The sequence below is a fragment of the Archocentrus centrarchus genome, unplaced genomic scaffold, assembly GCF_007364275.1.
Source record: "Archocentrus centrarchus isolate MPI-CPG fArcCen1 unplaced genomic scaffold, fArcCen1 scaffold_72_ctg1, whole genome shotgun sequence".
In the NCBI taxonomy this organism is placed as follows: Eukaryota; Metazoa; Chordata; class Actinopteri; order Cichliformes; family Cichlidae; genus Archocentrus; species Archocentrus centrarchus.
Window position 1 is genome coordinate 429,632 of NW_022060287.1, and position 72,089 is coordinate 501,720.

Below are 72,089 nucleotides of genomic sequence, written 5' to 3' on the forward strand. Positions count from 1 at the left end.
CTGCTGTTATGGAGCTGAACTGGAACCATTCACACACTGAGGCCCTCTGAACACATTTAATTACAGCTGTGCAGAGACACACTGATGACTGACTGCAACACTATGATTCACATTTTAGATCAACACCATCCTCCCACAATCTTTATATATGGTGTAGGAGTCAAATATGGGCTTTGTGTGTGTGTGTACACTGCATTGGCACCTGGCTTCGGGGTCTGTCACTGTGGGTGTGTTTTGCGCTAAGGGTTGCGTTCAGATAAAGGCACAAAGTTTGTCGGAGCTGAACATGAACTGTGGGAATCATGAACAGATCAGTGACCCACTCCTTCAGATGGGAGTTAAGTGTTAAGTGTTAATTAACATGCATTTATTACTTCTAGGCTGGACTACTGTAATTCGTTATCAGGCTGTCCTAAAAGCTCCCTGAAAAGCCTTCAGCTGATCCAAAATGCTGCAGCTAGAGTACTGACAAGGACTAGAAAGAGAGAGCAGATTTCTCCCATATTGGCTTCTCTTCATTGGCTCCCTATTAAATCTAGAATAGAATTTAAAATTCTTCTCCTCACCTACAAGGTCTTGAATAATCAGGCACCATCTTATCTCAAAGACCTCATAGTACCATATCACCCCAACAGAGCACTTTGCTCTCAGACTGCTGGCTTACTTGTGGTTCCTCGGATACTTAAGAGTAGAATGGGAGGCAGAGCCTTCAGCTTTCAGGCCCCTCTTCTGTGGAACCAGCTTCCAGCTTGGATTCAGGAGACAGACACCCTCTCTATTTTTAAGATTAGGCTTAAAACTTTCCTTTATGAACAAGCTTATAGTTAGGGCTGGTTCAGGTGACCCTGAACCATCCCTTAGTTATGCTGCTATAGGCCTAAGCTGCTGGGGGGGGGGGGTCCCATAATCCAGTGTTTTTCATTCACCTTATTTACTTTGTTTATACACCACTCTGCATTTAATCAATAATTATTAATCTCTGTCTCTCTTCCACAGCATGTCTTTCTCTCCCCTCAGCCCAACCAGTCGCAGCAGATGACTGCCCCTCCCTGAGCCTGGTTTTGGTGGAGGTTTCTTCCTGTTAAAAAGGGAGTTTTTCCTTTTCACTGTCACCAATTGCTGCTCATAGGGGGTCATTTTGACTGTTGCATTTTTTTCAGTATTATTGTAGGGTCTTTGCCCACAATACAAAGCACTTTGAGGTGACTATTTGTTGTGATTTGGCGCTATATAATTGTGGTGTCTGGCCAAAGAGCTCAAGACAAAACACGAATTTCATAAAATAAAGCTCTTTATTTGAACAACTCACTCTTAAAACAACCATTAAAACTCAAAAGACAACCTGTGATTGAGTGCACTAACAACTGCAATGGTCTAGTTTCCTGTATTAACAGAAACACAAAAACATCAATCACAAAAGAATCCCCAAAATATTACACAACAAAATAAAATGTACTAACCCAAGGTGCACTGTTTCGAGGCCTACCCACAAATGCATCCCTGAAAATAATCTTCAAATCTACAGGAAACAAAAGAAACTGTTTAATCAAAACTCAGTTGAAACGAAACAGGAAATAAATAAACAGAAAAAAAGTAACCAAAAAGAAATACCATAAACAAAAACACATGGTCCACATCCCTTCAGGCCTGCAAAGTCATCTGACCTTTTGTTGCACCAACCAGCCTGGGAACATGGCCAAACCAAATAAACATTACAATATCCCCAAAAGAATGAACACTTACACAAACAGGATACACCTGACCTAAGCTTCACATAAACAGTTGCTATAGCACAGGTAAACTTACCTCAAAAAGGCTTCCTCCAGAAACCTCAGGTGTGGCCTTCTGCTTGAGCTTAGACAGGCGGAGTGAAAACAACTTCCTACTTCCCACGGAAGTATTTATAGCCTCCCTCCCCCTTCTACTACGACCTTCACAACCCCAAGAAAGTCCCTGGGAAAACCCATTCTGCCCACTATTGGCCAAAAAAAGGAAGACATCCTCCACCCCATTTTGCCACCCGGCTACATAAATAAAATTGAATTGAATTGAATCCCCCCGTTGGGTCACATCACAGGAGAGTGTGGGAATGGTTGATAAGGTTTGTGAGGAAGGTGCTGACCTCAACTCTGAAAACACACAAATAGGATGAAGAAGGTCTCCATACAGTCTTTTGTGAAGTTGATGCTATTGTCCTGTAACTAAAGCATCCACTGATTCAAATTTCTTGCTCCAGCCTCTGACGGGGACGGTCGCATTCTATCTCTCTCCCTGCCCTCCCTATCTTTCCTGCTTGCTGCTTGCTGTGAGAGCGTCTCTTGCACACTGTTCGAATAAGAATAAGATTGAGAGCAATATGGATTTGGCAAACTGGGCCTTCAAGACCATGGATCGAATTTTTTCCACTATGAGATCTGGGAAAGGGGAGCCTGCGTGTCCGAGTGGAACAGACCCGGTTGGATACGTCATTGACTCCTGGAGCTCGTGGAGACCTGTGTGCTTCTCGGCCCTAGAGGTGGAAGACGTGGAAGACGCTTACATATTTGGCTATCTGGTAGCGGTATCTTTTCTGTTTGGGCTTGGAGGATACCTGATTTACCGTGAAATCAAGAAAACCTGGACGGCAGTTCGACATCTGCAGAGGCTGCCGACCCAGGTGGATGGGCTGACCAGAATGGTACAGACTCAGACTCAAAGCCTGATGAACCTGAGCCGTAGACTTGGGGAGTAGCAGGTGAGAGGGGTTCGATCTGGAGATAAGGTACGGTTCTGGTTGTATAAGCGCTTTGAGTGCTCTGATTGAGTAGAAAAGCGCTATATAAGAACTAGTCCATTTACCATTCTGCTCAGTGAGGACGGTAACTAACGAATTTGGATTATTGGATTTATTGAATGGTTTCCCAGTGAGACTGAAGGCTGTTGAAAAAACAAGCAGCCTGTTCCAAAACAACATCTGCATTATCAGAATTCGGCTCCCTAGCCGGCCTTGGCTGGCAATCATATCTCTCCAGAACTATGTGTGAAGGCCGCTATCCCCCTCAGCCCTCTCTGTGATTTGTGAAGCTGGATCTGGTGTACCAAGGCTGCTGATGAACTTCCATCACTATCAGCAAACTGTTTGCCTGGGAGCTGGCATCTGGGCTCCACAATGCCCCCACCCTCTCGTCTCCGTCTGCGTCCCCTCCTGACCCTGACCCTACCCACCATACTGCTATCCCGGCTTTATATGTGCAATATGCTTTTTGCTGAGGTGTTTTTTGGAACCTCGTAAGGTGTTCTTTATGAACACAGTATGAGATGATTTTTTGAACCTAACTATCCCAATGTATCTCTTTCTGTCTCTCTGCTAAAGGTAGCGCCGTTGAGAAACGGTTGCATGACCTCAGACATCTGCCCCCCCCCCCCTGTCTGTGTTATGTTTTTGTCTTGGATGGATGTTCTGTTAACTGCAATTTCCCCATTTGTGGGACTAATAAAGGCATTCTTGAAATGACCTGGAAGCATTGACTGCAGATCACCTTCTGCTTCTTAAGTGCATGAAGAAGGTCTCTGTACAGTCTTCTGTGAAGTTGATGCTATTGTCCTGTAACTAAAGCATCCACTGATTCAAATGACCTGGAAGCATTGACTGCAGATCACCTTCTGCTTCTTAAGTGCATGAAGAAGGTCTCCATACAGTCTTTTGTGAAGTTGATGCTATTGTCCTGTAACTAAAGCATCCACTGATTCAAATGACCTGGGAGCATTGACTGCAGATCACCTTCTGCTTCTTAAGTGCAAACCATCATGGCCACCGGGAGTGTTTCAGAGGGAAAACACATATACTCATCTAAACAAGTTCAGTACACATCTGACTTGTTTTGGAAGCAATAAAAAGGCTTGATTTGGAAATGAAAATAGCTGAATCAATGGTTCAAGTAAAGGTGTTGTGGGCCGCTGAAGGCTCTAGATTTTCTAGCGCTAAACCAGATGGAATGAACTCATACTTTGAGGGAGAACGAAGAGTGGCTCCAATGCCTATTGCAAATGCTGAGTCGTTTGCGCCCTTAATAACTGACCAGTCATGGTCACATTTGCTAGATGCAAAGGTTAAGGAGAGGAACGGTGCCAAAGGTCACATTGTCTAAGGAAGGAATGTCCAAACTTGCGGCCCACGGGCAGCTTCCGGCCCCGCCCACTTCCGGCCCGCGAATCGATGTCAAAAATAGCATACAGGTTGGCCCTTTAAGTTACTTTTTGGACATTTCGCCTTCCCCCCCAATTAAGAGGGTTAAGTGAAATGTCAAAAAAGTAACTTAAGGGGCCAAATTGTATGTTATTTTTGACATCAATCCGCTGACCGAAAGTGGGCGTGGTCGGAAGTGGGCGGGACCGGAAGCGGCCCGAGGGCCACAAGTTTGGACACCCCCTGGTCTAAGGATATGGAGTTAGGGATGCAAACAGATATGAGACAGAGTGTACACGAATGTCATCTGTTTCAGTCATACTTGGAAAATCCTGCCTTTATAATGCAACAGTCTTGGTGAAACAAAATGAAATTACATCTTTGCTGGTTAAGTAACAGTCTCTCTTTTTTCTCCCAAGATGAGATATTCATATTTTTGATGGAGATCCTTTACAGTTTCAGACCTTTATGAGGGCCTATGAATATAGCATTGAGGGAAAGGCATGTGCTAAAGACTGCTTATACAGTATTTCCTTGAGCAGTACACCAGGGGGCAGCCCAGGGACCGGGTGAGAAACTGTCAGTATATGCCTGATGATCAAGGCTATATTAAGGCCAAAGCTTTGCTGCAGAAGCATTTTGGTAATCCTTTCAAAGTTGATTCTGCTTACATGGACAAAATTCTTACATGGCAGAGTGTTTATCGCAGAGTGACCTTTAGTGACATTGTTGAGTTTATTGAGAAGCAAGTAAAAATTGCAAGTGACCCCCTATTTGGAGATATATAAGTGGGAAAAGACCTCAGCTGTTGCAAAAGGTTTGCTTGTTTTGCAGAGCTGGACACAGTATGGATTGGTGCCCTTTATTGGAAAGGAAAACACATAGTGAAAGGATGTCTTTCTGGAAAATGGAGTGTGCTTTGGATGTTTGTGGATTGGGCACAGGAGCAAGGATTGTCGAAAGCAGCTCATCTGTAGAGAGTGTAATTTGAAGCATCCTACAATGTTGCATATTGACTCCAAGGGAAAGGAAAGTGATTTAGAAGAAGCTAACATGAGATTAGAAACAGCAAATGAAAATACCTTAATTTCTGTGCAATCTAGTGGCCTTACTAAGGCCAATGAACACAACTGTGCACTGTTTATACGACTAGTTCGGGTGAAGTCTAAAAAAGGAGACGAGACATTGATCACCTACGCCTTCCTGGATCCTGAAAACTCTGCAACATTTTGTACCGAAGGGCTAATGAATAAATTAAATCTCACAGGAAGAAGGACGAGCATTCTGTTGTGGACAATGGGTCAGGAGTAAATTGTCAACACTCACATTGTTTCAGGTTTAGAGGTGGCTGGGTTGGATGCAAATTGTTTTTGTGAGTTGCCAGACATATTTACTCAGAAGTGTATGCCTGTCCATCAAAACAAGATTCCTAGATTAGGAGCATGTGAAGGTAACAGAGATTGACTCAGGGGTGGAGCTGCTGATTGGAACCAATGTTCCCAAGGCTCTTGAGACATGGGAAGTTATTCAAAGGGTGGTGGTTCCTACACAGTCAAAACTATATTAGGTTGAACTTTGAATGATCACCTCAGAGGACACTGCAATTGTGATACTGTGTATTCATAGCAAAATGTTGCTGTCAATAGGATTTTGTTTCCAAACTTGACAAATTGTGGGAGCAGCAAATAAAGACTCATTTCCCTGAATGTGCTCAGGTTGAGCAAGTTGGATTAATTTTATGGAGTTGGTTATTAAGTCTACCGTGTTGGTAGATGGTTATTAGAGTACAGGTCTGCCTTTGAGACAAGATGATGTAAAAATCCCTAATAGTAAAATGTTCATTGAACAACACGCTCTAAATCTCAAAAGGAGGTTTGATAGGGACAGTCTCTTTCATGCAGATTATACCAAGTTCATGAGTAATGTAAATTCCAAGAGCTTGAACGGATGCTAGAGGAAAAGATGCTGGGTGTTCAGGTCCAGGCTGCATGAGGATCTCTTTGACTTGAAGAGTTTGATAAGGAAGAAACTGCAATTACCTGCTTCTGCCAAAGTTGCCAGTTTTCAGAAGAAGTGTCATGTTTGCAATTAGGAACTAGTCATCTTTACAGACTTGATCCCATACTTGAAGATGGTGTCTTAAAAGAGTTGAAGGCAGATTTGGTAGAGTAGCTGTGCCAGATGAGGCCAAACATCGTGTTATACTGGTTAAGAATCTTTATATTTCTGACCTGATTTTTCATCATCTCAGACAGGTCATGGTGGACGTAATTACATGCTTTCAAATCTATGCCAGGGGCATTGGATTCCTGGAGGTAGCCCTGCAGTAAGGAAGATTTTGTCTAAGCATTTTGAGGTTAAGTGATGAAGAGGTATGGTGAAGAGGTATGGTGTCGTCTTTACCTGCTTAACAGTGAGAGCAATGCGTCTTGAAATGGCATCATCTTTAAACACTGATTCCTTTTTGAACGCTCTCAGTTGCCCAAGAGAGAAAATTACCAAAGTGTCATGGTCCTGGCCGGTGGCCCAGTGTTTTGAGTTCTTTTTGTGAAGTTCTGTTTTTGTTGTATTTTCTGGTTGTGTTTCTTAGTTTTTCTTATGCTTTAGCTTTTCAGTTTGTTGTAGCTTTGTATTCACTTTTGGATTGTAGTTATTATAGTTACTTGTTTGTTATTCTGATTTCTCTCTGTTCTAGTCTTCCTGTGTCTGCATTTCTCTTTGTGTTTGTTTCCCCATGTCTTGATCCCTGTTTAGTTTCCTCTGCGTGCCACTCCTCCTAGGTGTTAAGTCTGCGTGTACCATGTTGGGTTACTTCCTGTTTCATTTTGACAGTCTCATTTTCCCTGTTGTAGGCGCCAGATTTGTACCTCATATTTTTGGAGTCATGGGAACCTGTGTGGTTTGATGAGAGAAGGTGTGGGCTGAAGGATGTGGAGTCGCACAGTTTTCTGACCGTGTACACGGGTCTGTAGTGGATTACTGAGTTTTGGAATGTTTATGCAACAGGTAAAATACATTTTTAAACACAATTCAAGTGGAAGACATTTCTTTTTTTCCTTTTTGGACATCAGGAACACGTGTCAGCCATAGACTCCTCTATGTACTTGGTTTATTGGAAATGCTCCTACACCTGTACATTGTGTTCAGTTTTGCTTCCTCTGTGTTATTAGTTTCATTGGTTTCACCTGTTGTTCCCTGCTGTTTTCACTTGCCCTGATTATCTAATGTGTGTATTTAAGCCCTCAATTTTTTTCTCTATTCTTTGTTGTGTTGTTGTCAATGATTCCTGCTGTGTGTCTCCCTGTTTCATGCTTCCCTTAGTTTTACTTCTGGTACCTGTCCAGCCCAGTTTGTTTGTATTAGTTGTCATCTTTCTTTTTTTTTTTTTTTTCTTTTAGCCTGTCATGTCTGGCATCTTTCACAATCGGAATGATGATCCGAATGCACTGATGTACCAAACATATTTGCTTTGACAAGAACAGCTCTATATGTTTCCTATAGGCTCTTCTTGTTAATGTTTGCAATTTTATTTTTATTTATTTATCTTTTTATTTAGTTATTCATGCCAAGTCTGACAGGCAACAAGGAAGGGGCAAGAACAAGAGGTGGGGGGGAGAAAAGGGGGGGGGGGGGGGGGGGGGGGGGGGGGGGGGGGAGGAAAGAAAAAATAAAAAAAAAAAAAAAAAATAAAAGGGGTTGATATACTCACACACACACACACACACACACACACATCCATACACACACCCATATGCACCTACATATACACACACACACAAACACACACACACAAGTTTATTGTTTGTAGTAATGTGTGTGTATGCGCCTTTGTCATGCGATGTATTCGATAATGAGGGCGAGAAACTGCAACCATGCCCCCCGCGATCCAGAGGTAGATAGGGAAGGACCCAGGGGACCCAGGCCATCCACAGCACAGGAGCTCAGAAGTTGTCATCTTTCTAAATAAATCACAGCGTCCAAAATTCACACAAACTAGCTGTTACTGACACACAGCAGGTTTGGTACAAGACGTGAAGGCGTTTCAGTCGTCTTAAATACTGAGTGTACCAAATTTTCAAAGCTCTGCCTGTGAAATCAAACCAGTCAGCTGATTCAGTCTGAACGAAGCAGTGAAGTGATTCAAATGTCATCAATGACGTCAATTGAAGCAAGCTCCGACCCACTGCTTCACAAGACTTGACCTATCGAGTCTGAAGCGTGTTTCGAAGCCTCAGTGTCAGAGGGAGCATCACTACCTGCCACAGCTAACAATGACACAAAGTCAAATTCCTAGAAAGTTCACATGTACATGGCGTATTGATGTATTTAAAAAGGCCAGATCCTAATATCCACTTATATTAATGATCCTACATCACATTGGATTTTTGCATATTTGTATTAATCTTGGTTTGACTCCAAAAACTAAATACAAACAGGCTGTACAAGTAACTAATTATTTCATTTCTTTTCATTAAATTAAAAATCTTGTCTCATGCAGCACATTTAAACTTAACAGGCCCACCGGCAGGGCCCGTGGTAAATAAAGGGCTAATTGACATGTGGCTGCCTTCTAGAGGCAAAAAAATATGAGTCATACAGGTCTGAGTCCTCATTACATATCTGCTATTTACATGTGTATGTGGAAAGAGTAAAACAAATATTTGACACACTTTGCAGTGAAGTGAATCTTGGTCTTCTTTGACTGGGTGATTGGAGATTAAATGAAATGATTCAGGTTATGTCGAGGGTTCAGAGGGGATTTCCGGTCACGCACATAGGTCCCACAAAGAAGCATAATTCAGGCTAAGTGTTGGATGTACACTGCTCAAAAAATGAAGGGAACACTTAAACAACACAATTTAGCTCCAAGTAAATCAAACTTCTGTGAAATCAAACTGTCCACTTAGGAAGCAACACTGATTGACAATCAGTTTCACATGTTGTTGTGCAAATGGAACAGGCAAAAGGTGGAAATTATTGGCAATTAGCAAGACACACTCAATAAAGGAGTGGTTCTGCAGGTGGGGACCACAGACCACTTCTCAGTACCTATTCTTTCTGGCTGATGTTTTGGTCACTTTTGAAGGTTGGTGGTGCTTTCACACTCGTGGTAGCATGAGACGGACTCTACAACCCACACAAGTGGCTCAGGTAGTGCAGTTCATCCAGGATGGCACATCAATGCGAGCTGTGGCAAGAAGGTTTGCTGTGTCTGTCAGCGTAGTGTCCAGAGGCTGGAGGCGCTACCAGGAGACAGGCCAGTACACCAGGAGAAGTGGAGGAGGCCATAGGAGGGCAACAACCCAGCAGGACCGCTACCTCCACCTTTGTGCAAGGAGGAACAGGAGGAGCACTGCCAGAGCCCTGCAAAATGACCTCCAGCAGGCCACAAATGTGCATGTGTCTGCACAAACGGTTAGAAACCGACTCCATGAGGATGGTATGAGGGCCCCACGTCCACAGATGGGGGTTGTGCTCACAGCCCACCACCGTCCAGGACGCTTGGCATTTGCCAGCGAACACCAGGATTGGCAAATTCGCCACTGGCGCCCTGTGCTCTTCAACGATGAAAGCAGGTTCACACTGAGCACCTGTGACAGAGTCTGGAGACGCCGTGGAAAGCAATCTGCTGCCTGCAACATCCTTCAGCATGACCGGTTTGGCAGTGGGTCAGTAATGGTGTGGGGTGGCATTTCTTTGGAGGGCCGCACAGCCCTCCATGTGCTCACCAGAGGTAGCATGACTGCCATTAGGTACCGAGATGAGATCCTCAGACCTCTTGTGAAACCATATGCTGGTGAGGTTGGCCCTGGGTTCCTCCTAATGCAGGACAATGCTAGACCTCATGTGGCTGGAGTGTGTCAGCAGTTCCTGTAAGATGAAGGCATTGAAGCTATGGACTGGCCCGCCCGTCCCCCAGACCTGAATCCGATTGAGCACATCTGGGACATCATTTCTCGCTCCATCCACCAACGTCACCACAGACTGTCCAGGAGTTGGTGGATGCTTTAGTCCAGGTCTGGGAGGAGATCCCTCAGGAGACCATCCGCCACCTCATCAGGAGCATGCCCAGGCGTTGTAGAGAGGTCATACAGGCACGTGGAGGCCACACACAATACTGAGCCTCATTTTGACTTGTTTTAAGGACGTTACATCAAAGTTGGATCAGCCTGTAGTGTGTTTTTCCACTTTAATTTTGTGTGTGACTCCAAATCCAGGCCTCCATTGGTTAATACATTTGATTTCCATTGATAATTTTTCTGATTTTGTTGTCAGCACATTCAACTTTGTACAGAACAAAGTATTCAATGAGAATATTTCATTCATTCAGATCTAGGATGTGTTATTTGAGTGTTCCTTTATTTTCCATATTCCTTTTGGTTGAAAATTCAAACTCAATTGAAACTATAGTTTCCAAAAAATCACGGATACAAGCAGGTTCCGATACAGGCTGTTTATTAGACATCCTAGTTACACACATGCAGTTAAAAACACAAAAACAACATGTTTAAGACTGAGATGCACAGAGAGAGAGAGAGAAGAAGAAGGAGACTGTTGTTCGTGCTCCGGCTCCCTCGTTACTCCTTACCCCAGCCTAGGAGATACCTTGCAGTGACCAAGTGAATGTCCAAATAAAATCAAACTGTCCAAATGATCCATGGCGATGAGCAAGCTCAGTTGCAAGAAATTATTAGTACTCAGAAATATACAAACACAAAAAGCAAATAAGCAGTTAAGCAAAAGTGTGCGCCTTAGCAGTTACTGTAAAAAAAACAGACAACACTAACAAAGACTATCACTACCTCCACACCGCCTACTAAGCGTGGTATTTATACTCTTCTTCTTTCTTTATCTAAGCCCAGCCAGCACACATAGGTGGGCCCCATATGGGATAAGGAAGGGCAAACATTATGGGCCCCAAATGGTTTTGTCCGCAGTTTCCATGGTGGCCCTACAGGGGCTTGCCCAGATGGGTTTAACAGGCCCTGAATGGGTTTTCACTGGGACCCAGATGGTTGATTTACATGAGGCCCATGTGTGGCCTATGTGTGTGCTTTAAGGAATATTTACCTGGGCCTTAACTGGGTCTCAACTGGGCTACAATATGGGTAACAAGTGGGTTTGTCCACGTTTTCCATGATGGGCCCATATATGTTAGCCCACATGGGTTTAACAGGCCCTGAATGGGTTTTCACTGGGACCCAGATGGTTGACTTACATGAGGCCCATGTATGGCCCATCTGTGTGCTTTAAGGAACTATTAACTGGGCCTTAACTGGGTCTCAACTGGGCTACAATATGGGTAACAAGTAGGTTTGTCCACGTTTTCCATGACGGGCCCATATGTGTTAGTCCACATGGGTTTAACAGGCCCTGAATGGGTTTTCACTGGGACCCAAATGGCTGACTTACATGAGGCCCATGTATGGCCCATCTGTGTGCTTTAAGGAACTATTAACTGGGCCTTAATAGGCTCTCAACTGGGCTAAAACATAGGCAACAAGAGGATTTGTCCACATTTTCCACAATGGGCCCATTTAGGTTTGCCCATGTAGGTTTAATGGGCCTGAATGGGTTTTCAGTGGGAGCCAGATGGTAAGGTCTTATTCCTGATGGACCAATTAATGGGGTCTTTCTCAACTAAGCTGTAATACGAAGTGAATTACATTCACAGATATGCAATCTTAATCAACAAACCAAAGTCCTAAAATGCTTTAGCATAAAACTTGGGGGAAAAAAACAGATGAAAAATGTCTTTTGGTCAAGTCTCTTTATTTGGTAAAGGTTAATGTGAAATATTGGCAGTAACTACTTTTTACCTGAGCAAATATTTAGTATATGAATAAAACTTCTTTAAACAGAAAACTCAAACAGAAAACAGGCCTACAACAAACTACAAGAAATATGCTTTTAAACCAAGAAAATTTAATGTTTTGCTCAGCGTTATTCAACATCTACAAAATATGATTTCCGTTTTTGTTAAAAGATAGCATTTGTGAAAATAACAAATTAGTTTTTAACTAAAAAAAGACACATAAAAAAACAAAAAAAAACTTTTCAAGATCAATGAACGACCTAACAGCCATGTGCATGCTTAAACTTAAAAGCTACCATAGACTACTGCAAGTGCTGTCCATCTTCAAAGAGCTGCCCACCTGGATTTGAATTGGCAGCCTCCCTACTGACTCTGGCTTTCCTGTTTCCACCTCTATCACGAGCTCCGGTAAACCACTTAGAGAGGGCCTTTTCTGCATCTTTCTGTGTGATTCCCTGGATGCATCCATTTCTTTTAAGTGCCCCTAAATATCAAGCAGAGGTAGAAATTTTATTAGTCTTTTACTTTTGTACAATCTGACATTCATGAGATTTGCATCTATTCCTTCATAGGGCAAAAATGGCTGTAGAGATCTGCCATAATCGAAAGCACTATTGAGTCATTATTATTATTATGTAGAGACACTACATAGTTTGTTATAGTAAAAAGAAAATGTATCTCAACAACTGGCATAGCAAAGATTCTATACAAACAATACTCCCTTCAAATTGTGTCATCTATCAAATCCTTTTAATTCCATGACATAAAACAGTGAAACAATACCATGTGAATACATAAAACAAAAAAACTGATGTCCCAGTTTTTAACCTGTTATCTTCAAAAGATTACTCATAATGACAAACAGCATTAACGACCTATTTTTTTTTTTTAATGTTTAAGAAAGAAAAGGGGGAAAGAAAAGTTACTCCAACCATGAAAATTGATATTTACCATACACAACATCAAAAAGACGCAGGTCCCGGAACTTGTGTTTTTCATGACGACCAAAAAGATTGAACTGGAGCGCCAGTTCATGGGACATCAGGAATGCCATTATTCGTCTTGTTGTGTCGTCCAAAGATGTCCCTCCAATTTCTGCAACCATGGCAACCTTGAGTATGATGACAATTACAAGACAACATTTTGGAATCAATATACATTTATTAATTAACAATTAATTTATTAATTAATCAATTTGTTATCATTGTTTCACACACGTACAGCTTATTTGCTTAATTTTCTGCATGGACAAAAAGCCCATTATTAATGTATGTATCAATTAAAGGTAGATTTTTAAGGAACCAAATTTTAACTTACAACTCCAGACATAAAGTCAGAGTCGCACAGCTTTTCATTCATGGCCAGGACATCATCCACTGTGGTCATGGGAAACACGGCTCCCTCAGGTGGTTCCACCAGTAATAAAGCAGATTTCTGCCTCAGCAGGGTATTCAGCATCTTCTCATGTATTTTCTGGGTTTCCCTGACTTCTTCTAGAAGAGTAACCAGTCTGGTGAACATAACCTCCCCCAAGCCACTGGAGCTGCTCGTGCTTAATGAAGTCCCAGGGCTTGTAACAGGAGGTGCTCCGGGGCTCCTCAGAGTGGGGGTTGCGCCGGGGGTCCGCAGAGTCGGGGTTGCGCCGGGGGTCCTCAGGCTTTGAGAATTTCTGGGCACACTGGAGCTATAAACCTTTGGGGTAGATCCAGTTACAGTAAATTCAGAGGGAGGAGAAGGTGGTATTTCATTCTCAGAGTCAACATCTTCTTCGCTAGATGAAAAAGCATTCCGTCTTTTGGAGGACCTGAAAAGATCAAAAAAATTTAACAACTACACATATGGAAAAAATTGCTTGTACCCCTCTGTTAATGACTGAAAAACCCAAAATAGTTACTGAAATAACTTGAAATGGACAAAAAACAAATAAATAAAAAATACACGCTGTGTATTAGAAAATATAAGACCCCCTTCCACACTACCTTCTACGTCGCTTTTCTGGGATATCATTATCTGTTTGAAGATCTGATGTTGCTTCTGCCGTAGCAAGCTTTCGTCGTGCCTCTCCATAGTTTTCTTTATAAAAGAAAAAAAAAAAGAATTAAGACAATCCTTAATCTAAGTCCCACATGTTTTCAAAGTTTTCATGTAAGTAAATGTTTATCACCTGCATGTCCAAGAACACGCACACAGCATATCTTCCACGAAGCATCTGGCTGTAGTTGTTGTTTTACTGCTTTAGTGACATTTATACCAAGGCCCATTGGCCAGAAGCACTCAACCTTGTTTTCATCTGTAAACCAACATGATGGGATAATATCCATCAACTTCTTTCCATCCGTTGACTCTTCAATGAATTCCACAATGCTGAAGGAGGACATGCTGAAAGTTAATATGAAGTCTATTAGTAGTCATGTAAATGAGGAAAGACAACATGACCAACCCGCAAAGGAAGGAGAACAAGTTTTTTTGTCAGGTTAGTCACAGGTACACCATGAAGATGGTCAGACAGTTGTGTCACTGTTCTGATTCCTAGACAAGATGAATCAATAGGGTATCTGCAGAAACAGTCTTGTTCTTCATAAAACTGACACACAGTGTACATGGCTCCTGAAAACAACTGTATTATATTCTTTATTACAGCAACTTTGCCCTCAACATCAAAACAGTTATCTCCTGCGCAACATGATATGACAGTTCCCTCATGTCTGTACTGCCTGAACTGCATGTGAGCATGAAAATCTGGGAGAGTTGGACCACATGAATGTGGAAGTTGAGGTTTATTCCTCCTTCCATTTTCACCCAGAGTGGGCTTTTCAGCTAAACGCCGAACGACTTGTTGTAGAGGGTTTTGGGTATAAATGTTCACATTTATACTTCCTAAAATCTTGTTCTTAAAATCAAAACAATGTATTAGCCTACCTTTTCAAATCTTTACGAAGTGATCCACGCACACTGCTTGATGCTCTTGAAGTCTGCAAAGAAATAGATTTCATTAATGCAGTCAGTGGGATATTTGGGGTTTTGATAATCCTTTATTTTCATCTAAAATTACCAGCTCTATTGTTGAATAACGCCATTTTAAATATAGTGGTTCTAAAAATACAATATATAATATGGACCATAACTCATATAACTACAGTAATCTTAAAAAGACTTTCAATTATAATCCATATAATCCAGAAGAGTTACACTTGTGTATCATGCATTTAATGTGTCCCAGAGTGCCGTTTCCTTCCACTAATGGGTTTGTAGAAATCACATAAAAAGCATAAACAACAAAAACATAATCCAGGTGTTTTATCCATCAGCTGCTAAAAGCATTTCCTATGTTCGAATATCTGTCAGTTGTGAGCATAAATTATCACGTTTTTAATGCAACAACAGGAAGTGACATCATCTTGCTTGAAACTGTAGTTTTTTCTTGAAAGCCTTTCACAGCTCTACTGGTGCTGAAGAGTAATGCCTCTTTGCGCTTGCTGCGCGTGTGCAGACAGATTGCACGTAAAACAGCTGCTGCTGTGTTTTTGTTGAAATACTGGAGGCTGCATGCACATGCCTGCAATGCTGTAATGCTTTTTATTCACAAGCATCCTCTAATTACGTTTCTACTGCAGGTCTATTTTTAGTCGCTAATCAGGGATTAAAGCATAAAAAACATTTTTGACGAAGCCCCTCGTGACTGGGGGAGAGGCTTCGAGCACAAACATCGCTAGTGTTAATGGCAGCCCCTGCTAGCAAACTGTGGTTATAGTGATCGTTCTGGTGGTTACAGCTGAAGGAAAGAAAGAATAACAGCTGACATTCTCTGCACAACGATCACAACGCACGCACGCGCACACACACACAAAAACTTGTCAGCCATGATCCACTCGTGTTAAGAGTCGTTTTTTCCAAATGATGGAAATCCCTGGCAGAGACAGATAGGATGAAATGCTCCGCTTACACGGAGACACCCGAGCTGCAGTCAAAACGAACCATTTGTTTTGAGGATTTTTAATAATCGAATTATTTGAGTTACTCACGGAATCACTGCAGCCCTAAAATTTGCATTAAATTTTCAAGTTAGAACTGATATAAGCTCGATCTCTGGCAGCAACTTATATTCATGCACGTCTGTAGTGAACTAAAGTTAGAGCTGAAATTCGTCTAGCGCCTTGTCAGTCAGCCTTGGCGCTCAAATGACAGTTTGTTTTCAGCAAATATGCGCTGCAGCGTTTAAAATGGTCTACAACAGCACGGTCTTTGAAATCGCTCTGCATTAAAATATTCATACATTAATGATGGCAGATTACTTTTATTGTAATTTTTTTTTACAACATCAGAAAAATTATCACCCCCGGAAAGAAGAAAAAAAAACTCCCGTATTACTCCCGTATTCCGAATTATGACAAGCACCAAATGCTTTAAATGGCGATTTGCAATCTATCTTTAAAATTTGATACAATACAGTTGAAACAGACAGAAAAAAGTACTTACTGAATTTTCGTGGAAGGACATCCAAGCAGACTCGGCGCCAACTGACTGAAGAAGAGAACCTGTTTGATTTTGAAAATGCATATCCTTCCGCAGATAACAATTTTATGTTTTCCAAGTAACACAAAATTACTGTTAGGAGCACTAAAACGCCTTAAAAATGCATTGTAACAAAACAGCTCAATCAAAATAAATAAATAAATAAGTCTTGTCCTTACTCAAATGTGTTTTGGAACTATTTTCTGCAGCGGATGTGTAAACTGCCTATTTCAATTCTTCAACCTTTATTGACAGGTAACTGCCAACAAAGTAAAAATGAACACAACAATTCTCAGAAAAAAGAGGTTAAAACAAAGTGATATCACTTTAATATAGGGTTATACATGATAAATATGGTATGCTGTTTTTAGTTTTTAAGAGATATAAAATTCATCATGACACATCAACAGAAATGTTTTGATTTTTTAGAATTTTATTTAAGCTGTATTAAAATATTGACTTGGAAAATAATGTTACATATAGAGATATTATCCTATAAAGACTTGGATGAAAAAACAGATAGAGGAGATTAACAATCCTAGGGCCCAAATACATGGGAAAATGAACCCCAGGAATGTTAAAGAGTTAAAATATATGCTTCAAAAACTCATGTCCTCATAATTATAAATATTGCTGTTTTTCTCAATTGATCATGAATAAGAGGTTGTTGAATGGTGTAATTTTTTTTCTATACAGTTCTGTAATAATGTTCACTTTGGTCTGTATTAATTGATTCAGTTCACTAATCTTATTCAATTATTTCTTCAAATGAAGTAGGGATGAAACAATTAATCTGATTAATCTTTTTTGAATGATGAATTTACTTCTTACCAAAAAAGTCATAGTAGTCCAAGTATTCAAGTGCCACTGGCCCTGCAAACCAGCATTCCTTACGTAAGGTTTAAAGCTGACTGAATACTCAGGTGTGGTGTAAAAGTTAACTGGAGGTTCAGGTGGTGTTTTAAAGCTGATTAAATGGTCAGATTTGTCTTGGAAGTAAAGAAAACAAAGAAGGGCTAATAATTTTTGCCTTGTCATAGTTTACTTGTTGCAATTCAGCACAGTAGTACAATATAAACTCTGTGGAGCTTTTTTTCTTTTGGATGCAGTACAGTAATATTATATTATATTATATTATATTATATTATATTATATTATATTATATTATATTATATTATATTATATTATATTATATTATATTATATTATAACTTTTGTGGGATTTCATCAGGGGGGCTCTGAGAGACACAATGCAAAGAAGGTGTTGGAATATTCATAGTAAGGTCAGCACTATTACGGACAATGTCTCACATCCACTTTACAGTATGGTGGACAACCTGTAGAGCAGCCATATGCAAAGATTACTAAGATGTCCTAAGGACTGCTATCCGGTCTTTGAGTCTGATGTCACTGTCATTTCCAGGTCCAAATGCTTCAAAATTAAGATCAATAGCAGAACCAGTGACTGTTCACTATTACAGAAGATTGTAACATACCTTATCAACTGCAGCCATTTCCTCTTCTCTTTCTCCTCAGTAAAATGACAGCTGAGTGTGTGTTTTTTTTTTATTTGAATTGGTTAAAACAACGAGAGACACAGCATTGCTGCATATTGAACACCAGAATGAAAAAGTATTTTTTGTCTGAGGCTGTCAGACATTTTAACATATACATAGCCTGTAAAGTTGTGTGTCTCAAATGATGAATATATTTTTATCTATCCATTGAGTGATGTGTGTGTTTGTAAGACTTTTACAGTTGATTGTTTTTAATTTTTTTGTGTTTTTATTTTCATTTTGTGCTTTATTTATTTTTTGTTGTGTGTTTCATCTATCTATCTATCGATCTATCTATCGATCTATCTATCTATAGCGGGTACGGAAAGTATTCAGACCCCTTTAAATTTTTCACTCTTTGTTTCATTGCAGCCATTTGCTAAAATCAAAAAAGTTCATTTTATTTCTCAGTAATGTACACTCAGCACCCCATCTTGACAGAAGATAGTCAGCCCACATGGCTTCCCATTCTGGGCTCATTATACTAAAACCACATGGGTCCCAAATAATGTTGCCCATTTCTATCCCATTCCTAGTTAGGCCACATAAAAATGGACTAGGGCCTAAATAACCATGCCAAGGTCCAACACATGTATGGTCAGCCCATGCTTATACCATGTGGGGTAAATACAGTCAGCCCCCATGGGCTGTCCATTCTGGGCCCATTGTACTAAAACCACATGGGTCCCACATAATGTTGCCCATTTCTATCCCATTGCCAGTTAGCCCACATATAAATTTACTGGGGCCTAAATAACCATGCCAAGGCCCAACACATGTATGGTCAGCCCATGCTTATGCCACATGGGCTAGATATAATCAGTCCACATGGGCTTCCCATTCTGGGCCCATTGTACTAAAACCACATGGGTCCCACATAATGTTGCCCATTTCTATCCCATTCCCAGTTAGCCCACATATAAATGGACTAGGGCCTAAATAACCATGCCCAGGCCCAACACATGTATGGTCAGCCCATGCTTATGCCACGTGGGGTAAATACAGTCAGCCCCCATGGGATTCCCATTCTGGGCCCATTGTACTAAAACCACATGGGTCCCACATAATGTTGCCCATTTCTATCCCATTCCCAGTTAGCCCACATAAAAATGGACTAGGGCCTAAATAACCATGCCTAGGTCCAACACCTGTATGGTCAGCCCATGCTTATGCCACGTGGGGTAAATACAGTCAGCCCCCATGGGCTTCCCATTCTGGGCCCATTGCACTAAAACCACATGGGTCCCACATAATGTTGCCCATTTCTATCCCATTCCCAGTTAGCCCACATATAAATGGACTAGGGCCTAAATAACCATGCCCAGGTCCAACACATGTATGGTCAGCCCATGCTTATACCATGTGGGACAAATACAGTCAGCCCCCATGGGCTTCCCATTCTGGGCCCATTGTACTAAAACCACATGGGTCCCACATAATTTCTATCCCATTCCTGGTTAGCCCACATTAATGCTGAATAGGGCCCATACTTTTAGCCCAAATGGGCCAACAATATGGGTCCCATTTTAGGTTAATCAAATGGGCCTCATTCATTTTGCTCATATAAATCCCATGCCCACTCATTACCCATGTAGCCCACAAAAACCCCATGTGGGGCCCACCCATGCATGCTGGCTGGGAAGATTTGTGCTGACTCAGCACTTTTGGAGACATAATCATCAGCTCAATCTGTCAAGTCTTCCTTTCTGTGGCCATCCCTTAGTGTTCATTAAAAAGTATTCATAACTGCTCAGACATATGCTACCTAAACTTTGGAGAGGTTCTGAGGCCAAATTTGCCTAAGGGCTGGTGGTGAGTACAGATATACACTTTCCTGACAATAGTTGTGATTGGTATCCTCAACATGAACCTGATGAGGGCATTTTAACAAACTGCTGAGCTAGGCGTGAATTAGAATTTGGCCAGAAGTTCAATGCCTGGCCATAGCAGATGACAGGGTAGCAGAAACTCTTTGGGCCCTGAACATGACTGACAGCATAAGCAAGAAGTTCAATTCCAACAGGCCTTAAGTCCTCCTACCACTTTTAGACACACGATATGCATTTTATTTCAGTGTAAAAAGCAGTTTAGTTTCAAATAAACAGAAGTAGGAATAATAACTCTAAATATCAGCATTAGAGTAATAAAAATATTCCATCATAAGACTATGAGACTTAATTCGCTGATTTTCTGTAATTCACCTGTGAAAGACGCGAAAAACTATCACAATAACAAAATATTCTTAGATAAAGCTGTGAACTAATGATGGCCAAATAAAGCTTTTGTGAAGTACTGAATCACTTGAGCCAATTATTTTGAAAATTGGTTCATTACAGATTTTTAAAATGTGTAATTTTCTTTGGTTGTCACAAAACAAGCTGTGATCCAGTCTTAGACGAAGTACTTGAAGAGTGGCTATTCCTCCGTTACACCACAAGAGGGAGTATCTCCAAAAGGAGCAAGTCCAGCAGGGGTAAAGGAGCCGGACCACTCACTGTAAAGCAGTGCGCCTATGATGAGCCCAGAGACTGACAACTGTGTAACAATGTACTATGTCTGTATATGTTTGCAGGACAGCAGACTGTGTAGTAAAGGCGGACTCACAAAACACATTGGTTTTGATTCATTTTAATTCAAGTGTGCAACACATGCACACAATAGTGCACGCACCCCCCCCCCCCCCCCCCCCCCCCCCCCCCCCCCCCAATGATCTACTTTACTCTTGTAGACAGGGTCGACACTCCTCAGGGGCCGATGCTGTTGAATTTTTTTTCTTCCCTTTTTTTTCTTCCCTTTTCTTTTCTAAGACGCCGGGCTACAATTTACCCCAAGAGTACCTGGCTGCAGGCAAAAGGGCGCCGCCCATCTTCAATATAGACAGCGGATGGAACCAATCAGGATATAGGATGAAAGCGGCCCCACCCTTTCTCTGCATGGCCCCCTGTAACTCCTGCTAGTAGTTTCAGTGTTGAGTTGACCGCCTGTGAGCGAGGAGCGAGGAGAGACCAAAGCAGCAGAAAGGGGGTGAGGAGACGTTACGTGCGGACAAATTAAAGAGCGTTACTGTAGATCCTACAAATGTGTAAAGATCACAGACATGTTCGCTGCTGCAGCCTCCACATCCTCTGTAACAGCAATCCTGCAGCAACAGCAGGGTGTAGGCAGACCGAGGCACATATGCGGCTGCATAGGGCCCCCTGACCACGTATTATGTGTATAATACGTAGAAAATACGTATTATACACATATTATGACTGAATATCATGTGTTCTTTACAAACAGAATGATGAATGTGTGTTGTGTTATGAAGGAGAGTGTGCTGGGAAAAGGTGATATAAATTGGATGTGCTTCTGTAACTATGGCAGGGTCTGAGTTTGTGGGAAGGGGAACATTTTCAGTGAAGTACATCATTTGTTCACTTTTGTGAGATCAAAAGTTTTTTAATTTAAGGCCATGTGCTTCTACATGAATCTTGATACGGCAGCGCCCGTCAGCACGTTGTAAGGATCGGTGAGAGACTGCCAGCAAAAGTTAACTTTAATTCATAAGTCAGTGGTTAGTGTTGGCTGTAACAAGCCAGAATGAAGGAGGCCAGAACCTGAATAATAAACAATGATAAACAATGATAAACACATTGGTCTAAAATATAAGCACAAAATAAAAGCTCAACCCGTGTCTGTGTGTGCGCGCGTGTGAGTGTGATCACGGACTGAATTTGTTTTTTGCTAGTAACGGGATGAGGCAGTGTCGGCGAATCACCGGAAGTAGTCGGTTGCTGCGTCTGACGTATCTGTCACGTGATGCACCCCCGCAACTACACCCCCCCCCCCCCCCCCACTCCCCCCCCCCAGCATTAAGAACAGGCGAGTCCGAAAAATGTTTTTAACGCACGAAACATTCGCACGGAATTTACGCGTCCGGTGTGAAAGGGCCTTTAGAGTGAAAATAAAGCCAGTCATGCAGTCCAACAACTTATTTAATATTTTACACCGACTACATCACTAAAGTCAGTCGGTCTTGTAAAGTTTTGAGCAACTATGACTCAGTCCTGACTGTGGCAATCTTTAAAACCCCCGCGTAAAACATGAATGATGGGTGATGTATAGTGGGTTGTATACTGTGCACATTGAGCCATGCATATTGCGATATAATCAAGACAGGGCCCTCCTTCTCCACCTCGCCTCGGACGTGACAGAGGCCTGGCTACCTGAAATCTTATTCTCCTCTCCTCTCTCCCCCTCTAGCCCCGGACCGGAGGCGTGCCGCCCTCCCAGCCCCTCCAGAAGCTCCGCCCCTGTATGGTACCACGTCTTCTACTGTGAACTCTGAACAGTATGTGGTGTCCATTATCAGCAAGAAACATTAATGAAAATGCTGTATAAGAGAAAAGGATGTTAAAATCAGCTTTATCTGTATTCCTCGTTTCCTGTTTGCTCGGACATCTGGACTGTACAGGTGAGCCTTGTGAATTAATTTGTCTGTTCAGCGTACCGAGGGACACAAATGGGGTCACGGGGAGAGATTATGGAGTTTGTGAAGTTTCTGTACTGGATCACTCTTTGTTTCCTCGTCAGAGCGAAAAATGTCTGCTCTGTTTCATTTCCTCATTGTAACTCAGTGTGTCGATGTAGAATTAATAAATAAAGCAGGTAATGGTGGGAGAGTTAAATAATAGTGAAATAGAATTAGTTACATATTAGATCACTTCAAAAATCTTCAATAAGTCTCGATCGTGATCGGTTTCGTTTTCGTTTCATTTCCTGTAAACGTGTAAAGAGCGGGGCTGCTGTGCCAGAGGGAAATTCCGGGTTGAGTTTTAACAAAATAACAGTTTTTATTACTGAGCTGCTAAATATTCAGACTGTTGGGACTTCATATCTGCACAGATCGATCTGAACGGTTTCAGTCAGATACAAACTTCACGGCAGCAAAAACACTCAGCTCGAGGCTTCATTGCAGAACCTCACAAAGCAGCGGGAGCATCATGGAGGCTCAGTCCGTCTGATATACAGTCTTTAAGCAGAAGAAGTGTCGTTAATTTTCAGGAGGATTCAATCAAACATCATACAGACTCTCCTGCAGAGAGGAGCATTTGATTCTCACAGTGAGGTTATGTCAGAAAGTTAAAGGCTGTTAAAGGACATCATTATGGTTGTGTTTTTTTACAAGAGAAACCAAATGGTTACTATAGCAAAAAAGATTAAGAATAGCACTTTCTACCCTAAAATCTCAAACTGGGAGCTGTAAAGCATTTTAAAAGTTGAAACATCAGGTGACTCAGTGAGCTTCCTGTTCCCTTCTTTCAGTTCTTATGGAGCACATGATTCTCATCTCATGAGTTATGATCCCATTAGAGTCAGAAAGATAAAGCAGCATTATTGTCTAAAGACTTGACATTAATAAGTTAATATCAATGAGTGTGCAGCATCACTCAGTTTCTCGCTCAGATCTGCTCCTCAGTTTCCAAACATGATGGTTCTGTGATGGTGACAATGCTCAGCTCGAAGCTTCAAAAAATGGACTTTACCAACCCTTGAGTGATGTCAGAGGTCACGAACATCTATCATCTTTTTATGTATACACACTCAGTTTTTACCTCATAGGAACTCTTTTACACACATGAAATGAAGAAGTTCATGAAGAGGAATGAGAGACAGCAGCAGCTGCACTCAGTCAGCTTTTTCAGTCTAGCAGACTCCATGTTAGCAACAGCAGTGAGCTAGCACTGTAATATCACTGTGTTGATGCAGCGTTTAGTGACTGAATGGCTCATATACTGATATTATATGTGTGATATGACATTTCCTTAATAACATGAATAAAAAATGAATAAAAATTGAGCTCAGCCTTTGGACCTTATGATATCACCATGGTTACAGTGTGGTGACAGGAGGTCTTACAGTGGAGACAAATATGAGTCCACACTTTGTTCCCTCATTGTTCACAGATGGTGTCCTTTTATAGCTGGACATGTTAATCACAGGCAGCATCTTCTCCAGCTTCAGGTTAATGTCCTCGTTTAAAGGACAGGCAGGACATTGGACTATTACACCAGTTCAGCTCCATTCATAAAACACATCATCACTGATTACTGCTCCAGATCTTTAAATTAAGCTGAAGGTTGAAACTGAAGGATGTGTAAGAACGTTTTCTCTCAGCTTCAGCTCATCATCTGTTTATAGTGAACATGCTGTTTGAATTATTTAGTTTAAATAAATTATTCATAAAACTGTATTATTAATAGTTTTTTTGAGGCTGATTATATGATATTGAGAGTTTACTGTATTATTGATATATTGATTATTGATAGTTTCTTTTTCTTTTTTTCTCTCCTTCTAGTCCAAACAGAGTTAACAGTCAAACGAGGAGAAGATGCCACTCTGAACTGTTACGGTCCTACAGATGCTACAACACTATTATTAAGGTGGGAAAAACCTGACCTGCAGTCAGAGCTTTATGTTGTCTACTTCAGAGATGGCCGCCCTAATGAGAAATACCAGCTTCCATCTTTCAAAGGTCGAGTGAAGCTGAAAGATCCAGAGATGAAGAATGGAAACTTTACTGTGATTCTCAAAAATGTCTCCATGAATGATGCTGGAATATATGAATGTCATGCTGGGTACAAGAATCAGAAACCTCAGCTTATGAGCAGCATCAACCTGACAGTTGAAGAATCAGGTGAGTTTGAGGTGAAGCTGCTTCCTGGTTGTTGATGTTTGTTTCTAAAGATGTTGTTGATGAGACTTTGTAGAAAGCAGCTGGTCTGAGTGATGTGATCAGAGTGCAGTAGATAATGTCTGACAGCAGTTTGAAGAGGAAATGGATTCTGTTCTGTTCTTCACTCATCACCTACCTGACAGCTGACACCTCACACCTGTTTCTACCTGCAGGTCCAGGAGGAGGACAAAGTGGGGATGGAGGGAAGAAGAGTGATTCTGTTGGTCTGATAGTTGGTCTGTCAGTTCTTGCTGTGCTTCTTGTTGGTGGTATTGTTGGTTTTATGATCTACAGAAGATGTCAAAATCAATCAAATCCAGATTACCAGCCTCCTCCACATCAGGGCATTGAACTGCCTGTAGTAAACAATTAAATCCAGATTATCAGCCTCCTGCAGCAGAGGTTCTTTAAATGCTTCCAGCACCTTCATAACTGAACTGAGACCTGCTGCTGTTCCAGGTTCTCAGCAGCCAGTTCAACATTCACAGTAACTGAAGCTCAGAGTTCACAGTGAAAATTAAATGATGTGAGATGGAGTCAAAGTGGAATTTGGCAGCAACACTAAGCTCTGTTTTTTTTTGTGATTATCTGATCTCAGTCATCATTCATTAATAATTATGAACCCAGATCTGTTTCTGTGTTCATACGATTATTTTATTACCTTATAGATGATTTCATAAACAATAAACATGAAACATGTGTAAACTGAAAAGGAGAGCATAAATGGAGCTTTCACTGAGTTTTATCCTTAAGAACTGATCACATCACAAGAGTCTGGATAATATAGTTAACTGGAGCCAGAGGTGCAGGTTGTACCTAAGGAATTAACTGGGCTGATAACTGTGAACCAACACAAAGCTGCTGAAAGACGTCTCAGGGAGTTTATAGTGTCACATATTCCACTCCCTCTGATTCAGCACATTTGGTCACTTAATGAAGTTTTACTCTCAAACAGATGATCAAACAGAATCAGTGTGTTTGTTACATCAGTTTAAACAAGATTTTATAAACTGTTTTTTCACCAGTTGAGAAGTTTAGTTACGTAAAGATCTTCATGGTGCAGCTTCTGTTCTTTTCTGCTGTTTAGAAATTGAATTTTTAAATGAGATTTTATTTTTCAAATAAAGTTTTTACATGTAATAATATTTGATGTGTCTTATTCATTCTTTTTTTTCTGTCTGTATTTGTTATGGAAACAATGAGCAGACAGTAAAGGGAAGAAAACTGACCTGTTGAAGCAGACAGTGCAGCTTTAATCTGAATCACTGTCTGCTCTCACTCACTTTTCATACTCAGCAGCAGCCAGTCAGACGTATGATTCTGGTTAATAAAGACCTTGGATGAATTAACTGAAACCATTTTTTGCAAATTATACAGGAAATGTGTTTATTTGTAATTGTTGTCAGTTTGTTCAGATTGGTTAACACAACCTGGCTGTTGAGACGTTCCTTCAAACTGTGTCGTGCATGTACTGAAATATCATGTTTCAACTTTTCTAATCTGCCATCTACACAAATTATTAGACTAATTAAGAAAACTTAAATTACACTGAAACTCATATTAAACTGCATTTTTTTAAAAAACAAAACAATATTAAAACTTTAGAAAAAACATAGTTGTGGTTCTCACTAGCACTAACAAGTGGAACATGTTACTCTGATTCTTAAATCACTGCAGTGGCTTTTTGTGTGTAACTGCATTTAAATTAGGACCTAAATCTTTGCTATCCAAAGTTTGCAACCTCCTCTTAACCTTTGGTTTCTTCACTCCTGTGTTTATGTCTAATATTTAATTGTATTTAATTTGGTTGTGATGTTTTATTTGTTCTGTATTTCTCCTTCTCTCTGTGTCTCTGAAAGGTCCTGTGTCTGCTCTGTAGTGCTCACAGCGTTATAGAAATAACTTGCACTTACACACCACAGCAGAGATTTATAATATAGCCCCTGTACCCAAACAGCACCCAGTCCTGATGGAGACAGACCTGCCTATCCCAGCTGACATAGGGCATGAGGCAGGATACACCCTGTACAGGTCGCCAGCCTTTCGCAGGGCTAACACAGAGAGACGGACAGCCATTCACACCTGTGGGCAATATAGAATCACCAATTTACCTAACCCCAGTAACTGCACGTCTTAGGGCTGTGGGAGGAAACCCACACAGACACGGGGAGAACATGCAAACTCCACACAAAGACCTGGGCTGAGGTCCCCTTTATGTTATTGGAACTTATTACCAGCAGCCTTTGTTCAGTTATTCGATTGTATCCTTATCACCACTAAAACTGTCTGATTATTTGAAATATCAAATAATAAAAATCAAATAATAATGTTGACCTGGTTCAGGGTTTGATTGTTTCTTTCAATATTTAATGTTTTGAACATTATATTTTGTGACTGTGTTAAGTAGAAGCATTATGGAACCATATTCCTGGTCTGATTGCTGGTGAACACCTGAGCAGGGATAATTTTGGAGCTGTTTTGAAGGACCATCTTACTCTCTGCTCCTCCTGCATGTGCTGTCTCCATTTTTCCCTCTGTTTCTGTCTACTGAAACGCTGGAGTGCTTTAATTTGAAACAGATACAGGAAGTGTTGTGTTTGTCTAAATTATGTAAGGCAGTGACTTTGACAGACGTGGAAAGATTAGAAATTGTACTAATTATGCTTATCAAACACGTGTGCTGTTATAGCTGTCAGTGTGGGTCTGCACTCACGTTTATTATTGAAGTTGTTGCAAACACTGAAGCAGAGCTGTTTGAAGACGGCAGACTGACTCATTTTAAGGTGCTGTTTTCTCTGATGCTACTCGGCAGGTTGACTCCGTCAGTGCACTTTAAATAGTATAATTAGAGTTTCGACCATTTAAGTTGCATTTCTTTGGCATGTTGCACAATATTGAATTCTGTTAAAAGCCAGTTATTCTCCTTCCTCACAGTGACTGACCAATCCCGGACACCAATGACAGATGAGCTGATGTGAACCCAACTTTTGATTGGTTTACACTGTTTAGGTTAGTGGGAAGTAGGAGAAAGTTTTTAGCCGATCCATCGAAGACGCGCAGGACTCACAGAGGAGACGCGCAGTGGAAAAATGATTTAGTTTCATCTGAAAAACAGCTCATTTGTTGCTGAACATCTACAGTATAGCTGGGAATAAAACGTGCAAAGTGTTTTAAAGCCGGAGGAGGAGAATTCATAACAAGGAAATGGCTGCGGGGAGATTTGCGGCACTTCGCTGGAGTTTGCTGTCCGTCTGCGTCCTGTTGATCTCTGCAGGTGAGGCTGAGCTGGTTTAAATCCATCTGTTTTGTAATGATTTGTGAGATAACATCAACGCACCGAGAGATCAGGTCAGATTATTGTGTAAACGTGTGTGTGAGGCGATCTGCCAGGTTTCACATCAGATTAGGTTGTTACCCGACCAGATCGCGGCTCCCAACCGTGGTAAGGAGACCCCTGGCGTATTCTTCACTCGGCTCGTAGTGGGTAACAAGCCTGCTTCTTCACAGCGGGTCAGCTTCCGCCAGGCGTAGAAAGACAGCAACTGCCACGATTTCAGCAACAAAACTTTATTTCTTTTCATCTGTCCCGAACACACTTTTCCTTTCCCTCTCCTGCGCTAGCCTGCAACATACAACACCGGGCGGCGCAGAGGACAACTAACACATGGGCGGTCCCTCCAAGCCTACAACATGGCACCTCCCACTTGGAATACATCCCCCACAAGGCTGCAATCCTAAAGGGGAAGGCTCTGCCTGTAACACTACCCCCACTCTGGATGATGATTAAACCCTTAACATCACTCCAGCATGTTATAACATTAATAAGTAAAACAAAAGAGATCCTGAAAAGAAAAACACTCTCCTCCCCACAGTCCATAAACAAGTAATTCTTTGGTGGAGGATAGTCCAGGTTGAAGATGAAGGCACTGAACTTCCCACACGAGTGTAAACATCCTCCACTCTGGAAAGGGATGCAATTAAATGTCCATAACATATCATGTTTTACACACAAAACAAACTAAACATAGACAATCCCATTCACCCAACCGGGCAGCCTAACGACAATGGGACTCACACTGGGCATGGAACCGCCCTAGGGCTGCATAACCTGAACTCTTGTCCCTCCCTTGAGGGTATGAACATATTGTTAAACCAATATTACTGTTATTATTCTCTCCTTTTTTTTTCCTTGGTCCGCTAAGGCATTACATAGTATCTGTGAATCACGACCAAAACCACAAATTAAGCAGGACAATGCAATCATGAAATTGTACCCTTACAGTCCTTACAAAACAGTCAAGCTTACCAGTTTACAAATTTTTTTTTTTTTTTTTTTTTTTTTTTTGACTGAGCAGGGCAGCGATCCGCCTACACCCTGACTCAGTTTTAGGCTACATTAGCCTTGGTCCATTAACCAGTCACCAAACCGGTCAGGTGCCCTCCGTCTCCGCTGCGGCCTGCAACGGGGTGTGATGCTTGGAGGGGGGTGACGGTCTGGTCTCGCAGTTGGGCACAGCCCACCAGCCACATCCACTTCGGGCTGGAGGGATCCATGCGGAGACTGCAGGGCAGGTAGTGGGGAAACAGCTCCCGAGGAAACTCCTGCATCAGGACCATCGGCTGTTGGCTGAGTGTCCCACAGGTTGAGGGGGCCGAGGTCGGTGTCGGGGTCATCCTCGTCGGGCGTTGGAGGAGGTACCTCAGCCGCTGCTGTCAGATCGGGTTCTTGGAAGACCCAGCCATTGTCCAGCAGAGTCCTGGAGTGATAAGGCTTAAGCCTATCATGATGAACCACTTTAGCCTTTGTTCTTGGTCCCTTTTTAATGCGGTAGACCAGATCATCCAACCGGCCTATTACAAAGTAAGGTCCCTCGTAGGAAGGTAGGAACTTGCGGACTTTGTGTCTCACTCTCTTGGTCCCTTTAACCAGATACCACACTGCAGCACCAACTGGGTACTGCACCTGGCAGATGTTCTTGTCATACTGTCTCTTAGCACGCTCACTAGATTTCCCAAGGGCCTCCCGTGCCAGCTGATGAGAAAGTTCCAACCTTTCCCTGAGCTGCACCACATAATGTGGGAGAGTGTTGTTGTGCATATCGTCGGGTGGCAGACCAGCAACCAAGTCAAGGGGCTCAGTTACCTCTCGTCCGAATAGCATCATGTTAGGGGTCAGCCCTGTGGAACTGTGTTTGGTTGCCCGATAAGCCATGACAGCATACGGGATCATTATATCCCAGTCCCAGTGGCAGCGCTCTGCAGTGGCGGCTAATGCTTTCTGGAGGGTAGCATTGAAACGTTCCACCTGGCCGTCAGACTGTGGATGGAACGGGGTAGTGTGTGTCTTTTCGATCCCCAGCAGTGCACACATCCCCTGGAAAACAGCCGACTCAAAGTTGGTGCCCTGGTCGCTGTGCAATGACTGGGGGGCCCCATACCTACACACCCACTCTGAAACAATCTTTTCTGCCACCGTGGATGCTTGTTCGTTAGGGACTGCATAGGCCTCCACCCACTTGCTGAAATAGTCCTGCACCACTAGTATGAAACGGTTATGCCTCTCTGTCTCATTTAGTGGCCCCATTAGGTCAACTGCAATTCTCTCCATGGGGGCGCCAACGTGCACTGTGCCCATCGCTGCATGTGGGGTTTTCAGTGGCCGTGCCTTTGCGGCACAGTTTGTACAAATGCGGCACCATAGTGTCACATCATCCCTCATGTTATACCAGTAGTATCTGTTTTTCAGACGCGCCAGAGTCCTCTCTGCCCCAAAATGACCACCCACTGGGCCATCGTGCATCTGCTGCATCACTGAGCGGCGAAAAGGGTGAGGCAGTAAGATCTGGGGGTAGAACACTTTGCCTTCAGTGCAATGGAACTTCCTCGCCAGCACACCATCTTTTAGATACAGTCTTTTCCACTGTGCCCAGTAGGCTTTAGTGGCGGGTCCACAAGCGGCTACGTCAGCCCAGGGTGGCCGACCCCCCCCTTTTTCCATCCATTCCACCACAGGGGCTATGTCTGCGTCAGCCCTTTGGGCAGCCGCAAGCTGCTCTGGGGTCCACCCACTGAATGGTTTTGAGTGGGGCAACTCACTCAACCGGTGGATGCTTGGGTGACCTACAGAACCATCGCTACTGCCGACCTGAGGCTCCACTACCCCCACTCGAGGGTGCCCTGGGGGGTTAATGACGGTAGGGGGGTCCATTAGGTTGCACTGCACACCTTTATGCTGGAACTGGCTACTGTTGAATTTGGGATCTGGAGCCATGCAGGGGCACGACGTACGGCATGGCCTCCTGGAAAGTGCATCGGCATTTTGGTGGCTTTTTCCAGGCCGATGCAACACTTTGAAGTCGTACTCTGCCAGCTTCTCTAACCAGCGGGCGAGCTGGCCCTCTGGCTCCCTCAGCCTAGTTAACCAGCGGAGGCTGCTATGATCAGTGCGAACCGTGAAGGGCCTGCCCAACAAATACTGTCTGAAATGGGACGTGAACTCTACAACCGCCAGGAGCTCTCGTCTGGTCGTGCAGTAGTTTTGTTCGGTGGCTGACAGCCGCCTGCTCCCATAAGCCAGGACCCTCTCCTCGCCTCCCTGTACTTGGGAGAGGACTGCGCCGATCCCACAGTCGCTGGCATCCGTATCGAGGAGAAACTCGCCCTGGTCCAGGGGGTAGCCCAAAATGGGTGCTACTGTAAGACGCCTTTTTAATTCCTCAAACGCTTCCTGGCACTCAGCAGTCCATTTGAAGCGTGCATACTTCTTAGTGAGTTCATGGAGTGGCTTGGCTATTGTGGCGAAGTCCTCCACAAAGCGGCGGTAGTAGGAAGCCAATCCAACAAACTGTCGCACCTCTGTGACATTCCGAGGTGCAGGCCATTCGATCACTTGCTGAACCTTCTGGGGGTCAGTAGCAATGCCCCCGGCCGAGATGATGTGCCCCAAGTAGGCGACTTGCTCTCGGAAAAGGCAGCACTTTGAAGGTTTCAGCTTTAGGTTGGCTTTGCGTAGCCTAGCAAAGACCTGTTCAAGCCGCTCCAACATCTGGTTGCTATCCTGCCCCAAGACAATAATGTCATCGAGGTATACCAAGCACGTTTCCCACTGCAGCCCAACCAGGACTCGATCCATTAACCTCTGGAACGTGGCCGGCGCATTGCATAGCCCAAAGGGCATCACGTTCCACTCGAATAGCCCCTTTCGAGTACAAAAGGCAGCTGCTTTGCGGGCTCTAGGGGTCAGTTCTACTTGCCAGTACCCGGATGTCAGGTCCAGTGTACTGAAGTACTTGGCTGTGGACAGCGTATCCAGGGTGTCCTGGATGCGTGGCAGGGGGTAAGCGTCTTTGATGGTGCGCTCATTTAGGGGCCGATAATCCACACACAGCCGTGGACTCTGGTCCTTCTTTTTCACCATCACAATTGGTGCAGCCCAACTGCTGTTGCTAGGCTGAGCTAACCCAGTATCCAGACTCTGCTGTACCTGCTGGTCAGCTGCTGTCTGCTTGTCCCCTGCCATCCTGCGTGGTGGATGTTTCACCGGTGGCCCCGGTGTGATCAGGATGTCGTGCTGAACAACGTTGGTGCGGCCAAGGTCATTTGGGCCGGTTGAGAAGACGTCCCCGTAGGACTGCAGAAGGCCAGCCAACTTGTGGCAGGCATCCCACGTCAAGCTGGAGCAGCTCTCGGCATACAGGGCCTGCAGATGGCCCGGCACGGAAGCAGGGTTAGGGCTGCTGCACTTAGAGGCTGCTGGGGGACTGAGCAGATGAGGCTCCATCCCTTCCAAGACCCGTGCCGGCTGGAGGACCCCAGCCACTGCACCCCTTCTTAAGGTAACAGGCGCAGCCCCAGGGTTGAAGACTTGGATAGGGATGCTGGAGGGTTTCCGAGGCTGCACAACTGCGTGGGCCACGAGTACCTGGTGCTTCTCCACGAAGCCTTTAGTGGGGCTCAACATCAGGTCCCCATGAGTGATGCCACGGGAGAACCCTGGGACTACGTATTCGCAGCCAGGCGCCAACACTGTGGTGCGTGCCACTCTAACAACATGTACTTGGGGTCGGTAGTATGATTTAAAGAGGGGTACCTTTTCGTCGAAAAGGGTTACCTCACTGCGGCCATAGTCTAGACAAGCGCCTGCTTCTTGCAGGAAAGGGTGCCCCAGAATAACTTCGGTGCTCTCAGCCATGTCAGCCAGGATGAAGTTCACGTCCGTGACCCTGCTACCGACATGCACCGGCAGGACAACCTCTCCAAGGACAGCCAAACCCTCTGGGTTGATGCCCTGTAGGACCTGAGCAGTGGATGGCTGTGTCTGGGGCCTGGAGTCTATGGGAATGGTGTCAAAATGGTGGAGGGGCAACACATTCCTCCGTGCACCAGAGTCCAGCAAACCACATAGTTCCAGCCCATGCACCAGTATCTCAACACACATCACATCTCTGCGATTTTTGTTGCAAATGACCACAGCACCTGGGTCAGAGGTCTGGTCCCTGCTGGCCCTTAGTGGCTTTTGTGCACGAGGACGAGGGGAGGGACAGTTCCTCCATAGGTGTCCTATGCCCGAGCAGTTGTGACAGACAGCTTCTCTCCTGTTCAATTTGTCATGCATGCTTGGATTCTGCTGCCCATGCTGCTGAGGTCTGTGTGCTCTCTCTGATGGTTTATATTTTAGCATGTGCACATTCTCCCGTACCATAGCCGCCCGAACCCCTTGTGCTGCTGAGCCCCTAGTGCCTGACCGCATCAGCTGCGTGACTGCCCTGGCAGCCCTCCTGGTTGTCTCGAATTGGTGGGCAATTCCATATGCTTTTCCCAGGGTGCGTGGCTGTTCCTCCAGTAATTTCTGGATCGTTTCAGCTTCTGCCACAGCATTGATAAAAATTTCTACACCAATGCGATCTTGCTCCCTCTCGGATCGATCGGCATACACAATAGAAACTTTTTCGTAAATGTCATCTCTGAGGGTGTGCAAGGCTTCACCGGGTTTCCTGAGTCTCTGTCTTAACTCAATGCCGATGGCTGCTGCATGTTCTGAACATGGCCCATAGGCAACCTCTACCTCCTCCACAATCCTCCTATAGCTCCAACGAGCAGATTTGGGGTTTTTGTGGATTATGGCGCCAGCCGCGCCCCTCAAGCTGAATCTGAGTTGGACAGCCATAGTCCTCTCTGTCCAGCGGTTAGCCTTTGCACAATTCTCAAACTGATAAAGAAAATCCTTCCATGAACCTGATCCATCAAAGTGACCTGGCTGCAGTACAGGAATTTTTTCTTTGCCTCTGTAATGTTCATCTTCACTACTATCTACAGAGTCACGATCATGCGCCGCACTAGAGTGACAGTAACGTGGCACTGGCCTGACTTGCTTTGGGCTGTGTTGACCATGTTCATAAAGTCCAAGCTCCCCAGCTGGCGCTGCTGCTACGTGAGGCGTGGAGGAGCAGCAATCCTGAGCCAGCATTTTAGGGCTGAGTTGTACAGGCTGGGGTGTGCATGGCACGATACATGGATCAGCAGGCTCAGTAAACTGGGCTTTTACAGGAGCGCAACGGTTACGGTTCATAGCCGTGAGCGAAATGGCTGGCTGGTCACATACAGTGGGTGTAACGAACTCAGTAGGATGCTGATCTGTGCCACAGGGTGCAGCTTTAACTGGTGTGGATGCCATGTTTATAGAGCTGTCACAGTTTGGATAGTGACGGTAATTGAAATCGCCACAAACTGCCTTCTGTGACGCCTCTGGTGTTAAGAAGGGGTTGGTGTGTGTGGAGGGTGGCGGGGTGAGATGCCATGCAGCCTCACTCTGTAACATATCAGCGGCTTCTTCATTAGCGGCTAATGTTAGCTCCATGCCTGTGATGAAAGGGTTGCTACTATATCGTTTAGCATATACTTTATCGGGCGAGTCCATATTAACTTTAGCAGTCTCTGTGTGCTCCGGCAAAAATGGGTTAGCGCTCCTGCTACGGTGCATTACCTTGGTGTTGCGCTCGGCATCCTCGCGTGCTGCCATTTTCTCTCTCGTTCGGAGAACTCTCTCTCTCGCCGTCCTTTGCGGAGCTTAATCCCGGACAAGAGCCCCCAGTGTTACCCGACCAGATCGCGGCTCCCAACCGTGGTAAGGAGACCCCTGGCGTATTCTTCACTCGGCTCGTAGTGGGTAACAAGCCTGCTTCTTCACAGCGGGTCAGCTTCCGCCAGGCGTAGAAAGACAGCAACTGCCACGATTTCAGCAACAAAACTTTATTTCTTTTCATCTGTCCCGAACACACTTCCTTTCCCTCTCCTGCGCTAGCCTGCAACATACAACACCGGGCGGCGCAGAGGACAACTAACACATGGGCGGTCCCTCCAAGCCTACAACATGGCACCTCCCACTTGGAATACATCCCCCACAAGGCTGCAATCCTAAAGGGGAAGGCTCTGCCTGTAACAAGGTGAAGCTGAATTAGGACTGACCAGAAATCTTCAACATCTGCATCATCAATGATAAATATCTGATAGATATTTAGAGGTACGAAGGTGTGTGTTCCCTCCGGCTGGGTTTTTATTCATTAATCCTTCAGCCCTGCACTGTTTCTGTGTGTGTAGAGAATGTAGGAGGAGCGCAGCTGTCAGGAACACTGCAGTCTCGAACAAAGTCACCAAATCTAAAGAATCTGAGGCGAAAGCTTTATTTTATTGTGCAGTGACAAGTCAAATTAGCAGTTACGGATCACACTGACTGTCCTCTGCCTGTGTATTTATTTTGCACTTGTATTTATTTTTTTCTTGGGAGGAAAAAAAAAGGGACTTTCTGATTGGCTCTGAAATACTGATGTGACGTAATCGGGAGATTCAGGGGGTTTCCAGATGTTAGCGCGTGCGCACACGCACAGAGCGTGCAGACACATGCTGGGAAGTAACCCGGCAGGGTTTCAGCACTCCATGATTTATGGGCGCTGTCTTCTTCATTGTTGCCACAGCATGTGTGTGTTTGTGATTTAAAGGTACAGTGTAAGATTTTACCATTAGAGGTCAGTAGGTTACTGATTCCAGTCACCTGAATTCTGTTTTCTTACCCCTCATAATTCAAGTGCATAATTCGTGCTGTTAGGCTGAATTAACTGTAGAGCAGAAAGACTTTGGTGTCATATTAAAATCCACATATAGTTTTGTCTGGCAGACCTGCAGTTACTGGTGTTGGTTAATTGGTTACTCTAAATTGGCCATAGGTGTGAATGGTTGTCTGTCTCTCTGTGTTGGCCCTGCTACAGGCTGGTGACCTGTACAGGTGTACCCTGCATCTCGCCCTGTGACAGCTGGGATAGGCTGGGTTTCACTGCAGTGTTATGACATGTTTTATGTTTAGGGTTAAATTAATAACATGGATCAGTGTGACAGATGTCAAACACACAAAAACACTGAAGAAGTGAAAGTTTGATCTTAAAGAACTAAAAAGAAATGAGTACAGTTTAGAGTCCTCCTCCCTCTGCGGTTTGTATGTTCCACCTCTTTTAGAGCTGAAGGTGAAAACACTTCCACAGATGATCCTCCAGCAGATCCTCCATTATATCTCCTCCTGCAGCCTCTTCTTTCCTCCATCTTTCAGTAACAGACGTCCTTCAATATGACATGCTGAGGTTAAATTCCACGTCACAGGCAGGATGAACACAGATTTTAGGAGTGATAAAAGCTTCTAGAATAGAATAGAATAGAATAGAATGCCTTTATTGTCATTATACAGGATGTACAATGAGATTGGTGGGCCACTCCTGTTCAGTGCCATGTAACAGAAAATCAAACTCTCTAAAATGAAAATAAAAATATTATAAAAATATTATAATCTAGTATAATCAATATGATCAAGAGATATACAGAAAATAAACAATGTGTAAAATATACAAAAAATAGAATGTATAAAAATTAGGGCTGCAACAATTCATCGATTAACTCGATTAAATCGATTCTAAAAATTTATCGACACAAATTTACTGTGTCGATGCTTCGTTTAAACTCTGCAGCGCTCAGCTGTCTCGGTGTAAGCGGCGCTCCTCACTAGCATTAGCAGCATTAGTGCTGACGTTTTTTTGTGGGTTTATTGGGGGCTGGCAAACCAACATAGAACTGCATTACCGCCACCTACTGGACTGGAGTGTGAATCACTCACGTATACACAAGCACAGATTCTAAAAAGCTCTCCGTCGCTGCGATGGATTTCATTTAACACAGAGTGGATCATCACTAGAGTTGCCACCTGTCTCGTAAAATACCGAACCCCGTATGTTACGGGACTCCGTGGAATACGGCTCCGTAACATGCCGTGTTCCGTACTTTACGGGACGGGTGGCAACTGTCGCTGACATGCATTTCCACACCTCCACTGCTCTCTGTGTGTCTGTGTGTGTTGTGCTCGCTGAGAATTTCAGCTGCTATTTTTGTCTTTACTTCAGCTGTAGCTACCAGAACTGGTTTGCTAGCGAGCGCGGGCCATTAGCACTTGCGATGGTTCGGTACCGGAAGGCCCGCCCCCCCAGGACCGAGGGGCTCCTTCAAATATTTTTTATACTTTAATACCTTATTAGTGACTAAATATAGCCCTGCAGTAGAAACGTATTTTCGAGAATGCTTGTGAATACAAAGCATTACACCATTACTCACACATGCGCCATGGCTCCCGCAGCCACTAGTTTTTCAAAACACTCATAGCAGGCAGCGGTTTTAACTGCGCAAGCGCAAAGAGGCGAAGCTGTGACGGTGAGCTCAAGTAGTGAAAAAGGAAACGTTTTTCCAGCGTCCAAAACAGCAGCTTTTTATTTTAGTAACCACCATTAAATCTGTGAAACAGCTGGAGGTCCTTCATCAAGCACCTGATCAGCAAGTGTTAAGGTGAAGAAAAGAGAACTTTGTAGCTGCTCCATTCACCGCTGTTTGTTCACAGGCGAAAAACTGCAGTATGGAAGTTAAAATATGCAGATAAACTGTTAATAAAAAAAAGTATTTCTTATCCGATTACTCGATTAATCGCTGGAATAATCGATAGAATACTCGATTACTAAAATAATCGTTTTATGCAGCCCTAATAAAAATATATACATACATACCTACATTGGTGCATCTGTACATTGTAAGAAAGTAAATAAGTGTATACATATAATAATGAAGATGATGAATATTGCACTAGTGAATAAATACTGGATATTACACAATATAGGAGTGATAGATATTGTTCAGTATGAATAATATAATATTGCACAGATATGTGGGTGTTGCACAGTTACGGTGGGTGAGTGTGTGAGTTCAGGGTGGTGATTGCTCTGGCGAAGAAACTGTTCCTGAGTCTGTTTGTTCTGGCTTTGATGCACCTGTAGCGCCTGCCAGAGGGCAGCAGGTCAAACAGGTCGTGCCAGGGTGTGAGCTGTCCTTGATGATGTTCCTGGCTCTGCTGATGCAGCGGGAGGTGAAGATGTCCATCAGGGAGGGGAGAGGGCAGCCAACGATTCTTTGTGCTGTCTTGACTACCCTCTGAAGCCTGAGGCAGACAGGGTCAGGCTAGTGTGAGAGCACAGTCACACTGGTCAAGCTGGACTCTGGGGGGGTTGTTAGATCCCAGGAATCCTGTAAAGTCACATTACAGTGCTCACAGCTGTTCAATGATGGTCGATGCTCCTGAACTTCTAATCCAGCTCCACATGATGGAGTACAGAGGAGTACAGCCCAGTCTTTGCTGAAACATGACTCTTTATACTCTCCCTCCTTCTCCAAACCCCAGACATGTCTCAACATGCCCCCCATGAATACTGTTTTCAACTGCCTGTTTGTATTCATAACATGGCATTTTCTCATTCACATCAATCACCTTTGCTATAAACTGTTGAATTATGAGACTGAATTTGACCCAAATCATCATTATTTTAGTATTTATGTGTTTTGTGTTTAATAATCATGTGAAAGTTGGATATATGTGGGGAAGGTTAACAAGGGGGATCTTTTGTTTCTGACAGGGTCAAAGTGCTCGGGTACAGTACAGATTGTTTAGTGTGGGTGGCCCTAAAATCAGGTGTGAAGAGATGACTGTTTGGGGTGAACACCCCACTCATTCAGCTAATTCCAGGTAAACAGGGGCAATGTCCAGGTTGTAGTGGTTCAGTCAGCGTTTATCAGTGTGCCAAACTCAAATATGCTGTATGTACTGGACTGTCCAGGTCCAGGTCTGTGTAGCTCCTCGCTCTGATTAGCTGTACTTTGACCTTTAACCTCTCTGCTCTGTGTTGTTTTCTCTTTCAGAGCAGAAAAACATCACAGCTGAGTCTGGACAGAACGTCACTCTGACATGTCGAGCCCCAAACAACAACAACAACAACAACAAAACCATCGTAGGTGTAGAGTGGAGCAGAGCTGACCTGAAGGAAGAATATGTCCTTTTGTACCGCGATGACTTTGAACTGTATAAACAGCATCCGGCCTTTAAGAGCCGGGTGGATCTGCAGGACAGTCAGATGAAGGATGGAGACGTGTCTTTGATTCTGAAGAACGTGACGACTGCTGACAGTGGAAGATACGAGGCTCGTGTGAAGATGGGAAAAACATTCAGGAAGAGAGCTTATCTGGACGGTGACCCCTTCTGTACCTTCAACCTGAGAGTTGTCCCTCATGGTGAGTTAGTGGAGTTCAGTTTGTGATCAGAGGTGAAGCTGCCTCCTTCCTGTAAGAGAGAAACACGTTTACAGTGGTACCTTCATTTACGAGTGTCCCAGCTAACGAGTTTTTTTGAGATACGATCAAAGTTGGTCAAATTTTTGCTTTATGTTGCGGGCAAATATCTGAGTTACAAGTAAGCGAAAATACACTATCAATGCGTTCCATTCTTTTATTTTTTTTTCCCTCTCACTGTGCACTCGTTTTTGTTGATGGTTGTTGATGTATTTGATTATTTTTCACATTTATTTTGGAGCATTTACGTTTTTTAAACCATGGGTCCAAAGAAAGCGAATGCCAAGATCGGTGCTGAAAAGAATGATGACCGTGGAGCATAAAATTATCGAAAAACATGAGCGAGGTGTGCGTGTTGCTGTCTTGGTGAAGGTAAGAGTGTGCCAAAAAAGGCAAAAGGAGGAAGAGAAGATTACGTGACGTGAAAAAAAGGAGCATTAAGTTTAGCGATCTCCTCCACTTCCATCTCTGCCAACATCTTTGTATTTCACTTAAAACCAGTTTATTTCTCTTTTGTTATACTGTATACAGTATTTTTTTCTACATTATTTGTTTATAAAGGCATTTTCTTATTAATAAACGTAAAAAAAAAAGTCGTGGTTTTGGGGGGGTGGGAACAGATTAATGACGTTTCAGTTCATTTCTGTGGGAAAATGTGATTTGACATACGATCAAATTAAGTTATGAGCTAAGTCAAGGTACCACTGTATTGATTTATTGGTGCCCGTCTCCTCTCTGGCATCTAGAATTCAATATGAGTCACAAACTATAAGAAAACAGCCACAGAAAAAGCTGGTGCTGTGCTGAGTGTCAGCCTGTGGCAGCAGCTCCTTTGTAGCATTTAATTTTTCTCATCTCACTGGTTGTTGATGCAGCTCTCCCTCTAGTTATGCAAACAGTAATATGCTGATTTAAATTTCAAATGAAGGGCTGTATATCAGCAGTATCAGAGCAAACCTACATATAAGACAGAAAAAGATTGCTAACAAAACTACAAACACATCTATGTATCGATATGAGCTAGAAGCACACAAATCCTAAAAAAGGCACAAAAGCTCATGAATAGAGAGGAGAGGGTGAAGGATGTGAAGGTCAGAGTGTTAAACAGTAAAATATTTAGGTTGTTGGCCAGCTGATGGTTCTCCACAGTGTGGAGGGATGGTCTCCTGGAAGGTTTGTTGGCTGAAACCCCGTGTTTCAGTGTAGCGCCTCTTTGCTCACTGCCTTTGTCAGTGTGTTTCTGGCCTGGTTGTGCAGGATTCTGTCCCTGCTTCTTTAGGTTTGCTCCTTAACTTGATGAAGATGCCTGAATTTTGCTGGAAAAGATTTTAGGTGGGCACAGACATGCCTTCAAAGAACTGATGTAGGATGTTGCGGATGCCCCAAAAACATCCCAGCCTGTGCAGTCAAAGCAAGCTAGAGCACATACTCATACTATGATGTGGTTTATATCAAACCACCCAACCTTTGATTGGTGGGTGACCCACTCTACCTTTTGGGTCACACCTCTTTGTAGAAAGCAGCTGGTTCTGAGTGATGTGATTATGTTGCTGTTTCTGTGAATAGTTGTACTTTGACCTTTAACCTCTCTGCTCTGTGTTGTTTCCTCTTTCAGGGCAGAAAATAATCACAGCTGAGTCTGGACAGAACGTCACTCTGACATGTCGAGGTCCAAATCACAACATCATCGTTGTAGAGTGGAACAGAGCTGACCTGAAGTCACAGCATGTGTTTGTATGGTGGGATGGTCAGGTTCTTCCAGAAGAGCAGCATCAGTATTTTAAGAACCGGGTGGATCTGCAGGACAGACAGATGAAGGATGGAGACGTGTCTGTGATTCTGAAGAACGTGAAGATTAATGATGCTGGAACATACGAGTGTCGTGTCCAGGGAGGAGATGACAGTGTGGAGCTCATCAGCATCATCTACCTGAGAGTTGTTCCTCCAGGTGAGTGAGCAGAGTTCAGTGTGTCTGTGATCAGAGGTGAAGCTGCTTCCTGGTTGTTGATGTTTGTTTCTAAAGATGTTGTTGATGAGACTTTGTAGAAAGCAGCTGGTCTGAGTGATGTGATCAGAGTGCAGTAGATAATGTCTGACAGCAGTTTGAAGAGGAAATGGATTCTGTTCTGTTCTTCACTCATCACCTACCTGACAGCTGACACCTCACACCTGTTTCTACCTGCAGGTTCACCAGAACAAAACCAAGAAGATGGAGGGAAGGAGGATGGAGCCAGAAGAGCACATCTTCCACTGGTGGTGCCACTGTTAGTTTTTATTTGTATTATTATTGTGATACTTATTGTGATCTCCAAAAATCACACAAAGAATTTGACCAATAGCTTGTCTGAAACAAATGAACAGAGTTTTAACAGTTCTGAAAGCCAGACCGAAACCAGAGTCTGAATGTCCAAAATATTGCATTGCATTTTTTTTCTTATTGTTTCATGATCCCTAGGTAGAACAGTCCCCTGAGAACTGGTCCTCTGTGAGCAGGACTAGGCCGGATGACCTGTCTAACCACTGGTCCACTGCGTACAGGACTACGGTGGATGATCTGTACAATGACCGGTCCACTGCAAGCTGGACTAGGGTGGACAACCTGTCTTACCATTGGTCCACTGTAAGCGGTACTAGGGTTGAGGACCTGTCCAACCACTGGTCCTCTACAAGTGAGACTAGGGTAAAAACAATCCCAATCCTCAGGGACACAAGTCGCCATCTCATCAGGAGCATGCCCAGATATTTTCTCATGCTATCAGCAATGATAAGGACAATAAATATAGCTGTGAGCAGCAATGAGGGGACCAAGCAGAGACGTGCAACAGTTGCTAGGAAATAGGTTGTTAGAATAACAAGGAAAAAGTCTTAAGATCTGCCAGCAAGTTGTATGGTAAAACACACTTGTATTAATTACAGCCCCCATAAGCTGCACTGACACCGAATTCCTTGTGAATCCTCGGGGAGGGGTCCAAAAGACTACTGTGAAGTTTGGTCTTAATAGGCCAAATCTCTGAGCTGAGATATGAACTCATTTCCTTTTTGGTGGCTTTGCCATCAAATTCAATTACTTGTTGCAGGAAAATGCTTCTGCAAACCAAACTGAAATGTGATGTACTTGCTCTGAAGATCATACATACCACATTTTGTGAAAATTGGACAAAATTAGTGACTTGTGAATTTTTTTTTCACTTTGTATAAAATCCAATATGGCAGCTCAGTCAATTCAGTCAACAACAAAACTTGGTACTTATCAGACTCGGGACCTCTGACAGTATTAGCTGAGAGACACATTTCATTGTACATGTGAACACATGAACTGTTATAGGGCAAAACACATTTTTACCAATTATAGCGCCACCTAAAGGTCAATGTCACCAAAATTCCCGTGCTTTCTTTTTGAAGGTTCCTGAGTCAACATACCAAGTTTGGTTTTGATAGGTTAAAGTCACAGATTGAATGGCTCTGACAGGCAATCACTTAGAAAATGATATCATGCATTGAACTCCACTAGATCCAAGGATTACAAAGGTACCTCAATTTCAAAAACTGGCCACGTGGGTCACAAGTTATGGTTACTTATGCTTCTCCAACTTTGCCCCAAAGGTGGCACTACAGTGTTTAAGGTATTGGCACATACCTTGGTGAACCTGATAATGAGACTGTCCTGAGGAAGTGTGCCATATTTCATAACTTTTGAGCAGACGGTTCTAGGGGCTGCCACAGACTCCCTTTGGAGAGGAAAAACGTTAATGATGATGATATAAAACCTACAACCACTATGGGTGCCTGCATCCTTGTTGCTTGGCACCCAACAAGAAACAAAACTAAAGAGAAATTGGCCAGGAAGGATAAGCAGAGAGCAATGGTCCCTGGCCACCATCTGGATAACTATCCAGGTGGTTTCCACATTTTGGGGGTTTGTCTTATTGTTTTTTTCTCCGGTGCAGCTGTTGTCACTTTCATTTGCACCAAAGCAGGTGAAATAGATTCACAATGGTTTATGCTTGTTTTTCTCTTTTTTATTTATTTTAGCATTTTAACTATGTAATACAATAGTAAACCTCATCCCACTGTGATGTCAGACTGCTGATGCGAACGTCGCTGTGCCAGCAGACACTGCACGTAATGGGTGGTACAGCAATTAGATGGCAGATCATTGTAATCAGATATAGCGACAAGTTGTTGAGCAGAGTTTATTTTCCCACTCTCTGTTTAATAATGATAAACAAGGAAAAAAACAATCTCTCAGTCTTGGTTTTAATACTGTTGTCTAATCTCTCTTTTCAGATACATTAAGTGTACAACATGAATTCAAGAGAGTGGAGTTTGTATGTAGTTAAATCCCCAAACCTCAAAGGACAGTAGTGAGGAAGCGGGTGTCCTGAAGACGTGGGCTGGTTTGAGACCAGATGACCCCGGTCAACATGGAGTCCTGGTGAGCCACCTTCAGCCACCAAGGAGCTGCTGCAAACACAAGTTAGCAGGAGACAGGGTAAGACCTCGTAATTGTATTACAGCATACATATCTCTAAGAAGAGGTTGTATCACTTCATTTAGAAGAGAAAAATTTAAGTGTTTTTAAGTCTTGCTTGTTTTTAATGCTGTTTTAAGCTTCCAGTAAAAATAAGGCAGCATCTACCTGTGATAATCTGAGCAGAACTGACCACAGTTATAATTACTTAGTATTATATCTTCTTGTTCCACTGATATAAGTCCAAAAAAAATCCAACCATCTCATTAAACAGTGAATTCTTTCTGCTCTTTCAACAGAACAGTCGGCGCCAAGTGAAACCCCACCTTTGTTCACTTTACTGCCAAAAGCATTCTCTCCTCTACCTTCATACACATGCGAACTTGAGTGACATCCCATTCTTAAACCATATGCCCACCCTTTGCAGCTATAATAGCTTCAACTCTTCTGGGAAGGCTTTCCACGGGTATAGGAGTGTTTATGGGAATTTTTTGCCTTTCTTCCAGAAGGGGCCGAGCGTAACTCCTGAAAAACGACCCCACACTTAGAGCTGAGCTGTATTTTTCTTTTTACATAAATTTAGCAGACCCTTTGTTATCCATGGACAGTGACTGTATTTATGTTTTCTATTGCTTTATTGAGCAGTTTATGTTACACAGTAATATAACTATTCAAAGGAATTCCAAACATGCACCTTTGACATCTTGTTTCTGATATATTTCACCCCAGTTCTGCTTCATTAAATCATTTTTAAAAGCATTTATTGATTCCTCTGATCTTACTCATCATTTTGTTCAGTTTATTAATCTTATAGTTTCCATCATAAACTTTAAAAACTGGAAGATGGTCACTCTTATCATTTATCATTAGTCTGATACAATTAATACTGTATTAACTGTAATTTCCCCATTGTGGGACTAAAGGTATTCATTAATTAATTAATTCACTATTTTCTGTGTCATATGTTGACTGTGAGAGTGGCAGAATATGATATGATTCTGGTAGGTCTGCTCATTTTAGTTTAAAGGCTCATTTAGTACGTTGTGTTAATGAATATAGTAGCAGCAGTTGTTACTGATGGAAGAAAGAAGTTTTTGTCTGAGTCTGTTTCATATTCCATGTCCTGTGTATTGTGACCCACATATTCAAATGTTTTCAGTTCCAGTTGATAATATTCAGTAATCCTCTGAGAGATGCAGCTGTTTTTTCCAGATGAGATGTTTCTTTCAGTGTGTGTCATAAGTGAGTGTCCAGTTACGCGCTACCTTGTTTATAGTCCAGTGTTGTGCCAAAAAGTTATCGTCTGCCAAAAAGTTCAGTTCAGTCGAGTCTGGTTTTATTTATATGGGGCCAAATCACAACAGTCGCCTCAAGGCACTCTGTACTGTACGGTAAAGACCCAACAATAATGCAGAGGACTGCTTCACACTCACACACACACACAGACACTGCACGAAAAGAGGCATATTCGTCTCCGTATACTGACGCGGGTGCCGCTAGTAAACGGCAGCTTTCGTCAGCATACGGGGATGCGCATTTTCGTTCACCTGAGACGGATACGGTCGTTTACGTACCACCAGAAGCAATTCAATTCAATTCAATTTTATTTATATAGCGCCAAATCACAACAAACTGTCGCCTCAAGGCGCTTTGTATTGTGGGTAAAGACCCTACAATAATACAGAGAAAACCCAACAGTCAAAACGACCCCCTATGAGCAGCACTTGGCGACAGTGGAAAGGAAAAACTCCCTTTTAACAGGAAGAAACCTCCAGCAGAACCAGGCTCAGGGAGGGGGGGTCATCTGCCGCGACCGGTTGGGCTGAGGGGAGAGAAAGACATGCTGTGGAAGAGAGCCAGAGATTAATATCAATTAATGATTAAATGCAGAGTGGAGTATAAACAAAGTAAATAAGGTGAATGAGAAACAGTGCATTATGGGAACCCCCCAGCAGACTAGGCCTATAGCAGCATAACTAAGGGATGGTTCAGGGTCACCTGATCCAGCCCTAACTATAAGCTTTATCATAAAGGAAAGTTTTAAGCCTAATCTTAAAAATAGAGAGGGTGTCTGTCTCCCGAATCCAAGCTGGAAGCTGGTTCCACAGAAGAGGCGCCTGAAAGCTGAAGGCTCTGCCTCCCATTCTACTCTTAAGTATCCTAGGAACCACAAGTAAGCCAGCAGTCTGAGAGCGAAGTGCTCTGTTGGGGTGATATGGTACTATGAGGTCTTTGAGATAAGATGGGGCCTGATTATTGAAGACCTTGTATGTGAGGAGAAGGATTTTAAATTCTATTCTAGATTTAACAGGGAGCCAATGAAGAGAAGCCAATATGGGAGAAATCTGCTCTCTCTTTCTAGTCCCTGTCAGTACTCTAGCTGCAGCATTTTGGATCAGCTGAAGGCTTTTCAGGGAGCTTTTAGGACAGCCTGATAATAATGAATTACAATAATCCAGCCTAGAAGTAATAAATGCATGAATGAGCTTTTCAGCATCACTCTGAGAAAGGATGTTTCTAATTTTAGAAATATTGCGCAAATGCAAAAAAGCGGTCCTACATATTTGTTTAATATGTGCATTGAAGGACATATCCTGGTCAAAAATGACTCCAAGATTTCTCACACTGTTACTGGAGGCCAAAGTAATGCCATCCAGAGTAAGTATCTGGTTAGACACCATGTTTCTAAGATTTGTGGGGCCGAGAACAAGAATTTCAGTTTTATCTGAATTTAGAAGCAGGAAATTAGAGGTCATCCAGGCCTTAATGTCTTTAAGACATTCCTGCAGTTTAATTAATTGATGTGTGTCATCTGGCTTCATTGATAGGTAAAGCTGAGTATCATCTGCATAACAATGAAAATTGATGCAGTGCTTTCTAATAATACTGCCTAAGGGAAGCATGTATAATGTAAATAAAATTGGTCCTAGCACAGAACCCTGTGGAACTCCATAATAAACCTTAGTGTCTGAAGAAGACTCCCCATTTACATGAACAAATTGGAGTCTATGAGATAAATATGATTCAAACCACTGCAGTGCAGTACCTTTAATACCTATAGCAAGCTCTAATCTCTGTAATAAAATGTTATGGTCAACAGTATCAAAAGCTGCACTGAGCGGGGATAAACGTAGGGGGGAGCCGGCAAGCGGGAGGTGTTAACGACTTTACATATGAATAGCAGCGCTGCAAGCCGAAGCAGCGGCCACTGTTGCTAACTCCTCAGTAAGGAAAGTAGCTATTGGCTGTCCTAAAAGTTGCTAGAATTCACTACATGATGTCATCACCTAATTTGCATAATTGGATATTTGTATGTAGTTGCAATCGAGGATGTAGGAGAGAGGAATAACATCTTTGGAGAGACAAAAAGTGAAGAAAAACATCCTAAATATGTTTAGAACTACTCGGGCTGGGCGATATATCAAAATAATATCTCAGTATTTTTTACCTTAATGGTGATATACGAAATATATCTTGATATTTTTTCCTCACAAAGGTATAAACAAAAAGGCACTTCTGAGTCGAAGTTAATGTCCCAAATATCACACAGACACTTCTAACATTCAGCTGTAGATGTACATGAGAAATTGCTCAAAAAAACCCACTGGCATTTAAATAATAATGCTCCTCAAATAAATTCATGCTTTTTCCCTCCATAACAAAAGACTCGCAGCTGTGCTATTAAAATGTAAACAGAAAAGATCCAGAGCAAAAACAGAAAAAGGCTGACTGATTCTTTAAAAAGCCAGTCTGCAGTGAAGCAGACTTCACCAAAGTGCTTCCTCCTGTGTAAGATAACAACTGTAAACAGACTGAATGAACAAACTTCTGTTCTTCAGTCAGCAGGATTTGTGAATCCATAGACATATATGCTGACGTATCACAGCAACGGCCCCACCCGCTCAATACGGCGTCGTATCCGCCGCCTGCATCACGAAGACACGAACAGGTACTCTTGGGGGTCCGGGCGATGCCAAAGCGTCTGAACGGAGCACAAAGGTCGTATGTACACAAAACCCAGTGACAGCGGAGGATTTCAGGTTAACAAAAAAACTCTCCAAAAGTCGCCGACGTCACCGAGGAAACTCGCTAAATTTGTTGATAGTCACTTTTTGGAAAAAAACTCACTAGGGGGGGTCTGAAAATCCGCTAAATCTAGCGACAAAGTCGCCAAGTTGGCAAGAGTGGCAGCGGCAACAGACACACATGGCTTCTCAGTCATTGGATGAAAAAAATTACATCACAATTCATTACTCACATGTGATTGGTTAGTAGATCTGTCCCCCATTGGCCTTTATAAAGACAGGCCTGGGTAAGCCCCTCCCTAATAAATAATAACCCACTAAAAAATTTTTTTAATTACTATTTCTGTGATATACCTTGTATGTTATGCTGTATTCATGCCATGCTAATAACCTCAACTAAAGGGAATTCAGTTAAGAGAAACAAATTGTGAGGCACAAGTTTTATTTATTTTTTTTAATTTATAAAGCAATATGCACATACACACACACACATCATATAATCTATATATATATATAAAGAAAACAAAAACATACAACTTTGATTTAGAGTGAGGTGTGTGTCACAGATACACTCTCTGCCCTCTGCAGTGTCGACTCATTTTGAACCACGCTGGATCCCAGCAATACTCACTTTATTTAAATGAAGCAAGCAGTTGGTGCATGCCCATTGCCGTCTCTCTTTATATGGCCAATATACATGTTTGATTACACATGTGCTACACATGCTGATGTTCCACAGTCAGTCTAATATACTGAATGAATATGTGTGACATGTTTATTCTTTGTGATCGGTCATAAATGCACGGTGAGAATACACATGGGGAGGCAGGAAGTACCGTGCTGGACCGATAGGGGGTAGTGCTGCAGCAGTTCTGACTCATAGGGAGAAGAAAAGGTGGACTTCATCTTCAAATAAAGATAAGCTAATACATGTTTTTTTTAAATTTATTTAAAAAAAGAGACCCCCCCCCCAAAAAAAAAAAGTTTGACCTTACATTAAATATTTAGTTTTTATTGCCATCATTGTTGAACAGTATGAAGCTGATTAAAGCACAATAATCATTAGTATAATTAAAATTGAAATATAAACTTCTATTTTGGGTTCATACATGTGAACATTCAACTCCAGATGAGTCAGTGCCTCAGCCTTCACAAACCTCACCACACGGCACTGATTCACCAGTGCCGTGTGGTGTACGGAGGCAAAACTGCAAAACTTGTGTCTGTTCAAATAATTATGGAGGACACTGTGAGGACACTGTATGGTCTAATGAGGAGAAACTGGTCCTGGACATTTGACAGAACAAAGTCAACAAAAATGAAGCGAGTGCAGAGATTCAAGAATTTTTGGTGTAAACTGTGGACATGAAAATGAATGAAATCAAAAACTTTTTATCTTGCAGTCAAATTCAAAGGTCTCTAAATTATCTTCACACAATCACATAAATCTGTTTCTGAATGATATAAAAGTCCAACTCATCTCAGAGGTTCTTGTTGTAAAGTAACAAACTTTAACGATGACACTTATTAGACACTGTTTTAGGACACAGAAGGAATCCCGGCTAGAATAAGATCCTGGTGTCCAGGTGGATGTAAAAATGAGTCCCACTCATCCCTCATGGCTATAAGAGCCTTCAGATTTGACCAATAATGCACTTTTTGAGGTTTACAGTGAATTATCAGAAAAAATAGATCTAACATCCTGAGCACAAATGTTTGTTTCTGTTCCTGTTTATCAGACATTTATTAAAGAAGTACGAGTTAAAATATTTTCATATTTAACAGATACACGCTGGGAGGAAGACACCAGACTTCCCGATTAAAATGTGGAGTTTGGCAAGTTATCAGGTTCAGAGAAACTTCAACTTTTTAGAACATTTCACTCATTTGTCCCTTCTTCTTATTCAGTAACTGCTTGATGTTCATTTTCTGCCTTTTGTTTCTCTCTCTTTTGTTTTGACAGCATCACTCAGGTGTCCTCATCTCAGGAAACAGTTATTCTGAGCTGCGGTGAATTTGAGCAGTGCAGCTGCATCAACATGAAAGAGGTGAGTAAATGCAGGCCTCGGGTAAAGAGGGTGTGTGGGTGTGAGTGTGAAAGATGCAGACACCAAAGATGCATGCATGCAACACCTTTATCTTGTTTCTACACATCAGTTTAGGAAAGTTTCCAACGGTCACAATAAAGGTACAATAGAGGCGTGAAAGAAAAAAAAAACGGTGATGCACAATGCTGACAGTTTCTGTAAGAGAGCAGAGCTATAGATCATGTTTAATGAGTTATCGAGCTAAAAGTCAAAGTTTCTGTCATCACAGTGGCTCTCTTTTACCTGGCTAAATCACCATGGCAACTTATGCTGAACACATAATCTGGTCATGTTGTCGTTATGTTCAGCGTTTTGGTTTAAAATTAGCAGCACTGAGAGATTTAAGTGAACTACAGACTGACTGCTGGGTGAATACGTTGTATACTGTAACATGTTAAACAGTCCTTAAGTAACATGACAAATGAAGCCCACCTGTAAAGGTAGAGTAAATTTTGCCTGACCTAAAACCAATAGATCACTTCTGGGTCATTGTGTGTCAGTCCCTCTGATGCTGCACCTCAGACTGACCAGGAGTTCAGTGACCTCGTGGTCCAGATCTGGGAGGAGATCCCCCAGGACACCATCAGTCATCTCATTAGGAGCCCTGATGCTGTCAGGCATGCATACAAGCACGTGGAGGCCACAGAAACCACTGAGTATGATTTTGAGTTATTGCAATGAGATGGGCTAGCAGATTGCATTTCACCATCAAACATTTGTTGTATTGAGCCATTAAAATAAAACTAATGTTGATGTCTCCACTCCTCAAAGGTAGAGGTAGACTGCTCGAGTATTTGCCTCCTCCCTCCCTGCACACAAACTGAAATCCGCTGAAAAAAGTGGATTTGTCAGATTTTCTTCTTTCTATCCCCCTGGTGTGCAGATACCTGGAGAACCTTTGTAGCACAAGTCACAGCATAATTGTAACTCTAACGCAATTAAGTCGCGTTTCCATTAGTATCTACTCAGCGCGGCTCGACTCGACTTGACAGGGTTTGAAGATGTTTTTTAGTACTCACTCAGCTGGGGTTCCAAGTGATCCGAGGCGATCCGAAAATGAGATGATATGTGACAGCATGCCACTGATTGGTGAGGGAGTATCATCGCTAGGGGAGCCATGAGAGTGGCTCCTTCACCAGAATCAAGCCTGCCATTTTTAAAACCCAATAGCATGAAACTGGAGGCACGAATGCCCAGACAGACAGTTTGCAGCAGTAGTTTTGCAACATGAGAGCCATCTGAAACACACACACAGCATACATATTATAACCCTATACTGCCTGGCGATCACCGTTGAAGCACCGTTGGATAACCGCTTTGAGTGTTCAGTAAGAGTAGAAAAGCCCTATATAAGAACTAGACCATTTTGACACCTCACCCTTTGCTGTACGCCTAGCCTCCCAGTACTCCTATCTACTTTCTTTATCGCCCTCCCTATCCCACTGTTTTAATCTCTTCCTATTAATACTTTCCTGTACTCCTTCATTCCACCACCAAGTCTCCTTGTCCTTTTTCCTCTGTCTAGATACATCAAACACCTTGCTGGGAGTTTCCATCAGTAGATCATCTCAAATTTCCCAGTCCTCTGCTAACTCTTCCCTACTACCCAGAGCCTGTCTCAGCTCCTCCCTGAACTCTGTCCAGTGAATCAGGCTCTGAAGAGTCCCAAATACCCAAACTAAATTAGAACATGGAGTGTTCTATTAATCTGGTAGAATACAGTAAACAAGGAGTCTTCCTCACGCAGATGTTAATCACAGAGTTCAGTGCTGGGATCAATACTTTTCACCTTCTAGATGTTTCTAATAAAATAATATTAGAAAATGACAACATTATTAGAAACAATGACTAAATTTCCATTAATGTGCAGATGACACCCTGTTGATCTGCACATTATCATATATATTTTATCGGTTATCATGTTACCATGTTATATGCAGCGGTGAAAGTAAGCCAGTAAGGTCCAGTACTGCTTACGAAAAGATTCTGCGCCTGTACGCAGTACTGGCAGTACCTGGAAGAGAAGGAGGAGCTGCCTACTGTAGAGCAGTCATTCAGAACTAGTCACGGTTGCACTATGCGTCAGAATAGCAATTCACTAGCAATAAGCAGTCAAAAACATGACTTAATCAGTTAATAAAAAGATTTGTTTTTTCTCATTTCAAATTGTTTCTGTACTGTTCATGATATGCTGGAGACTCAATTCTCTAACTTCTCTCCCCTCGGAGCTCGAGGCTTTCAACAATGGCCACCCTTTACTCCATTTAGCCTGTTAACTGGCCAGTGGCCACGTCCACTGGACATATGTAATGCATTTTATATGACAGGCCAGACCCACTCATTTGATTGACACCTCATTCAGCCAATCATGTAACTGGCCGTACCAAAATCACCTGGAAAAAGCTAGGTGACGCCCTTTGGTTATTATGGGCTCTTGAAAAACCATTTTTAAAATGATTAGCCGAATGAGGTGTCAATAAAAGTAGGAGGGTCTAGCCTGCCAAATAGACCCTTTTACAGCCTACATCATCAAAGGGTGCACGCGCATTTTGGCAACGGAAGTGAACTGCTACCCCATTCAAATCAATAAGAACAAGGAGACTGCTCAGCATTTAAACGTGATTTAAAAGCAATATCAGGATCAAAATGTCTGCTGTTGCATGTTTGGCTATCAGAATTTCTACTCTACCAAAAGTGGACTGAAGTTGTACCGAATCCCACGGGATCACAGCTGTTTAAGAGAAACGGAGGCATCTGTGGCTGCAAGCCATCAAATGTATTGATAAAAACTGGACTGAGGACACGATCAGGACTGAGGACAGGATCAGAAATGCTCACGTTTGAAGCGCCCATTTTATATCAGGTAAAGTTATTTATCTTCCGTTGCTTATGCCGGGATGTCAGGTATCTAAAGTAAAGAGTATTAGCTAGTAGGCTATTTGGCTTTTAAACTGTAGTGTGGCTGGCTATTTACAGGTGAGGCATTGCTGGACCCTGTTTCCTTGTCTTTGACTTAGAAGAACTTCTGACTTCAAGACACAAAAGTCCGAGTCTGTGTCATGATATTTGATGTTCGGTACACGGCCGCAAACAACATAATTGTAAGCATCCAGTGACTTATATGTGCTGCAACTTCTCTCTGGTGTATACGCTGGGTTTCTCCACCAAATACACGTATATATCCACCCATATACTGGGCCACTTGCTAATATACCACAGGGATCGGAGTGGGTTCCTGGTGGTCAAAATTTTTACAGGTAGTTTTCACGATCTTTCATTGATAATCCCTTCTCCTAGATTGAAACGCTATTGAACTCTGCCGTATTTTCGTTTCCAAAATGCTCGTGCATTGCTACCTACATCATCACTGTTTACACAAAGTAAAGGGGTCTATAAAAGGCACTACATGTCCCGCGAACGTGGCCAGTTAATAGGCTATGACGTGGGGTTTCTAGAGTCAATAATAACCAGAGGGTGCCACGTAGCTTTTTTCAGGTGATTTTGGTGCGGCCAGTTAACAGGTTAATGTCTGTCTGCTCGATAAAAAATATCCCAGTTAAAAGCAAAGAGAGATTAACTAATTGTGTTTCATGTTATTCTGCTCAATTTTAACATTTTATATATATATATATATATATATATATATATATAATGTATATGTGGTTTTTGTCATAGTACCAGTGTTACACCAAATTCTGCGACCACAGGGGGCGATAGCGGGCATCCCTCTGCATGTACGTGTTGAATACCAGCGAGAAGGACACTATTTACGTAAACTGCGTAAGCACCAAAACAGGAGATTGTAAACCTTACTGAATATTATTTCGTTCGCATTGACGAAGGAAATGCGTTGTTTTTATTTGACATTGAACACAGCTGGACGGACCGTTGCATTGAATGCTTTTATTCTATCGTTTGAAATACATAAACCCACTACTACCCATCCTTCAATAAATTGGTAAACGATAAATAAATGATTCCAAGCACTTTTTTGGGAAGGGGTTCAAACGATTTATAAGATTTTCTGCCACCCAGCTCAGCTCTCATTTGAAATAAGATAGAAGTGGGTTTATGTATTTCAAATGATAGAATAAAAGCATTCAATGCAACGGTCCGTCCAGCTGTGTTCATCCATCCATCCATCCATCCATTTTCTTCCACTTATCCGGAGCCGGGTCGCGGGGGCAGGAGCCTAAGCAGAGAAGCCCAGGCTTCCCTCTCCCCAGCCACCTCCTCTAGCTCATCCGGGGGGACCCCAAGACGTTCCCAGGCCAGCCGAGAGATATAATCTCTCCAGCGTGTCCTGGGTCTGCCGCGAGGCCTCCTCCCGCTGGGACATGCCCGAAACACCTCACCCAAGAGGCGGCCAGGAGGCATCCTAATCAGATGCCCGAGCCACCTCAACCAGCCCCTTTCTATGTGGAGGAGCAGCGGCTCTACTCTGAGCCCCTCCCGGATAGCTGCACACCTCATCCTATCTCTAAGGGAGAGGCCAGCCACCCTTCGAAGGAAACTCATTTCTGCCGCTTGTATTCGCGATCTTATTCTTTCGGTCACTACCCAAAGCTCGTGACCATAGGTGAGGGTAGGAACGTAGATCGACCAGTAAATTGAGAGCTTCGCTTTTACACTAAGCTCCCTCTTCACCACGACAGACCGGTGCAGCGTCCGCATTACTGCAGAAGCAGCCCCGATCCGTCTGTCGATCTCCCGCTCCCTTCTCCCGTCACTCGTGAACAAGACCCCGAGATACTTGAACTCCACTTGGGGCAAGAACTCGTTCCTGAGCCGGAGAGGGTACTCCACCCTTTTCCGGCTGAGGACCATGGCCTCAGACTTAGAGGTGCTGATTCTCATGCCGGCCGCTTCACACTCGGCTGCGAACTGTTCCACTGCGAGCTGTAGGCCACCCCCTGAGGAAGCCAACAGGACCGCATCATCTGCAAAGAGCAGAGATGCGACTCTGGGGCCACCAAGGAAGAAGCCTTCTGCCACCTGGCTACGCCTAGAAATTCTGTCCATAAAAGTTATGAACAGAATCGGTGACAAAGGGCAGCCCTGGCGGAGTCCAACACCCACAGGAAACGAATCCGACTTATTACCGGCTATACGGACCAAGCTCTCACTGCGGTTGTACAGAGACTGAATGGCCCGCAACAGCGGTCCAGACACTCCATACTCCCGCAGGACCTCCCAGAGGATACCCCGAGTGACACGGTAGAATGCCTTCTCCAAGTCCACAAAGCACATGTAGACTGGTTGGGCAAACTCCCATGAGCACTCGAATATCCTTGAGAGGATAAAGAGCTTGTCCAGCGTTCCGCGACCAGGACGAAAACCGCATTGTTCCTCCTGGATCCGAGGTTCGACTAACAGACGGACCCTCCTTTCCAGCACCCTGGCGTAGACCTTTCCGGGGAGGCTGAGGAGTGTGATCCCTTGAAAGTTGGAGCACACCCTCCGGTCTCCCTTCTTAAAGATGGGGACCACGACCCCGGTCTGCCAATCCAGTGGCACTGCCCCAGATCTCCACGCGATATTGCAGAGGCGTGTCAACCAAGACAGCCCTACAACATCCAGAGCCTTCAGGAACTCAGGGCGAATCTCGTCCACCCCAGGGGCCCTGCCACCAAGGAGTTGTTTAACTGCCTCAGTGACCTCACCCTCAGTGATGGCCAGGTCATCCCCCTCATCCCCAGACTCTGCTTCCACTACAGAAGGCGTGTCAGTGGGATTCAGGAGGTCCTCGAAGTATTCCTTCCACCGCCCGACTATAGCCTCAGTTGAGGTCAGCAGCACCCCACCCGCACTATAAACCGTGTGAGTGGAGCACTGCTTTCCCCTCCTGAGTCGCCTGACGGTTTGCCAGAATCGCTTCGATGCCGTCCGAAAGTCTTGTTCCATAGCCTCACCGAACTCCTCCCACACCCGAGTTTTTGCGTCGGCCACTGCCCGAGCTGCGTTCCGCTTGGCCTGTCGATACCTGTCAGCTGCCTCCGGAGTCCCACAGGCTAACCAAGCCTGATAGGACTCTTTCTTCAGCTTGATGGCTTCCTTCACCTCCGGTGACCACCATCTGGTTCGGGGGTTACCACCACGACAGGCACCAACCACCTTGCAGCCACAACTCTGAGCAGCAGCCTCAACAATGGAGGTGCGGAACATGGTCCATTCGGACTCAATGTCCTCAGCCTCCCTCGGAATGCTGTCGAAGTTCTGCCGGAGGTGGGAGTTGAAGATCTCCCGGACTGGGGCTTCTGCCAGGCATTCCCAGCGCACCCTCACAATACGTTTAGGTGCACCAGGTCTGTCCAGCATCTTCCCCCGCCACCTGATCCAACTCACCACCAGGTGGTGATCAGTTGACAGCTCAGCTCCTCTCTTCACCCGAGTGTCCAAAACATACGGCCGCAGATCTGATGATACAATTCCAAATCGATCATCGACCTGCGACCTAGGGTGTCCTGGTGCCATGTGCACTTATGGACATCCTTATGTTCGAACATGGTGTTTGTTATGGACAAACTGTGGTTTGCACAGAAGTCCAATAACAAGACACCCTTCGGGTTCAGATCGGGCAGGCCGTTCCTCCCAATCACGCCCCTCCAGGTCTCACTGTCATTGCCCACGTGAGCGTTGAAGTCTCCCAGCAAGACTATGGGGTCACCAGATGGAGCACTCTCCAGCACCCCGCCCAGCGACTCCAAAAACGGTGGGTACTCTGAACTGTCATTCGGCGCATAAGCGCAAACAACAATCAGGACCCGTTCTCCGGCCCGAAGGCACAGGGAAACTACCCTCTCATCCACCGGAGAAAACTCCGACGTACAGGCAGCAAGCCGGGGGGATACAAGAATACCCACCCCAGCTCGCCACCTCTCACCGAGGGCAACTCCAGACTGGAACAGAGTCCAGCCCTTCTCCAGGAGACTGGTTCAAGAGCCCAGGCCATGCGTTGAGGTGAGCCCAACTATATCTAGCTGGTATCTCTCAACCTCACGCACTAGCTCAGGCTCCTTCCCCACCAGAGAGGTGACATTCCATGTCCCAATAGTCAGTCTTGATAGCCGGGGATCGGTCCGCCAGGGCCTCCGCCCTCGGCCACCGCCCGACACACACTGCACCCGACCCCTACGACACCTGCGGGTGGTGGGCCTACAGGAGGGCGGGCCCATGTAACCTCTTCGGGCTGCGCCCGGCCGAGCACCACGGGCTAATGCCCGGCCACCAGACGCTCTCCCTCGAGCTCCCTCCCCAGGCCTGGCTCCAGGGTGGGGCCCCGGTAACCCTATCCCGGGCAGGGTAAACTGTTCCCTTGCTTTTATAGACATAGGGGTCTTCTGAACCGCTCTTTGTCTGGACCCTCACCCAGGACCAATTTGCCATGGGAGACCCTACCAGGGGGACAAGCCCCCGGGCAACATAGCTCCTGGGATCACTGGGACACACAAACCCCTCCACCACGATAAGGTGGCGATTCACGGAGGAGCTGTGTTCAATGTCAAATAAAAAAAACGCATTTCCTTCGTCAACGCGAACGAAATAATATTCCGTAAGGTTTACAATCTCCTGTTTTGGTGCTTATGCAGTTTACGTAAATAGTGTCCTTCTCACTGGTATTCAACACGTACATGCAGAGGGATGTACGCTATCGCCCCCTGTGGTCGCAGAATATGATGGGTCGCAGAATTTGGTGTAACACCAGCAAGAATTTAAAACGACTTTCACCCGGGTTATATTCCAGCATACATAGTAATTTGTTGTAATTATGTACATAATACTAGTGTACCTTTTAAGAAATGTAATACTCAACATAACTGACATTTATTTATCTTCTACATTGCTATGGTTACTGAAGTATACAAACAGGAAAACCTATATACTGCTTAATGGTGCACTTGGAATTTCCTTTGAAGTTGATTAATGACAATATTAAGAGCAGATAACCAACTCATTACATTTCCTGATAGGTAAACTCATCAGTGCCAGCCAAGTCATGTGTTCTGCATGCTGCTTTCCCCACAACAAAACAAAAATCAAAATGCCAGGAAGTGGATTCTGCTCATCTCGATGCAGTGTTTTCAGTGGGAGAAACATTTCATCATTCAGGATGAAACTGTGACTTCTTTTCCCCAACCTGATGAAAAGTAAAGGTCATGTGATCTGTAGGCTCTTCATTGGAAAAGAGCTTAGCTGTCACATGACCTGTACTGTTCACATAATGGCTGAAACAAGCACTATTGCCCAACAATTAGTCACAAGTTCAGTTTCATGATTGTTAATATGCAAACCTGGACACTGAGAATTTTGAGTGTGCATCAAAACAAACAAAGTGCTTCCTAGCATATCGTCTCTTTAAGCAGGCTGTGGGTGTTGAGGGGTTAAGGTTGTGCTGTCTGAGCATGAATTGATAGTAGACCAGGATGGTGTAGCTCAGGGACACTACAACCACACACAGCAAGACTTTGCTACCTGCTGGCCTGCAGCATGTGGAGTAAACTTAAAATATGACCAGAATTTCCATTTGTGGCACTACTTCATAATACTGGATTATTTTACTTTGAAACAGACAGTAATACTTCACCAACCTCAATCACAAACATACATAAGATGGAAAAAATGTAAAATTGATGTATTTTCATATGGAGTTATCTGCAGACAAGCTAAAGATCTGACCTACTTACTAACCTTGGTTTGTTGTGCAGCTCAGCAATGACGTCACAGCTAAAGAGAAATGAGACTGAGGTTAGTTAGTTTCAGACCCATATAGGCATGCACAATATATTAAAAGCATTTTAATCACTAAACCCCACTTTTAACTCTTTAAACTCCACGTCTCAGATGGGGTGCTTGTTCATCTTTATTAAGTTCATAATGAAGCTGCCATTTTTCACAGCAAAAGAGTAATCTTTTAAAGCTGGAAACATTGCTCATATAACTATTTTAGCAAACAGGAAGTGTTGTATTTATACTTACAGAGCAGCCACAGCAGAGTTGTTTCTTCCACTCTCTCTTTTTCTATTATCAACCCTTTGATGAGGTCATAGTCACATCTGGTAAAATCCTCCTCCTTTCTGACTCTGTGAGTGTCTGTGGTCTGGTTTTATGATCATGTAGCCGCATTAGAAACACCTCTTTGTTTCTTTGCAATAAAGGACACATACTGAAGTTGGTCTTGTCATCAGAATTTTTGTTATAGTATTTCTCCTAAAATATTAAAGAAAAATAAATAAATGACATGTTAATTTTAGAAGTACTTGTTTTTTCCCCCCTTCCTGTTAGTGACAGTGGTTCAGCTAAGAGGAAATGAAATGGTGGTGTGGGTTTTTTAACCCGAGTCTAAGAGCTTCTCTTTGTTTTAGCCACTAAAACATGGTGAGACAAAAAACAAAACAAATAAACAAACTGATAGCTTTTCTAGTTCAGACTTGGCGTAGTAGCATTTTTTTGTTGTTGTTGTTTTTTTTTTACTCAGCTGAAACAGTAAACATCCATTTTCTGGGTACTGAAGTTTATCCTAGCCAGCTTCAGGTGAGAGGCGTGGTATGCCCTGGACAGGTCACTGCACTGCGATTAAAAAAAAAAAAAAAAAAGGAACTTACATTCACCAATTATTTTAACTTTCATATTTTTGACTGCTGGATGAAGCTGAAGAACCTGGAGAGAATCCATGCAGAAGTGAGGTGAATATGCAAGGCTCACACAGCTTGAAACCTTCCTGCTTTGTGGTGTCAGTGTTGGTCACCTATAAATTACATCCAGGGACAAAAGTAGTTTTAAATTCTTGCTGGTACTATGACATAAACCATATTATATATATATATATATATTAGGGGTGGGACTCGGTTAAAAAGATTAATCGAATTAATTAGAAGCTTTGTAATTAATTAATTGCATTTTAATCACATTTAAATATTTAACATGAGAAATATTAATTTAAGTTTAGTTGATGAATGAATCAATATACATAAGCTTAAACTTCAAAATTTTGTTTATTTTCCCACCAGTCTACTACACAGACCAATGAAGGGTGGAAGTGCTCCTGTGATAAGCAAACACCTGAAATTAAAGCTAAGCATAATAACTGGATAGTTTTAATCAACATTAATGTCTCACTTAATATAGTTGGAAATTAATCATTCGCTCAGCTGTATTCCTTGATGCTGAAATGTGTTATGCTTGTTTTAACAGCTTATTTTAAATTAAAGTCTTAAAATTAAACCACAAAAAGGAGAAAAAATTCGTTCTCCGTTTAACCAGCTGTTTTTACACAGCTGTGCTTCACACTCACGTTGCTAGGCGACATGAGCTGCGCAGAGGTGAGGGCAGGTGACGCAGATATGAAGGCTAGCCGCTCACGTCCTCCCTTTGCGGTCTTCATGGGCTGCCTTCGAAGGATGCGGCCCCTGAATTTGGACATTGTGCATCGATATAATCGGTACACCTGGAATTCGTGCACTGAGAAACGTTCCACGGTGCAAAGTGCGATTAAAACGCGTTAAAATTTTTAATTCGTTGTTTTCCCCGTAATTCATTAATCGAAATTAACGCGTTAAAGTCCCACCCCTAAAATAAGTCAAGTCAAGTCAAGTCAAGTCAAGTTTATTTATAAAGCACATTTAAAACAACGACGTTGACCAAAGTGCTGTACAAGATCTGTAACCCCAAGGACTATACTAAATAAAAATAAAAATATATAAATAAATAAATAAAATAATAAAATAAAAATAAATAAATAAAAAATTAAGAACAATAAATAACATAAGAAAATTAAAAATTAAAACGTTTAAAACAAGTACCATAAATACCATAAAACAATCATCTAAAAGGAGGTAGCACTGCAGCCAAATGCCAAGGAAAAGAAATGTGTTTTTAATAGAGATTTAAATGTGTGTATCGTCTGAGCGGTGCGGATATGGAGAGGTAGATCGTTCCATAGCTTTGGTGCTGCTGCTGCAAAAGCGCGATCACCTCTCTGTTTTAGTCTAGTTTTAGGCCTCTGTAAGAGCAGCTGGTTCGATGACCTCAGAGCTCTTACAGGGGTGTGACAGTGAAGCAGCTCAGACAGATACAAAGGTGCCAGTCCGTTTAAGGCTTTAAAAGTAAGCAATAAAATCTTAAAATCGATTCTAAAACGGACAGGGAGCCAGTGAAGGGATGACAGGACTGGGGTAATGTGTTCATGCTTTTTTAAAACCGGTTAAAAGACGAGCTGCCGCATTCTGGACTACCTGCAGGCGGCGCACAGATGATTGATCTATGCCAAAGTACAGAGAATTACAGTAGTCCAGGCGGGAAGTAATAAAAGCATGAATAACTTTTTCCAGGTCCTGCTGTGGGAGATAAGGTTTTACCTTGGCAATGACTCTGAGTTGGTAAAAACTGATTTTGGTAACAGCACTTATTTGCTTCTCCATTTTAAAACTACTATCTAAAATGACACCCAGATTTTTCACAGCATCACGACAGTGAGGAGCCAAATGACTCGGAGTGCCAGAGGAGTAGCTTGAGGGGTCAAATTTACCAAAGCATATGACCTCGGTTTTGCTTTCATTAAGATTTAGGAAATTGTTTCTCATCCAGGACTTGATGTCACTTAGACAGTTCAGCAGGGGTTCCCATGGATCTCTGCTGTTCAGTTTGATGGGCATATACACCTGGATGTCGTCAGCAAAACAGTGGAAACAAATATTATGTTTCCTAAAAATCGACCCTAGAGGCAACATATACATATACAATGTCACATATGCTCAGGTTCACACTGAGCACATGTGACAGACGTGACAGAGTCTGGAGACGCCGTGGAGAGCAATCTGCTGCCTGCAACATCCTTCAACATGACCGGTTTGGCAGTGGGTCAGTAATGGTGTGGGGTGGCATTTCTTTCGAGGGCCGCACAGCCCTCCATGTGCTTGCCAGAGGTAGCATGACTGCCATTGAGTACCGAGATGAGATCCTCAGACCCCTTGTGAGACCATATGCTGGTGCGGTTGGCCCTGGGTTCCTCCTAATGCAGGACAATGCTAGACCTCATGTGGCTGGAGTGTGTCAGCAGTTCCTGTAAGATGAAGGCATTGAAGCTATGGACTGGCCCGCCCGTTCCCCAGACCTGAATCCGATTGAGCACATCTGGGACATCATGTCTCGCTCCATCCACCAACGTCACGTTGCACCACAGACTGTCCAGGAGTTGGTGGATGCTTTAGTCCAGGTCTGGGAGGAGATCCCTCAGGAGACCATCCGCCACCTCATCAGGAACATGCCCAGGCGTTGTAGGAAGGTCATACAGGCACGTGGAGGCCACACACAATACTGAGCCTCATTTTGACTTGTTTTAAGGACATTACATCAAAGCTGGATCAGCCTGTAGTGTGTTTTTCCACTTTAATTTTGTGTGTGACTCCAAATCCAGGCCTCCATTGGTTAATAAATATGATTTCCACTGCTGATTTTTGTGTGATTTTGTGTCAGCACACTCAACGTTGTACAGAACAAAGTACTCAATGAGAATATTTCATTCATTCAGATCTAGGATGTGTTATTTGAGTGTTTGCTTTATTTTTTTGAGCAGTGTATATAGTAAAGTATATATAAGTAGACTGGTTGGGCAAACTCCCATGCACACTCGAATATCCTTGAGAGGATCAAGAGCTGGTCCAGTGTTCCGTGACCAGGACAAAAACTGCATTGTTCCTCCTCGATCTGAGGTTCGAATAACAGGCGGATTCTCCTTTAGACCTTACCGGGGAAGCCAAGGAGTGTGATCCCCGAAAGTTGGAGCACACTCTCCGGTCTCCCTTCTTAAAGATGGGACCCCCACCCTGGTCTGTCAATCCAATGGCACTGCCCAAAATCGCCACGTGATGTTGCAGAGTCGGGTCAACCAAGACAGCCCTACAACATCCAGAGACCTCAGGAACTCAGGGCGAATCTTGTCCATCCCCGGGGGCCCTGCCACCAATGAGTTGCCTGCCTCAATAACCTCACCCCCAGTGATGGGCAAGTCACCGCCCTCATCTCCAGACTCTGCTTCCACTACAGAAGGTGTGTCAGTGGGATTCAGGAGGTCCTTGAAGTCAGGACCCGTTCAGAATCCAGTCAGGACCCGTTCCCTGGCCCGAAGGTGCAGGGAAACAACCCTCTCGTCCATCGGTGAAAACTCCGATGTGCAGGCCGGGGGAATACAAGAATACCCACCCCAGCTCTCCGGCTCTCACCACGGGTAACTCCAGACTGGAACAGAGTCCAACCCCTCTCCAGGAGACTGGTATCTCTCAACCTCACGCACTAGCTCAGGCTCCTTCCCCACCAGAGAGGTGACATTCCATGTCCCAATAGCCAGTCTCGATAGCCGGGGATCGGTCCGCCAGGGACTCCGCCCTTGGCCACCACCCGACACACACTGCAACTGACCCCTAAGACGCCTCCTGTGGGTGGTGGGCCTACAGGAGGGCGGGCCCATGTAACCTCTTTGGGCTGTGCCCTGTCGGGCACCACGGGCTAATGCCCAGTCACCAGACGCTCTCCCTTGAGCTCCCTCCCCAGGCCTGGCTCCAGGGTGGGGCCCCAGAACCCTATCCCAGGCAGGGTAAAATGTTCCCTCATTGTTGCTGACATAGGGGTCTTCTGAACCGCTCTTTGTCTGGCCCCTCACCCAGAATCAGGTTTGCCATGGGAGACCCTACCAGGGGGACAAGCTCCTGGGCAACATAGCTCCTGGGATCACTGAGTTATGGGTTTTGCCCCTCCACAAACCCCTCCACCTCTATGGTGGAGGGGTTTGTCAAGTCAAGTCAAGTCAAGTTTATTTATAAAGCACATTTAAAACAACGACGTTGACCAAAGTGCTGTACAAGATCTGTAACCCCAAGGACTATACTAAATAAAAATAAAAATATATAAATAAATAAATAAAATAATAAAATAAAAATAAATAAATAAAAACATTAAGAACAATAAATAACATAAGAAAATTAAAAATTAAAACGTTTAAAACAAGTACCATAAAATACCATAAAACAATCATCTAAAAGGAGGTAGCACTGCAGCCAAATGCCAAGGAAAAGAAATGTGTTTTTAATAGAGATTTAAATGTGTGTATCGTCTGAGCTGTGCGGATATGGAGAGGTAGATCGTTCCATAGCTTTGGTGCTGCTGCTGCAAAAGCTCGATCACCTCTCTGTTTTAGTCTAGTTTTAGGCCTCTGTAAGAGCAGCTGGTTCGATGACCTCAGAGCTCTTACAGGGGTGTGACAGTGAAGCAGCTCAGACAGATACAAAGGTGCCAGTCCGTTTAAGGCTTTAAAAGTAAGCAATAAAATCTTAAAATTGATTCTAAAACGGACAGGGAGCCAGTGAAGGGATGACAGGACTGGGGTAATGTGTTCATGCTTTTTTAAACCGGTTAAACTGGCGTTTGTGGAGGGGCGATTCACGGAGGAGTCTACATGTGCTTTGTGGACTTGGAGAAGACATTCAACCATGTCCCTCGGGGTATCCTGCGGGAGGTCCTGCGGGAGTATGGGGTGTCTGGCCTGTTGTTGCGGGCCATTCAGTCTTTGTACAACTGCAGTGAGAGCTTGGCCCGTATAGCCGGTAATAAGTTGGATTCGTTTCCTGTGGGTGTTGGACTTCGTCAGGGCTGCCCTTTGTCACCGATTCTGTTCATAGTTTTTATGGACAGAATTTCTAGGTGTAGCCAGGTGGTGGAAGGCTTCTTCCTTGGTGGCCTCAAAGTCTCATCTCTGTTCTTTGCAGATGATGCAGTCCTGTTGGCTTCATGAGGGGGTGGCCTCCAGCTTGCAGTGGAACGGTTCGCAGCCAAGTGTGAAGCATGAGAATCAGCACCTCTAAGTCTGAGGCCATGGTCCTCAGCCAGAAAAGGGTAGAGAGTTCTTGCCCCAAGTACAGGAGTTCAAGTATCCGGAGGTCTTGTTCACGAGTGATGGGAGAAGGGAGCGAGAGATTGACAGATGGATCGGGGCTGCTTCTGCAGTGATGCGGACGCTGCACCAGTCTGTCGTGGTGAAGAGGGAGCTTAGTGTAAAAGCGAAGCCCTATATTTACTGGTCGATCTATGTTCCTACCCTCACCTATGGTCACGAGCTTTGGGTAGTGACTAAAAGAATAAGATCGAGAATATAAGCAGCAGAAATGAGTTTCCTTCGAAGGGTGGCTGGCCTCTCTCTTAGAGATAAGGTGAGGAGTGCAGCCATCCGGGAGGGGCTCAGAGTAGAACCGCTGCTCCTCCACATCGAAAGGGGCCAGTTGAGGTGGCTCGCGCATCTGATTAGGATGCCTCCTGGGCGTCTCTTGGGTGAGGTGTTCTGGGCATGTCCCACCGGGAGGAGGCCCCGTGGTAGACCCAGGACACGCTGGGGAGATTATATCTCTCAGCTGGCCTGGGAATGCCTTGGGGTCCCTCCAGATGAGCTGGAGGAGATGGCTGGAGAGAGGGAAGCCTAGGCTTCTCTGCTTAGGCTCCTGCCCCCGCAACCCAGCCCCGAATAAGCGGAAGAGAATGGATTGATGAATGGATGGATTGTATATATATATATATATATATATATATATATATATATATATATATATTGTAAGGCTTTGGGAGTAAGCAGTGATATTTGGTCCCTGTACAACTGCAGTGAAAGCTTGGTCTGCATTGTTGACAATAGATCGGACTCATTCCCGGTGGGTGTTGAACTTTTTCAGGGATGTCCTTTGTCACTGATTCTGTTTATTGACAGAGAGTTCTGCAGCATCTGTTGTGGTGAAGAGAACTAAGCATAACTAACTGTCAATTTAGCAGTTGATCTATGTCTCTACTCTCACCTATGGTCACAAGCTCTGGGTAATGACCAAAAAAATGAAATCATGGCTCCAAGCAGCAGAAATTAGCTTGTGCTCAACCTTAGACAGATAGGAGTAAATAATCATAAAAGAAACTACATTCATTTATGGAAACACTGTTCAAACCACAAAAAAGAGAAAAAAGACCATTCTTAATAGTCAGTGAACCTCATTAAATGACCCATTTTGTGCATTAAATATTGACAAAATGACGTCAAGTATTCATCCAGGCATCCCTAAATGTAAACTTAATGCAAATGAACTTCATTTTCACTGCATTTGCACTTTATTTTCACTCACATCATATAAACAATTTAAATGCAAACTACAAAAGTACCTAGTACCTGACAAACTAGAATAACTAGAATAACAGCCTGATGTGAAAAATGATGGTCCCAACTAAGCACAAACTTGATGGGATGGGATGGCATGCTGCAGCATGCTGTGATAGCCATGCTGATTAAGTGTGCCTTGGATTTTGAATAAATTGCAACAGTGTCACCAGCAAAACACCCCCAGACTTCAGACTTCCTTCTCCATACTTCGTGGTGGGAGCTATACATGAAGGAACCATAGATTCACCTTTTCGGTGTCTTACACCGAAAAGGTGTTTGAATCCAAATCTCAAATTTGGATTCAAACCAAATGACAAATTTCCACTGGTATAATGTCCCCTTGTCTCTTGTCAGAGTCTTGCTGTCATTGTAGCTGTGTCTTGTCTCTGTCCTCCCAGTGTTCACTTGCCTTCTACCTCAATTTAAGTTTTCTTATTCTCCTTGTTTGGATATTTAGTTTATCCACCCTAATAAAACCTCACCTTTTTCTTAACTCATGGCCACCAGCTTCCTTTTTTTTTTTTTTTTTTTTTTTTTTGCATTTTTGGCCACAGCGGCTTTTATGGGCAGTGGAGAGACAGGAAATGGGGAAAGATACGGGGGAAGACACGTAGACAAACTGGCGAGAGGCCAGGACTGAAACCCGCACCGCCCGCACCGCAACGCATATGTATGTGGTCGCCGGCTTCACCACTAAACCACCCAGGCGTCATGGCTGCCAGCTTCTGTGTCCTGCATTTGGGTCCTCACCTCCCCACATGCAGCATGGTCTGCTTCCATGCACTGTGACAGCAGCTGTTAAATAAGCCTGAACTTTGGCCCATTTTTTTCTCTTCTGCTTTATTTCAGCCTTGAGGAACTGTGTGTTGTTGCCGGTACATCAGGGAATAAAGATGAGCGAATGGTTCATTTCTAAATATACTGATAGTATATTTGGAAATTTATTCTTTTTCTCTTTTGACATTTCATTTTAAAAATGTTTATATTTGATCATGTTTTATCTGTTATTTTGGCCATTCATTCCCTGATATTTACTAATTGAAAAACATATATACAGCAATACAATAGTTCTATTTTCCATTGTAAATTCTGCTGCGACACTGGTTCTTGCTTGGGAGCTCAGAACATGGTAGTCACCTTTATATGATGCTCAGCTTTCTCCAAGGCTGGGGCATAATGCTTAAGTTTTAAGAAAAGGATGCAGTTTGGGTTAAAATTCCAGACATGACTAGAATAAATTGCTGCTTCCTCTGCAGGATGGGATTCATTTTATATAAACTCTTGTGAACATGTATTAGTGTGGTAAACTGAGTCTTTGTAACTAAAAGGAAGCTCTTAACTTCTGTTGAATGTGGATTGATGCAATAAATACTGTCATTCAGGGATTGTTTGGGTCAAGAAGATTCAAGCTGAGAGACTTTGTTTTGTTTAGGTGGAGAAGCAACTACTTAATGAACTGATAATTTATCTGATATTTGATTCACAGTTCTATGTCTGCTTTCAGATTGGAACTGGAGGATAAAACTATCTTCCCAGGGAATAACTGGACTTCGTCACCCAGTGATATTATCCAGGAGCTCCCACCATAAAAAACAAACAAACAAAAAACATGAAAGGTTAACAATGTCTGTCTATTTGGCTCCCTGTTAAATTCAGACGTTAATTTATAACCCCTCTTTTCACATATATAATCTAGAAAAATCAGACCCCTTCATATCTTAATGACCTCACTGTATCCTATTATCCTAACAGAACATTTCACTCTCAGCCTGCAGGCTTACTTGTGGCTCCTAGGGTATTTAAATGTGGAGATGTTGCAGTGGGCATCCCTCATGACTGAGGGCCCTCGTCTGTGTGGTAATAACCGGGTTTTTCAACAGGACAATGCTGCAGTTCACAATGCCCGCCTGACAAAGGACTTCTTCCAGGAGAACAACATCACTCTTTTGGACCATCCTGCATGTTCCCCTCATCTAAATCTGATTGAGAACATTTGGGGATGGATGGCAAGGGAAGTTTACAAAAATGGACATCAGTTCCAGACAGTGGATGCCCTTCGTGAAGCCATCTTCAACACTTGGAGCAACGTTCCCACTAGCCTCCTGGAAACACTGGCATCAAGCATGTTTGAAGTGATCAACAAGAATGGTGGAGCTACTCATTACTGAGTCCTTTTTTTGACACTTTGATTTCTGTTTTGGGGGGTTTTCGGGTTTTCTTGAGCTATGGTCTTAAACTTTTGATCAGCTGATAAAATCATGTTTGAGTATAAATGCAGTTTTCAACAAATTGCCTGCTCAAAAGTTTTTGTCTCTTGTGCCAATTTCTTCTTTTAGCATTGTGAAGCTCTACTTAGAACCTTATTAAGATCCAATAGTGCAAAATGAAAATTCTTGCAATTTTTTAACTGGTCTTAAGATTTTGATCCTAGGGAGTGTATGTTCTCTTCTCTTTCCCCTAACTCCCCAAGTGGCCACAGCACATGCCTAGCCCTCCCTGAGCCAGGAGGGGGGGTTGTCTGATTGTTGGAATATCTGTATAATTGTAGGGTCTTTACCTTACAATATGAAGCATCTTAAGGTGACTGTCGTGAATTAGCGCTCCATAAATCAAATTGAACTGAACTAAAATGTCAATATCCATGACACTCTTGCAAAAAAAAAAAAAAAAAAAAAAATATGAATCTCAAGAGTTTAAATTCCTAATTAAGAAAAAAAGTAACAAATTTAAGAAAACAGATCACTGTGTGTTATGTTATCAGTGAAGTACTGTTAAATATGCAGAAACACTGAAAGGTGGATAAAAATGTGGATGTTATAAAGATGTGGGTAATTTAAATGCTTTTCTGATTGTGGATGATTAATGACGGATAATACATATGTACCATTCTGCCATGGAGGACTGAAAATTATTTTTAGACCATATAATTCTTTTTTGGTGAGAGAAAATATTTTTTTGCCTGCATTTACAATGTTTGTTTTAAAGTGTAAGAGTAGCATTAAAGTATGATGAAGACAAATTTATTTGAAAGGTAAATTCTGGATTTATTGTACATCTTTTCTAATTATCAAACATCATGTTTAGACTTAAACCAACATCATGTTAATACATTATTCAGTACTTTGTAACATCCACAGTTTGTTCAACAGAATTTGTTGAAAAAACTGTGTGCACCAGTACAGAATATTTTCTTGAAGTGAAGTTCAGTTTACAGCATTATTCAGGGGTGAGTTAGAAAGAAAATAGAGAAACTCTTTCTAAAAGGAGAAACAAATATACAGTGGCTTGCAAAAGTCTTCATACCCCTTGAACTTTTTCATATTTTGTCACATTACAGCCACAAACATAAATGTGGTATACAATTGTGAAGTGGAAAGAAAATTATACATGATTCAAAACATTTTTTACAAATAAAAAACTGAAAAGTGCGGTGCGCAAAAGTATTCAGCCCCCCTGAGTCAATACTTTGTGGAACCACCTTTTGCTGCAACTACAGCTGCAACTCTTTTAGGGTATGTCTCCACCAGCTTTGCACATCTAGTCACTGAAATTATCTTTTCAGAATGCACATCACACACACATTTTTTTAAGTGTGTGTGTGTGTGTGTGTGTGTGTGTGTGTGTGTGTACAGTACCAGTCAAGTGTGTCCAAACTTTTGACTGGTACTGTATGTATCCAGTCCAGAGTCTATTCATAGCAGAGGTGGAAAGAGGCCCAGTGACACAATAATCAGATATATGAAATTTGACAAAACTTTCCATTAGCAGGAGGCTGAAAATGAGCTCTGCTTTAGAAGTGATGCTCTACAGTGACATCATCATAGTTATTATCCAGTCCCTGTCCGGGGGTCTTTGCCATAGAGACATGCAGGTCATTTTCTATAAATATTAGAAAACTGTATCAGCTGTTAATACACAAAGAGATCAGAGAGAGAGAATAGTTAAATGATTCAGTGTTACCTGTGGCTCTGTGTTGATATAGAGACAACATGCAGAAAGTGGAGATGACATATGGACAGAACACCACCAAGTAGCGCAGCATTGTAAAGTCAGCCTGCTGGAGGGGTGCTGCAGGGGTCAATGTGGGTCTGGGTTTGGTTTCAGGCCTACCTGCAGAGAGAATCCCACCTGCTCAGGTGAATATGTAGATGAAGTAAGTTGTAAAATCAGAGTGAAGCTCCTCACCTGTGACAGTGATCCAGCTGGATGGAGACTCTCCATGACCGCTGATGTCACACTTGTAGAGGCCTTCATCAGACCTGTTAACATGCTGGATGGTCATGTGACCTGTAGGCTGCTTCCTGATGAGGGAACCATCTTTATAGAAAGCAGCTGGGAGGTTGGAGGGAGTGGTCTTTGTTTGACAGAGCAGAGTGACGTCATCTCCCTCCATCACAGGGAGGACAGGACTCTGCAGGATCACTGATCCACCTCAACACAGAGACAAACTACAGCATTTCATCCATTTACACACAGCTTCATCAACACTAACTCCACACACTCAGCTTACCAGTGACTGTGAGGTTAACCATGTTACTGATGGCACCCTCTCTGGACTCACACCAGTAAACTCCACTGTCCTGTGGGTCAGTGTAGCTGATGTTACAGGAAGAACCAGCTGGTTGTCCAAACTCATCTCCACACTCAGCTCTGGTGTCTGTGCTTGTGTTTCTCTTTAGAGTCCATCCAGCAGAGCTGTCGTCCTCCTCACAGCTCAGAGACACAAACTCATCTTTAAACAGCTGAGAGCTGCTGGGACTCACAGTCAGACGAGCTGAGACGGAGAAGGGAGATGAATCAGTTCTCAATACCAGAAAATATCACTTCCTGCAAAATACACTATGCAATTGAAATCAAAGACCCCATGGAAAACAACGTCAAAAATGATGCAGCAGGCTAGTAGCAAAATATCATTGCAGCAACACAAAAAATGGTCCTCAGTAATTTGTATCAGCCCTACATGTTTTTATGTATTCTAACAATGTTGGGATGTGGTCCTAATGAAACAATGTTTGTGTCCTGGGGGAGGGCCTCTCAGATCTGGAGAAGGGCATCACTGAGCTCCTAGACCAGGGGTGGGCAACTCAAGGCCTCGAGGGCCGGTGTCCTGCATGTTTTAGATGTGTTCCTGAGCCAACACACCTGAATCACATATAGAAGTCATTAGCAGGACTCTGGAGAACTTGACTGCATACTGAGGAGGTAATTCAGCCATTTGATTCAGGTGTGTTGGATCAGGGACACATCTAAAACCTGCAGGACACCGGCCCTCGAGGCCTGGGATTGCCCACCCCTGTCCTAGACAGTCTCAGGTGTTGTAAGATGGACCGAAACATAATGTCCCAGAGATGTTCTATTGGATTTCAGTCAGGTGAGCATGGGGGCCAGTCATTTGTATCAAGTCATTCGTACTCCAGGAACTACCCGCATACTGTCGCCACATGAGGCGCGCACCAGTTGGAATCCCTGTGCCCTGTCCAACCCTCCTAGAGTAACTGTCTGCCTCCTGGAATCTCCTCCATGCTCTTTGGGGTGGGGGGTAATTGGGATACTCAAAAAATGGCAAAAAAAACAAACAAGCGAGAAAAAAAATGAAATCGGGATTAGCTTTCTTGAATTCTAAACTGGATGATTATTCATGCATTTAAAAAATACATTTACATAGGATGCCCTTGAACTTCAAATATGATCAATATTAAAAGAAAACAAAAATGGGGCAACAAGAAGCCAAGCAGTTGTGGACTTGAGCGTAGATAGAGATGGAGACCAGACAGCTGACACTTTATTGACCAAAGGCTCTCTTCCTGTCATCTTTGATCAGGATGGGCTACACAAGGCCTAATTTAAAAGTAATTTTAATCTA

At 43.4% G+C, this 72,089-nt stretch overlaps 2 protein-coding genes across 4 annotated transcripts in view; one reads left to right on the forward strand and one right to left on the reverse strand.

Annotated features, from left to right (window-relative positions):
• The first annotated feature begins 27,505 nt into the window (after positions 1–27,505).
• Positions 27,506–44,665, forward strand: LOC115777769 (uncharacterized). 3 transcript variants are annotated; one of them, XM_030725754.1, is made up of 7 exons: positions 27,506–27,549; positions 27,701–28,040; positions 39,038–39,406; positions 41,079–41,411; positions 41,649–41,727; positions 43,751–43,955; positions 44,234–44,665. In XM_030725754.1, exons 2-6 carry the CDS (start codon positions 27,971–27,973, stop codon positions 43,770–43,772), a joined length of 873 nt encoding a protein of 290 aa, XP_030581614.1. In that variant the 5' UTR covers positions 27,506–27,549; positions 27,701–27,970; the 3' UTR covers positions 43,773–43,955; positions 44,234–44,665. The 3 variants fall into 3 exon arrangements, with proteins under 3 accessions (XP_030581614.1, XP_030581617.1, XP_030581616.1); XM_030725757.1 differs by lacking the exon at positions 27,506–27,549 and adding an exon at positions 41,919–42,083 and having other exon boundaries at positions 27,563–28,040; XM_030725756.1 differs by lacking the exon at positions 27,506–27,549 and having other exon boundaries at positions 27,563–28,040; positions 41,919–43,955.
• A 25,007-nt stretch (positions 44,666–69,672) lies between these two features.
• LOC115777788 (Fc receptor-like protein 5) overlaps positions 69,673–72,089 on the reverse strand; it is a 9,939-nt gene continuing 7,522 nt past the window's right edge. Inside the window, exons 3-6 of the mRNA XM_030725775.1 lie at positions 70,737–71,000; positions 70,412–70,657; positions 70,187–70,336; positions 69,673–70,105 (exon numbers count right to left, since the gene is read on the reverse strand). Coding sequence (XP_030581635.1) covers positions 70,017–70,105; positions 70,187–70,336; positions 70,412–70,657; positions 70,737–71,000 — 749 coding nt within the window. The 3' untranslated portion in view covers positions 69,673–70,016. The remainder of the gene's footprint in view (positions 70,106–70,186; positions 70,337–70,411; positions 70,658–70,736; positions 71,001–72,089) is intronic.

Excerpts from the sequence above, each read along its gene's own strand:
- LOC115777769 (XM_030725754.1), top strand. The coding sequence starts at position 27,971 with ATGGCTGCGGGGAGATTTGCGGCACTTCGCTGGAGTTTGCTGTCCGTC. Across the intron at positions 28,041-39,037 it reads CGTCCTGTTGATCTCTGCAG|AGCAGAAAAACATCACAGCT; the intron begins GTGAGGCTGAGC and ends TTTCTCTTTCAG. Across the intron at positions 41,412-41,648 it reads CCTGAGAGTTGTTCCTCCAG|GTTCACCAGAACAAAACCAA; the intron begins GTGAGTGAGCAG and ends TTCTACCTGCAG.